This window comes from Aythya fuligula, chromosome 15 (genome assembly GCF_009819795.1).
Source record: "Aythya fuligula isolate bAytFul2 chromosome 15, bAytFul2.pri, whole genome shotgun sequence".
NCBI classification, from domain to species: Eukaryota; Metazoa; Chordata; class Aves; order Anseriformes; family Anatidae; genus Aythya; species Aythya fuligula.
The window spans coordinates 1704825-1773236 of NC_045573.1; the positions used below are offsets into that span (position 1 = coordinate 1704825).

Below are 68412 nucleotides of genomic sequence, written 5' to 3' on the forward strand. Positions count from 1 at the left end.
TCACCCCCGTGGGCACTCAGAGGTGCTGGGGAAGAGCAGCATTTGACCAGAACAGCTCCAGAGGCAAGGTGTCAGAGCCCTGCAGTTTCTGAGAGCATGCTGCAGGTGAGATGAACGAGGGGGGAGGTTTCCCATTCAGCTCTGCCCAATTTTGACTCTCTTGGAGCTCCACATTAGGGTCATGCTGAAGAGGAGTGTAAGAGTCTTGTCCTGCTAGCCCAGCACATCTGCAGCAGCCTCAGGGCCACCAAGAAGCTGGGTGCTGAGAGCTGAGACCCTGTGGACAAGCCCTGGGAGATACCTTCCCCCAGGAAGAGCTCGGGTGCTGCCCATGAGAGCAGCACTAGCCACGGCCGTACACAGAGCCGCATCAGGAAGAAACTCCCTGGAAGAATTTTAAGGAATTTATCTGGCAGTTTTTTAAAGGTAATTGTAGCATGAAGGTTGAGCTGGAACATTTCTGCCTCACTGGGCTGTTTCCACCACGGAGCTGGCAGCAGGCAAGCTGCTGAGTGAGGAACTGGCGTTGCCATATGGAGCTCTGCTCTGGCTGCTTGCTAAAGAGAAAATCATACAGGGCCAGGACTTGGCAGCCCTTCCCCACAGAGACCACTTGTGTGAATGAATGTTACTCATCGGCGTTACTCAGTGCTACAGGATCTGGCCCGCAGTCATAAAGAAGAACTGCGTTTGGCCACAGTTCAGCAAAGCACTCACATATGTGCTTAGTGCAAAGCACACCAGCGGTCCCAGTGACTCCCTGGGAGAATTTTTTTGCTTTAGTACACTCCTTGCTGGATCCACGCTTCCATTGGACTTGTTTTTTTGAATCTTAAATGTCCCCTAGCTTCCTCGGTGGAGGTAGCCTCCACGTTGGTGTCCCCATTGAGTTTGGCTAAGAAAGGAGCCCAACAAGAGGGGAGCGGGGGATTTGCAATGGAAGGCCACGGTGGGAGGCTGGAGCAGGCTGGCAGGGCTACATGTTATTTCTACATGTTATTTCTCTTACGTGGAGCAGGGAAGAGGGAGGAAGATGCCTGGCCTGAACTGAAAAAGAATTGAATGCTGAAAGCCACAAACTCCTTGCTCACATCCAACCCAATTTTTCACAAGGTCCCTGCTGCTGCTGAGGCTGTGGCTTTATCCAGCAGACCCCAGGACCAGTGAGATGGGTTTTCATCCACGTGGGAACGGCTGTCCCTTTGTCTCTGTGCTCATCTCCAATCCAGCTCAACCCTCTGCAGTGGAGTTGCAGCAGGGACACATTTGGCCTCCAGTATTTACGCGCACAAGTGCCAATTTCCCCTTTCATTTCATAAACGGGTAGTTAAGTACATTAGTGAGCCATGTGAATTGGGACAGCGATCATACAGGCAAGCTCCAGAAAAGGAAATACTAATGTACAGCAAGACGAGAACAAATTCAAAAGAATAGAATAAACTCTTGTTAGATATGAAGTGCCTTGCCAAGCCAGTGAATCTGGATGTAGTTAGAGAGGTGTACAGTATACAGAAGAAGTCTGTAATATTTTATTCCAGGGATATATATTTCCGGGACAAGTTGTTAGGTTGACCTCTAGTGTTCGTTTTCTTTATGGAAAATTTCTTGATAAAGTCCTGTTTTGATCAGGTCTTGTATCTTTGCATTCTGGAAAGGCTTTGGGGGGAGTTTTTGTTTTTCTAGCAAATGAAAACTGAAAATGTCAGCGTCGGGATGCAGGAATTTTCTAACTAGCTGGCTGACAGGCAGCCAGGCGTACCGTGGAAATGTTGACACACCATTACCTATAGGAACGGGCTGGATGCAGTCCTGGCCCTCAGAGGCAGTGGGAGCCATGCCACTGGTGCCGGGGCCAAGCACTCAGCCAGGAGATCAAAGGTATATTTTTGCTGGAAAGTTTAGCTTGGACAGATCGTTTGCATTTCACTGATGTTCTGTTCACTGAATTCTGTGGTGGGGGAAAAAATGTTATTTACTCTATGATTCCAGTTTTCTCTTACAGCCATCTCCATCTGTCTCTGAGATTTACATCCTAAATTTTCTTCCTTATGAACTGCTCATGCATTGTGAAAAGGATTGAGTTTTACACTTGGTTGGAAACCGAAGCAGCTGAAGTTTGGAAGGGTTTTCCCCCACATTTGTTGCTGGAAGACTCCCATCCCGTATGGTCTAATTGGTATTGTTGAGTATCATGTGTCTCAAACTGAAATCCAGATATAATTTATTTGGGTTTGGTTCATTGATTTCAATAGCTGAAAATGTTTGAATGGCAGCCAACCAATGCTAAATATCTTCTTTTTTTCCTCCCAAAGCATTCTTCCCCAATGTCAGGGAGCTGTCACTAAAACTATTTTTAATTGTTGTGTTTTTGAATTCATAGCATTTTGTTGGAAAATATTCATCGCTTGTTTGCTCATAGAGGGAGGAGGAAGTTCTGGTCTTGAGGAAAGTGATGAAAATCCAAGTAATTTCACTGACCTCACTTATTTATTTGGAATTATGCAAGGGGGAAGTTATCCTCTGTAGCCTGGGTGCTCTCACACTGCTCGGAGGCTCCAAAAAGAAGCACTTCTAGGTAAGCTAAAGAGCAGAGTGATTACTCTAAAGTCCTCAGCAGTTAAAGCCTGATCTGCAGAAAAGCAAGGTAGAATATTGTGTTTACAAATACAGAAGTAAAGAAAACTACATGCCAGTGTTTTCAAACAGTGAATTCCTATGTGAACATATTATTTGGGTTTTTTAGAATAGCAAAAGCACAGAAGGATTAGTTCTGAGATATGTTTATTTGCAAACTGCTGAAAATATACCAGTTACACAGAGATCATCCAGGAGATCTTAGATTCTATTTCTTTTTTCTCTAAAATTCTGCAATGGTCACTTGATGTGAATAGGTTTCACTGCGTGTTTTGGTTATGAACTGAGGTTGCTGGTGAGCAGGCATCTGGGGCCGACTTTGCAGGGTAAACTCTGCTGCCATCCCCCAGCACGGACCTCGCTGCTCTCAGGCCCTCCAAATGCTGTTCACTCCCTGCCCAAGCGGAAAGCTGGATCTTGTTTCAAGGAGTTTCGTGTGAATTCACCAGAGAGAACAAGGAGATGTCTTGCTAGCATCTGTTGTTTCAAAACTGTCCTTCCCAGACAGCTGGAAAGGGTAACACTTACATGTCCCAAATAGCTTCACACCTTCAAGATGGCTTTTTTCCTTCTTTGTCAGCAGTAGGGCAGAAGAGAGCCATCAGCACCCCCGCTCCAAGCCTTTGAGATGTAGGGCTCCATTGCTCACACATGCACACAAGCTGCGCTCACACTGTTGCTGCACAGATGCATCAACCTCACGTCTTGGTGTCTTCCCTCGACCAAAGCAGCTAAAAGCAGCACAGATTACACTGAAACCAGCCATGATTCACACTTATATATTTATTAAAAAAAAAAAAAAAAAAAGTGCCAGGTTGCTGCATTTTCCTGGGCTGTGTGAGGTTGCAGCTCTCTTCAGAGTGAGGAAATCTCACTGGATCACTGCTGGGATTAGTCCAGTGCTTAAGACCAGGACAGGGGGAATGCAAGGCAAAGCAAGAGATGAACAAAGACTCACTGCAGTGATGGAGAGAAATTTAGATTAAATATCCCTCAGCACACTGAGCACCTGTTGGCTGCATCAGCACCTGCACTACTTCTGCTAAAGATGTCCATCATTACTTCATCAACATCTCTGTTCTCATCCAGTTCAGGTATCAGCTAAAGCCTGAAGAGAGAATACCTTTAATAATTTGATGCTTTTAATGCATTCATTCAGGCCAATTACATAGAATTACGGGTCTGCCCTTTTCATCTTACAGATTCTATTTGTCCTTAGAGTGTATAAACGTTAAATGAGCACACTCTGTAAAAACTGTGGGCAGTGTAAAACTTGCAGAGCAAATATTTTGATATGTTCAAGCTTTGAAAATCTTTTTGAAGATAATTTCAGAGATGTCTCTCACATTGTTGGACAGAGACAGCTTCTCCTACATGCAAACAGTACTGATCATCAAATAACAAATCGCTAAGTGAATTACAAAATGGCATTTGCTCTCCTTGACCATGCCAATGAGTGTAACTTAAATAAATCCATTCATGAAGGCCTAATTAGCAGGGACCATTCAATTTGCAGCTGTGCATGGGAAGTCTTTGCTAATCACAGACTGAATCCGTCAGAGTGCTGAATGCTGCTGAAGTGCTGGAGAGCTGAAATCACTCAGGGATCAAGCCCTACATCAGAAAAATACTAATTTTGTACAAGCAACAGCCCCTGCACCCTCCTGCAGGGGCTGGTGCTTGTACTGGGTTGGATGTGCCTAGGGGTCCTCGTGTGATACCTGGCCCTCAGGAAACTGCTCCTGGCCTCTGTTTCTCCAGCTGTCAAATGGACATAATGATGCTGAATATCTTTTATAAGACCACTTTGAGGTCAATTGAGGAGGGAAGCTTGAGTAAAGCTGAGTAACTTTTGTTTTTGTAAGTGCTCTTCAGTGTTTCTGTTAAAAAATTCCTAACTTGGAGAAGCGGCTACTATTGCATATTAGTGAGATATGTTCAGGTTAGAAGATATTTGTTTATTATTAGTACCAGAAAGATGTTAGTTGTTTACAGTAACCTACAGGAGTCCGAATTGCTGACTGTCCCCTATTGTGACATGTGCCAGACAAATGGCAGAAGTCAGAATCACTGTGAGACAGGTACATCAATTAAATGTATTCTTGTCTCCATAGTTGCAAGTTAGAAGTTCAGCACCAAATCACGTCTTCCAGGGAAACATTCTGTTCTCACATCTACTCCCCCAGCAGCTTTGTGCCTGTGGCTGGATGGGTGCACCCCTTTGTGATGCTTCTTGCATCTAGATACACCTGAGAATGTCTTCTTAGCAGGAGCTACCATGGGAAAGTAAATTGCAGCCTTTTTTCAAAATGTAGGTGTGCTGAAAATGAGAGCAGGGAATGGGACTAGACCACAAGGCAAAAGCACATGTTCGTTAACCATCTCCAGAGGCTGTAGGGGTGCGGAGGAGCGGTGCACAACAGCATCCTTGTTCTGGCGGCTTTGAGACCAAACAAAGCCTCAGCCCTGGGCTGGGAGCACCAGCCGCCTCGGGTTTCACCTGCCCTTTGTGCCTGTGGGAGAAAAGCAACTCAAGGGGACAAAACCTAAGGAAAGTGCTGCCCATGCCAGGGCAGTGGTGCAGAATCCCTGCTCGGTTTGGCAAAGTGGGTGCTCATGTCCCACCCAAACCTTGCTGGTATGCTGGACAAATCCAACGCCTGTAAGTCTGCAGGGTGTGATTCTGCCTTGATCACCCTCAGCAGCAGTGCGGACCCTGCAGATCTCATTTCAGTTTTGTTTTTTTTTGTGTGTTTTGCCTTGCAGTCATGGTGGTAAGAATGAGGCATATACCTCCAGCAGCATTTTCCAGCTAGCATACAAGTTGTCCTTCCCACTTGATTAGGGTCCCATCACCATATTTTTTATCTGCTGTTAGTTCATTAGCTTGAGGTAGTGAAAACAATGGAATCAACAGAAAAATGGCCTGTGGTCACATGTTCTTTCTCTTTTCTGGAGTCTTCAAACCTATGGAACAAAGTTAGATCTATAGATCATACTGTAAAAAATGCGACCTAAAAAACCTGAGCACCCAGGCTGTCAGTTCTCTGTCATGCCATTTGTCATCAGCATGGTGTAATTATCATGGACTTTAGTGACACAATAAATATGAGAGCACAGGTGGTATCCATTTTCAGCTGTTTAATTGAAGAAATGAAAGATCCTGTAATACAGAACCAACACAGAGAATTTGTCAGGGTACACTAAAAACTTCAATAGCTATGACCTTGAGGTCATAAAATTACTGATCAGGAGTAGAATTTTTTATGACACAGAAGTGAAGAGTATCGATTAAAAAAATTTATAATGCAATATAAATGGACAAAATGGCCCACTTCAGTCCTCTGCATGGCCTGAAAACCCAAGAATGCTGTGTGCAAATCAATACAAATAATGTCTTAAAACATAAATTTCAATTCATTTATGAAATGCAAGCTACATTTTTTTTCTTCTGGAGCTACCACAAAAAAAAGGAAAAAAAAAAAAAAAGAGAAAAAGAAAAAAAAAAAAAAGCAACAGGGAATAATTCCTCCAAAGCTTTCTGAAATTTACTGGGGCTTGCTGGTATCTTTTGCATTTATAACTGTGGCAGAATGAGGCTGACTTTTGACTCCTGGGCCTCATCAGCTTCATGAACTCCAGGAGCTTGGTAAGAGCACCCTTTGCTACAGCTAGAACTGCAACTATGGACTGGAGGTCGACCAGCTCCATCCCTGCAAATAAGAACATTTATAAATTATTCTGTGAAGTGAGACGCAAGCTCTGCACCCTCAGCCAAGCTCTCTGAGTGAAATTGAATGTGATGGCACTGTCCTCTAGGCTGATGGCTCTAGGCTGCTCACCACTGCTCAGGCAGGTTAAAGCATTGACCCAGAGACTTCAAATTTCCCAGTTTTGTCTTGTTTGTTTGTTTTTGGCAGCTGTTCCCTGAGGCCCGGAGCTGGTTAGGCTTGGTCACACATGGAGGGGCGCGAAGGCCTTTTCCTGCCCATGGCGCCCGCCGCCATTTTGTGTCTCAGTCCCCTCCTGGTCCCATTTCCCTCTCAGCAGCTGGAGGGACGGCGGTGAGAAAAATCTCTGTGGTGTCAGGCTTTGAGGGTGCCTGATGCCAGACAACGGTTTGGGATGGCATGACAGTGCTTAAGGTTTCAGTGGTTTTAAATATTGTCTTCTGTCTTCTCCTTTTCCTCAGAAGAGGGTCTGATCCTGGGTGGTGCTGAGCAGGCGCGAAGAGCAGGTTCCCTCCGCTGACAACAGGAGCTGAGCTCGTGCCTCTGAGGAGAGGATAAACGACCGGTACAACTGGATACTGCGCTTCTCTGTTCGGGGCCTGGAGCACTTTAAATCTTTAATAGCCTCTCTGATAGTGCTTTGATCCATGTGTTGCTGTCTCTCACCTGATTCAGTTGTGGTGTGAAGTACATCATTTAACAATATTTAACTGAGACAAGGATATTGACGTGCCTTGGAGGGATAGTTGACTTTCCTAGTAAGTGTACATACGTTCTGCCATGTAATGAGATGGGAGCAGGTTTGAGAGCCACACTTAAGTAGTTTTTATATAGCAGATTTGGAGTATCTTTCTGTGAGAGATTAGTTTTAAATTCTCATTTAGAGAAATCACTTTATATTCTCAGATAACTGCTTTATAGCCTATCTACTTTTCTTGGGTATTCAACAGATCGTTATACCAATGACTAATGAAGTGTTTAACAGTTCTCACACAGGGTGCCAGGTGTACAGGTAGCAAAAGCCATGCAAGATATTTGTTAAAGAGTTTGGAGTGGGTGTCCTCTGAAAACATCAGCAGTTCTCCAGTATTAAAGGTTATTAACGTTTGGATAACTCGATGGTTCCTTTTACAAAAAAGTAAAATCTGACATCTGCTCGCTAAATATCAGTGATGTCTCTGAGCATAGCTATGGAACAGAAATCCTGAAATAATGAAAGGCATTCAGAGGGGCTGACAAGACAGCCATGGTGCAATTTGGCATCAATGGAGGGGACATCGATAGCTCACAGGAATGGGCCTGTGAGTCCACTGGCAGCCTGAAAATAATTGACTTTTTTTTTTTTTTTTAATAAATTCCAAACTTCTCAATTTTTGAGGAAGGGATGAATTCATGTTTTAAAGTAGTTTAATATTAAATCCAGAAATTCAACTAAGGTGATTTTCAATGCAGCAATTTTATTCCCTTCCATGTAAATGACCTTTCATATTCAAGCTGCTTTATTGAGTTTGGTTGGATTTCCCAGACAAGAGAAAGAGAGCAAATATTTCTTCAAGGCCTGTGCTAATGGATTTATTGAATGCTTTACAGAAAGAACAACTACCAACCAACCAAGCACTTGTTTGAGAAGCACAGATAACATAGTAAAGCTCATGACTATTACATAACCGAATACAAATAATAAAGAATTTTCTAATTTAGATGGCTTGAAATGCTTTTATTGAAGACATGCTATTTGGGTCAAAACATTTTTGTTAAAAATTGCTTGTTGTTCTCCTTATGAATAGTTTTAAGTGATTTGTTTAGATCTTTTTAAAATCTAAATTAATTTTCTCAAATTACAGATAAATGGCTTATTACAGTTCAACACGGGACTTTGTTGCACTTTCAGATCTGCATCCAAATCTTGCTCGTCCTGTAAGTCTCAGTGACATAGTACTTTTGTTCTCAAGTGAAATTGTATATGGCTGGATTACATTTCTGCAAAATTATGTAATTGACATGTATTTAGATACTAATAGCATTAGTATAATTGTTAGATATAAAGTACCCTACTTTCTTTGTGCATAAACCAGGAAAATGAAAATTGATGCTGTTTTTGTCCATAATATGTGGATACTACAACTGCAGATATTGACTGGACAATTCAATGTCTGAAAGTATCAGAGGTTTCTTTGTAATGTTTTAAATGGATGCTGAATTAGTAAAGGCATGTTCAGAGTCAGCATTATGTAGTCACAATACATCTGTAACCTACAAGAGTCTTTTACAACAAGCTATGGACGTAAGGCCTGGTTCTGCAATTTTTACTTGTGTGCTCAATCCCACTAAATAATGTAGTCCTTAATTATTCAAACAAAAGTCTTGTTGAATGGTATGGTCCTTTAACTGGATAAAAAAATCTCACAATTACACATGAAATGGGTTTGTTTCTGTTTCTTTAGAACAAAAAGCAGGTTTTGTGTTTGTCAGGCTATTAAGGAGCTAAGATCTTTTCTTGGGGGAGCATGAGAGAGTAGGATGAACCGAAAAGTGAACTTAGCAAACAGCAGAGTTTTGTACTTACTAGTAAGAGTTGAACAAAAAGGTGTGCAGTGTAACTCAGTGTTTTTCTCCTTTGGGTTTTAGATGATTGAATTAAAAATAGAAAGTCTGAGGACCCAGTTTTTCATTCTTTGGTATCCAAGATCGTTTTAATACAAGAGAGAGAAGGCTACTTAGCTCTCTCTTCATTATTTCCCACCCATCACTCCCTGTAGCCCACCAGTGATAACGTATCTTTAAATGTTTGGTGCTGCTGGGAGTTGGTGCCTGGAGAACAGAACAGAGAAGCTGCATTTCCACATGGATGCACTGCCAGTTGAGCTGCAGTGCCCTGCTACAGCTGCATCTCTCCACGTAGGGAAAAGTAGATGCATGTTTGCAGAGCTGTATCCCCCACGGAAAACCTGATGCATTGTGAGGAGCTGAAAACAAGTTTTCCTGTTGTCACAGCTTTTTGTTTAGAGGGGCACAGTTTACCACTTTCTTTCTTTTTTTTTTTTCTCCTCATTTATTTTAAACATATGAAGAAGAAATCACATGTTTTTTTCCAACTTTTTATGAACTCCTGGTCTCCAGCAAAGGTAATCCGTCACTCACAGTTACTCACAATAAACTGGTTCACTTAGATTGTTAAAAGATTTTATTTTACAAATAAAACTAATTTTGAGTATTGCAATTAGCAGATGTTAATAATAATAAAAAACCACAGCAACCTTCTTTACAATAACTCACCAGTATCTGGTGATAACCTCCTAAACACATACTGACCAGTCTAAAGCAGCTGAGCTCTTGGCATTCAAAGTACCTAAATGTCTTTTTTTATTATTTTTTATTTTTTATTTTTTTACTTTGGAGTTTATTTTTTAAAAGTGAAAAAGACTTTTTTAAAAGTCTACGAAGCTTGCAGTGTTGTAATGCTGTAGTCTCATGATTTGGTTGAGCAGTCTTAAGCAATGCTCTGCCAAAAAAGGCAGTGCAGCCCATTCCCTTGTGGCTGGCATGTTTCACTCCTCCTCTTCGGGTGAAACTAATGCTTGTGTAGTTGCACAATAAAGTCGATCAAGGAAATGATCTCTGAAAGTTCTTAAACCCCTTTCTCCCCCCATAGTTTTCAGCCAGATCACTTCCTTCTGCCAGCTTGCTGTGCAGCCCTAGTACTAATATAAGAATAATGAATAAATTTGCAGCAGGGGTAGTGGAGATCTCTTTTGTAAACTGTAGTTTTACATCAGCATAGTTTATGTAAAAAGTCATCCTAAATGTCAGTTCTTCACACCAGTGGTGAGATACAGGGTATGTTGTAGTTTGATTTCATTTATTATTTTTTTAAAAAGAAGCAAAACTAAAAATAGAAAAAATACTTATTCATTGCATATTGTGGATAGATAGAAAATACCCTATGATAAAAAGACTGGAAGAACTTTGGAAGATGTTACACTATTTCCACATCCATCCTTCTAATGAGTTTATGTCCATCAGTGTAGGATAACACAGCTACCTTGCTCCATCTAGTGATTCAGAGTAAACTGGGAACGTGAGACCTAATTTTTGAGCATGTACAGATACTGTACAGTTGTAGTGGAATTGGTCAGGTTGTACTGCTTTGTGAACAGATAGAAAATTCAGCATGTGTTGATTATTAAATTGCTAAACTGTCCCTTACTGACCTCTGTCTTTCTGCCGTGTTGCAGTGACAGTCACCCTTCCAGTCTTTGTTACCATACTGCTTGCATTGCTTACCTCTTAAATTCCTGAACTAGTACTGCTGTGCTCTTCTCTCATGCTGAGGAGATATATATATATTTTTTAATACCACATAGATATATATTATAATACATATTATATATTATTCTACATCAACAACAACATCACTACCTACCTGAGGAGAGGATACTGTAAACAGAAAAAATTATAAATGTTTTGGGTTGAACTTTTGTCCTCTCATTGTCTTTACAAACAGAAACAGATGTATTTCTTTTAATATTTTCAGTCACATTTTTTAAAGTAAAATTGTATGTTTATGTTGTAGTCCTTAGTTCATATGGTAATGTGGAATAAATAGATTAAAATGATTACCAGTCAGAAATATGTTTATTATCATCAGTAGAGTACAAGTCCATGAAATCTAATTCATCGTATACATCTGTGTTTAATACTTGTATTCTATAATCTTTTTATTTTTTAGAATGTAATCGGTGTGGTTATTGGGAAAACAGATGTCAGAGGCTTTCCAGACAGAAAAAGTAGAGTCTTTTTTTTAACTGTTTTTACTTCATTTTCTTATGTGGTATAATTTGGCATGTATGACTGAAATCGATATGTAAATGGTAAACAGACCTCTTAGTGTAAAGTGTATGGAATAGAAATGAAAAAAAAAAAAACTGTGGGGGATGGGAAACAAGAGGAGAGAGCAGCATTAGTTTGGGTAAACCTTATCAGTTAGAATTCAGTTTAAAAAATTCCAGCATGGAAGTATTTCAGCGTCTGAAGAAGATGGTACCAATTTGAACACGCTAGTACTATAAATACTGCTGGAGTCAATTCTTCATATTCATTCTGTCTTAGAAATGTTAAGGAGATGTCTTGAGTGAAATGAGTAATTTCTGGTCTGGGTAGCACCAAATTAGTATTTCTCAAGAAAAAATGGGAATGATACATTGTTAATACACTGTTAATTGGAAACTGAAATCATGTACCTAACAAATTAGAGACAACACAGTGCTAGGAAGCACCTCCAGCCACAGTCATTCCAGCTCTGTGTGAAGTGCTCAGTTATGCTGTTGGTATTGGCATCACTGAGCCTGCTCTTGTGTAGAATTTTTGGAGGGAAGTCATCCTCATGAGAAGCAATTCTACAGAGCTGGGAAATGGGGTGGTTCACGTGGATGCCTCCATGGAACTACAGCCAGGTTGCGCTTACTGTATGCAGATGGCTCCACATTTGTTAGTGATAATTTGAAAATAACATGTTGCAGGCTGCTGTATGATCCATGGAAAGCTTGTTAATTAGCTGTGAGGGAAAAGGGAGTGCAGCGTTTTTTACTCTCACTTAATCATGAACTTCTATAGGGCTAGAAACCCTTTGTTTTAATCAGTTAGACCCCTTACTACTATCTGAACTGTAATACTGCCTGTAATCTGCAGCTGTGTATGTCATCTTGGTCTTCTCATACATGGGCACAGCCCTCTAAAAACTGCCTGCCTAGACTATTTTTGCTAGTACATACGCTTATTTATGAGTTACCTTTGTTAATGTGTTTGGGTAGGATGACTGCTTTGAATGCTGTACAGTACAGTTCTTTAATTTGTAAGCTTATATGGTGCTGCCTGAAGTTAAGTGATACGTGTGGGTGGATGGTATGTTAGGGGTACAGCCGATTTAGGAATTGTAGCTGTCCCCATCTATGAACACCAATGTGTTTACCAAAAAGTCTGCTGACCTCTAGTGGTACTCACCAGATTGCGGATGGCAGTTCTTAATGACAAAATCTAGCCAAACCTCCCAACACAGATTTTATACACATGTTCTTGATTGAAACTAAGGTGTGCTACTGAATGCTAATAGTGCTGTTTGGTTTTGCAGACATTGGGTCTGAAAGATACACCTTCGGTTTCACTATTCGTGATTCACCAACTTATTTTATAAATGTTAGTTCTTGGGGCAGAGAAGAGTATATTAGATCACTTTCAGAAAGCTTTAGAGTTGGTGACTGTGGTAAGTTGGAATTTTTTTTCTTAATGTCTCTGTTTGAATGTGTATTTTTTTCCCCAGTAATTCAGTGTTATGTGTTTGTGGTTTTACTATATTTTTCTCTGAGGGCTTGGAAAACAGTCTAATTGGAAACAAATTGTTCAGTTAAGTATATAGAGGAAGGGAATAAAATCTCTAGAATTTAAATTCAAAACCAGTAAATATGTAAACAAAAAGGCCAGATAGAAATCCACTGAATACAGCCACCCAGAACTTACCTATAGCTGAATGGATCTAAACTCTTACATTACATTTAGTTCTTACAAATTATGAAAAATAAACTCTGTAAAGTAGTTCAGTTTTTTATTTTTGTCTTCATTACTTTTAGATATTACTATGATTGTCCATTAAAACACAACAGCAACATATTTATTTACAGTCTGTGCTTGTATATTAAGTTATTAAAATCCTCTGCTGCCCACGATTGCTATATCAGAATGTTTGGATGAAACTCATGCCTAAGAAAAGTATGCACACAAGAACGCTTAGTCATTTTATTTCCATTAAATGTCTTGAGGACTCCTTTGGGACTTTGGCTATAATGTGAGCTGTCTGGACAGACACTGTTTTCAGTATGAAAGCATTTAACAGTAGTTGTACCACATATCTGTTATTTTTCATATCCGACCTGGGAAGCAACCATTTTTAAAGCTACTTCTCTTTATATGTATCTGTTTGCAGTTTTTAAACATAACTTTTCAATGTTTTATTTCAGTTACAATTGAAAATCCTTTAGTCCAGTCAAAGGAAGGAGAAAGGGAAGAAAAATTCAACCCTGTAACTCCTAGGTAAATTTAAAGTTTTACTGGTAGATCTTTCCAGTAAGATCACAGTTAATAATTTCTTTAATTGCCAGCTGATTGCAGCAGCATACGATTGGTAGAAGTTTTATGTTCTTGCTTATTCTTCATCTCTTAAGCTTTGTAGCAAGTATATATCCATACTAGTTACACTCACTACTTACTTTCTGGCTAAAAAGAAAGAAGTAGTAGAACAAATGTCAGGTAGAATCTTCACTGGGAAAAGAACTGTAGACTGCATTTCTGTAAAATACATTTATCCAGAATATATTGATTATACCTTATTTCAGTTGGCTAACAGTGCATTTTAAACATTCCTAAACTCCTTGGGCTCTTTCTTTGGAAAACTTCCTACCAAATCCAGTCAGACCATAGTCGTCTTAGTATGTCACAATGCCAAAACCTCTCACTTACCTGGATTACAGACATTTCAGATTTTATTTTTAGTCATTGTTAAGAGCTGAAAGGCTTAGAAATATGTATTCAATGTTGCTAGCTGGCTTTTGAATTCTAAGTAAATATTAAGTACACAGTAATAAATCTTCTGTAAGAGGAAAGCTAGAAAATTATATTTAAAAATTATTGAAAAGTCGGAATTTATATATATCATTTGGGAAAACAAAGGAGAAAATCAGGAATTTTTTTCACATATGATATGAATTGAATTAACATTTTAGACTGTTAGTGTTGGTTAAGTGAAATGTGACTTTTTTTTTTTTTTTTTCTGTGCATACTACCTAGTTGCTACAAATTACTGCTCAGTGAAAATCATTCAGTGGTGAAAACTTCTTCATGTTATGAAATGGACACCAAACTGCTTTCTCTGTCGCATCTACCTGTCAAGGACCCTCAGGATTATTATTCACTGGGTGACATCGTTGCAAATGGACAAAGCCTTGATGGAAGAATCCTTAATGTGCTTGCAGCTGTAATGTCAGTAAGTTAAGGTGCCACAGTGTTTCTCTACTTAGCATGGCTAACTTAATTGACTTAAGTGTGAATATTGATTTTGGGACTCGGTGACCAGGAATCAGTGTTGTTTGTTTAGGTTGGCAGTCATTTCAACTGAGTTGAAGTATAGTCTACTTAAAGTTTTCATCTACAACATGAGGGAGAAATTTAAGGGAATGGAAATGTCCTACAGAAGTTGCCTTTTTGAAATCATACATATGCAAGCAGTAGATAATTTGCAAATATGTAAAACATGGATTTTTATAAAAGTGTCTTCTTCTCTTTCTTTTTAAAGGTTGGGGAGCCAAAGTATTTTATGACTTCAGACAAAAGAAAAGGTCAGAGGTGTGAAGTGAAGCTCTATGATGAAACAGAGATGTCTTTTCCAATTATATGGTAAAATGTTTTAATTTACTAAGATACTCAAATTCATACAAGAGTAGATAAAGAATGCATACTCTTTACAGTACTCTTAAATGTATTATTTGTGTAGCAACTGTGATGAGGCAGCAACATATATTAAACAGAGATAGTAGAGTAACCTTACGTGTATTGTCTAGTTTTATGATGTACTGGCTGACTGCTAGCCAAGAAGAATTAAGAAGTGGAGTGGAGATACGTGGTGTTTTTTTGCTTGTTTGGTTGCAGTGCAACAGCTCTGTTACTCTTGTTCTAGTGCTGGTGTGTAGTGATACAGAGCTGTGTGCTTTAGGAGTCCTCATAAGGAGAGACTAGGTGGAGTTCCTGTGCTTACTTTAAATAGTGCCTTTTGCTCTTGCAAGGAGTTATAGGTAGAGGCAAAGATCTGGGGAAATCCTTGAGCAACAGCACTATAGTGAAGATATTTCAGAGGCCATCAGTGAACAGGTGGCTGAGGAATACTAGGTGAAAAGTAAATATCTGAAATCTTTTTGCGGGGATTGAGAAAAACAGAACAGAGCTGTGCTTTGGCAGTATTCTTGCCATCCAAACTTTAGAGGAACTACTTGAGAGATTTTATCAAGCTTTTTTTTTTTAAGAATAGCACTGACCTCACTCTAGGCTTATCCACAGTTTACAAAGGTTCCAGTGTTGGAAAGCTGGCTGAACATCTGGCCTAGTGATGTGAATAACTGGCTTGTTCCCACAGAAAAGGCTCGGATGATAAGCAGCTACTTTCTTTCTGATTTGCTTTAATTAGAAATTACTTCAGTCAAAACTTTGAAATGCATGTAGCATTTTTCCAAGTGTGTGTGACATTTAATCATTTTGAACAGCCTAATAGCCCTTTTATTTTATCCTGTTTGGCATGGGATAATATAGGGACAGTATTGGACCACACTTAAATCATCCTACTGGCTGTGAACTAGATGCACATGGATATATGCAGTATTTCATTTGCATGTGCATGTAATAAGGGAATTGTTCTCTTTGATCAGTTTAATTATAACTGTATTATTTGTTTTGTACTTAACAGTTCTAGTTATTTTTCAGAAATGTTTTGACCCACTATTTTCTCTTGTTTTAGTTGGGATAATGAGTCTATCCAGCTTGCACAAAGTTGGATCCCACGAAAAACAGGTATAATGTTTTTGTCTTGATGTTTTTACTGTAGTTCTTAATGTGATGCATGTTCTAAGGTAACAGATTTTTTATTTTGTGCCCAGTAATATTTGCAGCAGATGTGAGAATAAATTTTGACAAATTTAGGAACTGTATGACTGCAACTGTGATATCAAAGACTATTATTACAACTAATCCAGGTAAGAGCTATTGACATACTGCTTCTGACAATTGCATAATTGACATATTAGTAATCACTGTAGACTAGAAAGCATTAATGAATCCATTGGAGATCTAATTTCTTCTACCAGCTTGCCTCAGAAAGCTCCCTCTTTCTCGTCTGTTATATCCTGACCAAGTTTTTGACTTCCATTTCATATATATAAAAATAATAATGTATATATAGAGATAAAATCTAAGCAGCCTTCATATATTCCATGTACGACTAATGGTAAAAGAAAAAAAACAGAAAGCATCCCTTGGCTAAATCTACAAGACATGACAGTGCTACCAGAATTAAAAAAGTTATAGAATATATTTGTTGTTTTTGCATATTACATATATTCACAACTTAAATATATATATTTTTTAAAGAAACTGCAGAAGCAAACGTTCTCTTCAGCTTCATAAAAGAGAGTGCACAATCAGGAGCTATGCATGATAAAATGGAGGAGCAATCAAAAGAATCTGTTAACTGTAAGTTAAAACACTTTGATTTTATTGAACTAGATAGTGTAGTTTTGTAGTGAAGTTGAAATTTCAAGTTCTTTGTGTGTTCATATGTTCACGTGACTATGTGAGCTTGTGCCCTGACATGTTCTTTCTGGCTTTAATAAGTAAGAAAGATGGAGAGGGAAAGTTTTGATCAACTTTTGATCAACTCATTTTGGGTTGATACAAAGATTAAGTATGAGATTTTCCTGGATATTTTTTTTCCCCCAGTAATCATAAGCTTGCTCCAAAAGGAAGGTGTCCAGGGCTTTTCTGATGCTTTAGATTAAATCCTCTCTTTTTTACTACCTTGAGGTCCTTTTTTTATGTTGTTGCTTTTCTGTGGTGTTTGTTTCTCAGACACAAAACATGTCTTTTAAATTTTTAGTGGAGACTATAGTTAACGTTTATACTGTGAAGCAGCTGAAAGAAAAAGCTTTACAGAGCGATGGGAAACTTGAACCAGTCTTTGGCATTATTTATGGCTACATTTCTACATTGGACATTGATGATAATGTATCTAAAGTTATTCGGAACAGATGGTAAGCAACTGTTTCTTTTAAGTTTGTATTAAAAAGTGTTTATCCTGCTACCCCTGGCCCAAATTAGAACAATATTTAGTCTAATTCTGGACAAGAAGTAAAACTGCTCTGGAGGAGGACATGAATTTCTGTTGTGTAGACTTTTCAGCATTAGCAAGAAAGAGGAGCTAGCTTTATGAAGGACTTTTTGGTCCTAGAGAAAAGAGGCCATTTCTTCTTGGATGGACTGAGTGCAGAAGATTAATTTTTTTTTAAGAGTCTCTTGGGGAATCTCAGTCTAAAGAAAAGAGGCTCAAGCAGGGAGGAATTACATACATGCTTTAATTATCTTTGTGTTTCAGTTCAATATGCCGTTTTGTGGTGAATGAAATGTCAAACACATGCACTTTCTGTGGTGACATCTCTTCAAATTCAGAGTCAACTTTTGCGAGCTTTGACATCCTCGTTAATCTGACAGACCATACAGGCACTCTTTACTCTTGTTACCTGTCTGACTGCGTAGCTGAGGAAACATTAGGCTGCACTGTAAGTAGAAACAAATGAGGTTGTTCTTATTTGATCTGAGCTGTGAAGCCTGATGAAAATTGCAAATTCATCTTCGTATATACATACGTTCTTCATTTATATATGTGTGTGTATGTATATACATACAGTGGTTAAACTGTGTACATATGGATATGTATATATACTTTTATATATATATATATGTACATATGTGTTTTTTTTAAGTCAAAACTTAGAAGTCATTGACTCCCAATAAGAAGAAATATGTTAAATGTAAGAGTGAATACCCTATTCAGAATACCACTTCATCTAAATTAATTTACACTTTTCTGAGAACACGATCGGAATTCCCTAACTTTGATTCTCAAACACCCTGTAATATATTGCGATTAATCTGACTGTCTAGGTATGTGTATCCCAGCAAATACTATATTAAAAGAGAAAAAATAGAGCTTAAAATTAATCATCATTTTGTTGTGATGTTACAGTTATGTGCTGAAGTAGTGTTCATTGATGTCATGTTATTAACAGGTTCACGAGTTCCTCACCCTAACAGAAGACAAGAAGACTGCCTTGAAATGGCAACTTCTTCTGGAGCGAAGCAAGATTTATTTTAAAGTTGGTATTTAATATTAATTTAAAACAGTGGCTGTTTCCCATTAGGTAGTGTATGTGAGTTGTGCTGAACTTTTCAAAATAAGCATTAGTTTTTATACACAGAATATTCAAAGTAAGTGTTTTTTGTCATAATTTCAGCATCAGATGATGTCTCTTCATGTAGAAATGTGCATTATTATTAGTTATTTCATTCTTTATACTGGACTCCTTTTTTTTCATAGAACTGTCTGTTTTAGGACAACTCTAAATTGACTCCCTGTTTATAAAGTTATCCTTCTTAGCAAAACTGTTCTTACTCTTCCTTCTCCTCCACTGTCTCCTTCTATTTCCAGGAAATAATGAAAGTGTTTTACTTCAGTAGTAAGAAGTATAAAACAGAAAATCTGTGTATTCATGTTTAAAATAATGTAAAATGTGTATAAGTAAATATGTCAATTAAATATGCTGTATGATATTTGAAAATAATATATATCAAAATACTATACATCAGAAAAAAAAAAAAAGAAAAAACAACAACAACAACAACAACAAAGACCTTTAATTATTTTTACAGATCACTTTGTCACCCAGTTGGAGAACTGGTCTGAAGGTGAATATACTTTCGTGCAAACTGGCAGACCCTACAGAGGCAAGTCAGAGCTTGTTGGGAAAAAGAAAGAGATTAAACCATGTGGACTGATAACAGCTGGGAAAAGACCATTTCCTCACTATATTATTAGAGGTAGAAGATTGTTGGAGTATTTTGCTGAGTATGTTCTGATGGTAGAGAAGGAATATGCATTACTAATTGTTTAAGTGGTTTTCTGTGGTGATATTTTTTTCTAGTGATTGTACTTTGAAAAGTAGACTAAGTTCTTAGCCTAAGAAAAGTTAGTTCTGCTGAATTCATCCCTTTGGTGTGTGTGGGGGGGAGGAGGAAGGGGGAGAGTAGTAGATGCTTTCTTCACTCAGTTTAGAAAACACTTGAAAAAATCAGAAATAACAATTATACAAGACAAATCTCTTGTGCTTTGTTTAACTGCTATGCTACTTTTGTGCTACTTCTGTGTTGTTTCAATAAATAAATAAATAAAGACTATCCTCTTTCAAGTACTGCCTGCATTTGTGGTATACACTGTTAAGTCCAAACACGGAACTTTCGGCAGCTGCAGGGGGTTGGAAATAGCCAAGATTTTTACAAGGCTGCTTTTCTTTAGGACAGACTAAGTTTTATTAGAACAGACTAATAATTACCAGGGACTGCTGACAATCAACAAAACAAGTTAAGACTGTAGGTGGCAGAAAAGAAAGTAATTCTTCTTCCCCAGTTTTTAGCTGAACAGAAAGAACCCAGGTATGTACATTTTGCCCGTCTCCAGATATTTTTATTTTTTTGTCTGAACACTATGGCAGAAAGGAAGCAATAGCAGAAACAGTGAATTTTGACAATCAGTACACTCACGTTGCACCTTTGCACTTTTGTGAGTTAGAACAAACGTTTAAATGTACAAATATTGCATGTGTTGGGTCACTGCATCTCTGCTATTGCAACAATAACAACTGCAGACTATTAGCTGTTACATCTGGAAAGTGTTGAATGCTTCCAATAATTTTAATCACAACTCAGCTCTGCAATCGGTACACAGTGTTTAAGACCTAATTACAAATACTGCATTGTTGCTGTTGCCATAGACAGTAATGTTTTACAGGCACAAAGGAAAGGAAACAGTAAAGAGAGCGAGTTCCATCCTTTTTCCATCAGAATTATTCACCCTAAGTTCTCTGTTCAGACCAGCTCACTTTGCTCACTTTGCTGTTTGGCCCAGCTTTTCATTGAGTTGCAACAAATTCAGAGCACAGCATTCCCACTGACTCAAAGAACATGTTGATTTCTATAAGGCAGAGGCTGGTTTTGTTCAGAAGTAATAGCTGAACGTTTATTTCAATTGGCCTTGATTCCTTAAGCGTTGTTTACGTAAAATCTGAATAATGTTCACAGCATTTAGTTACTACAAGCTCTCATCGTAAAAAAACTTTTACGCATGCTTTAAGCCATTGGCTGATGTTAAAATGCAGAGAATTGAGATGCGTATGTGTTGGCAGGATTAGTACCTGGTCGTGTTTGGGCATGCAGTGATGTGCTTAAGATGCATGCAGCTGGACAAGCAAAATAGGTATTGATAGAAAAAATACATGTTTTGTTATACAACGTGTTCTGCTTTCCTTTACCACATGATTGGCAGTATACTGGACCACACTGCTCTTTCACAGAGATACTTGTCTTTGGGCTGCCATAATTTGTTCCGTAAAACTTTGAATGTACATTTTGAAACAAAACTTCTAGCAGTTATTAAGAGCTGGCTTCAGCATTTCACTTCAGCATTCACAACTATTTAAAAAAAAAAAATAAATCCATCTGTTTTTCTTGGAAATTGGATAACTGTGCAGCCTTTGAAAATGGTAAGTTCTGATGTTCATGGGGAGAGGTTTTTTATTAATATTTTATAACTTGTTTTGTCACTCCTTTGATTTGAAAGAGAGCTCACTGTCATGTAAACTGGTCGAGAGCGTAAGATCAGTTGGAGTTTGGAAACAGGAAAAGTTACATGATGTGGCTTTTTAACAGCTGGAAATATTTTTTAAAAAACCTTCAACTGTTGCACTGTGTTATGTAAGTAATGGTAATTGCTGCAGTTAGATTTTGATAAAATATATTTAAATCAGTGAAAGTTAAGACAAGTTTACTGGTGATCTTTACCAATGGGCTTCTTTGTTCTTGATTTTTTTGTATTATTTTACTTTTAGAAGTATATTTAAAGCTTAGTTTAAGAAAAAGATCTGCCAGGCATCTGGAACACTTCTGCTGCATAACGCCCCTTGGAGTGGGAGGGAAAGCAATCCTCTTTTAATTTGTACACTTGAAAAATGCATGGAGGAATCATGAAACTACTGTGAAAAGCAAACATCTATATATTGCAGAATACTCTGAGGAGAGAGATTCTTTCTGAAGCTGTAATTCTTGGTTTACTGTTGCATATGCATCTTTGATTTCATATAGGATGGATGGGCCTTAGCTCCTAATTTTTATTTACAATCCCAAATCCTCAATCTTGGAAATAAAACCACTGAAAGGAGCCCCCACCCCACACAACATGTGAAGCTGGGCCTTCAGAATGCCCAAGGGTAACTTTCAAAGTGGTGGCCTACTAAGGGATTAGTTAACCCCCCTAGATATCTATGGTTTTATAGATTATTCACTGTAATGATGAAAACATATCCAGTGCTTTGCAAAGGCACCTTTCCCCACAGGCTTTCCCATGTTTCACCACAGCTCCTTTCTGTTGCAGCTCCCCAGTGATGATGGGCCCCAGCACCTAGGAGCAGAGCACCTCTGACCGCTGTTTGGTCACCCATGAGCCAGCCCTTGGAGCACCCCAAGCTGCAAAGACCCCACCTTGACAGCTGCCAGGGCATGCAGCTTCACACCCTGGGTGGATTCCAGTCCTCAGGTTAAACTTTTATTTTTCATCGTGTACGTTCTTGCTACTTTAATACCTCTGTGCAAGGAGGCCGAGTGTATGGGGGACCTGGGAGCCAGGACATGGAAGCCTTCCTACTAACAAGCAGGTACCACAGGGAGAGCTGCAGTCCTCACCAGAACCCCAGAGCACTTTCCATACATCACCATTTTAATGTTTAATTTTTAATTTTTATTTTTTCAATTTTAAGTCAATATATAGAACAGAAGGGCATGCACACACAGCGAGAGTCTTGCTGCTGCATTTCCTGCCCTGTTTTCGTCTCCCAGCACAGTCCACACAGAAAGTTCCAAGGTACTGTTTAGGTATTAACCGGCTGCCCCACGCTGGGTTGGACTCCTGGCCTGGCCTCCGCTGTACAGCCTCAGAGGAGGCTGAAAACTGCATGGAAATGGGGTTGTTTTGGCCAAAGGTCTTCAGAGCTCATGAGCTATGTGTCCTTGACACCTGAGTGTCCAGTAGATGCTTAGGCCATATAAATTTAATTCACGGGACAGTTTGTGTGTCTCTTTGTTCGCCAGTTACTCCCAAAGAGCCTTTTCCTATGCAGACAAGGGTCCCAGCCGTGCTCTCGGTTAGGAGCGACGCATTTGCTGTGCCACCTTGAACCGCATGGACAGGACGTCAGTTATCCCAGCCTCTATCTCATCGTTTACTTGCACAGACCCAACTCCTTCGGGAGTCCCCGTCAGAATCAAATCCCCTTCTTCCAGGGTGACAATTTCGCTGATGTAGCTGATCAGGTAGGGGATGGAGAAGATCATAGAGGAGGTCTCCCCCTCCTGCCTCAGCTTTCCATTCACCTTCAGCCAGATCTTCAGCTTGTGAGGGTCCGGGATCTTCTCCTTGGGCACAAATTCACTCACCGGGCAGGACGTGTTGAAGGCCTTGGCCAATGTCCAGGGCAAACCTTTCTTTTTACACTCCTCCTGCGTGTCCCTGGCGGTCATGTCCAAGCACAGCGCGTAGCCTGCCACATGCTCCATAGCAGCCTCCTGGGTCACAGCCTGGGCTCTCTTCCCGATCACCACCCCCAGCTCCACTTCGTGGTGCAGGCTGGCGCAGTAGTAAGGCCGGAGGATGGGGGATCCCTCCCGCAGGTAGGCAGAGGAAGGCTTGAGGAAGAAGAGGGGCTGTGCGGGCGGCGCGCTGCCCATCTCCTTGGCGTGCTCGGCATAGTTGCGCCCCACGCAGACGATATTCCTGCCCCACTCCCAGAAGCGAGACAAGGGCCTGGACGAGGCCATGAGCTCGGCGGCTCCTTCCCCGGGGTGCCCTTGGGGTGTCCTTGCCGGGCTGGGAGCCGCAAATCCAGCTCCGTGTTTCTTCCTTCCTTCCTTCTTTCCACTGCCTGCTGCCTCCTAGGGCCAGGCCGCGTACCTCCGCCTCCTCACCCAGCCCCTCCACAGGGCTGGGCAAAAAAAAAAAAAAAAAAAAAAAAAGGAAAAATAAATAAATAAATTTTAAAAAATAAATAAATAAAAAAAAAAGGGCCTGGCCCGGGTGTGCAAAGAGGGGCCGAGCGGGCTCAGCGCCGCCCCCGTTGTACGCCGGGGCAGGGGCCGGGGCTGGCCGCTGGGGGCTGCCGCTGCCTCCTCCTCCTCCTCCTCCTCCTCCCGGGGCGGGGAGCGAAGGTAACCGGGCCGGGCCGGGCCTGCACCATGCGCGGCGGGGGCTGGCGGAGCCTCGGCACCGCCCTGCGAGCTGGGGCCCTGCTCCGAGCCGGTACGTGGGGAGGGAGGCTCGGCCGGAGCCCACCTGCCCCGCCGGGCACGGAGCGGGGGGCGGCCGGCGGCTGCCCTTGGGAGGGGGGCGGCCGGGGGTCTCCCTGCCTCCGAGGGGGTCCCCCTTGCTCAGGGGGGGTCCCCTGACACCCGAGGGGTCCCCTTCCTCCGGGGATCCCTTCCTCCGAGGCTGGGCAGGAGGCTTTGGGGGTGCTGCGGGGCCCCGAGGGGGACGGGGGGCGGCTGGGGGTCCCCCCCGGGAGCAGCAGTTTGACGGTGGCTTCTCTTCTCCTTTGCCCACTCAGGGGTGCGCAGAGCTTTTTAAGCTGACTCACAACCCCAAGTAGGTCAGTATCTGCTTAGCTGGAGCCTGGCTCTGGTGGTGGTTGGTTTGCTTTTTTTTTTTTTTTTTTTTTTTTTTTTTTTTTTTTTCCTTATCTGCTGATAACTGATCTTGGAGGCTCCTGGAGTTCCTGGGCTGCCACAGGCGCTGGTTGTGGATCTGGGGAACAGAGGGCTGGGAGCTGGAATTTTAACTGAGCTCAATGCGAAATTGTATCGATAATGTTAAAAAAAAAAAAAAAAAAAAGTCTGGGCTGTGCATTTAAACTTGTGGCCTAAATTCTGAAAGCGTCTCTTTGAACTACAGCTTGGGCTGGGGCTTGACAGTGTCTCGGGCGGGTCTTGCTGGAGGCCTTTTTGCATCACTCCAGCTTTAAAACTTGGCCTTATGAGCAACAACCCTTGGGAGTTAGTGCCAGGCGTGGAAACCCTGATGCTATCTCAGGAACGAGCAAACCGAGGGGCTGGCAGACCCAATTCCCCCGTTGCAGGGTGTGCATGGGTGGGAGTCCTGCGAGCTGCTGCTCCCCGGGGGTGTGCAGCCAACGCGAGCTCGCCCGGTGTCCAAAAATATCTGCACATAAAAAAAGTGAACGTGGTGTTTCTACTTATGTGGCAATGCAGGGATGTACATCTGGGGATGCATGTGCAGTCACTTTCATGTGTGACAGCTACATCTGAAAGAGGAATTTTCCACTCTTTGCTGTAATTAAAAAAAGAGTAAAACAAAATACTGTGGAGAAAGTGTATAAAGCACCCCCTTACTGCAGTAACCTCTTACTAACCTATGCTGCTGACTGCTTGCCCCTAACCTCGAGCACGCATGTGGTAACATTAGTGCTTCCCATGTGCAAACCCTTCCTCTTGACGAGTCAGGCTGTGCTGGTGTTCAGAACACCAGGCGTGGGATCCAAAGGCCTCTGCTGCTCCGTGAGTGTCAGCAGGGACGTGGTATAGAATGAGTGAAAATGAAATTATTGGACCTTAATTTTGGAGGAGCCCCGCGTGCATCACAGTGATCTCGAAATGAGACCATTTTGTTAGGTGCTGGGGCAGAGCAGGGGCTAGGCACTGCTTGGGGAATTGCATGAACAGGGCTGGGGCTGAGCCTGCTGCTCTCCTACGAGCGGTGCTGGGTGTGCGTGAGAGCTTTTGATGTGCTCATTGAACGGGCAGACCGGAGAGGGGCAGCTCAGCTGCAGATGGGAGTCAGAATGAGTTTCATGTGGCTGTGGACGCTTTCTTGTCCCTTTGTTTAGATCACATCTCAGAAAACATTTCCGTATGTGGTGTGGTTTGTTTTTGTTGTGCACGAATCGTGAGCGAAACATGCAGAGTCTTGAGGATTATGGCCAAGGTTAAAAATGGTTCATAGGAAGAAAGCATTGTAACTATGTGAGTAATTCCTTTGAGTTCAAGCTAGGGTTGTGGTTTTGTATTTTTTTTTATTATTATTATTTTCCAGTTTGCATCTACTCTGCAAACAAACATACAGTAAATGTAGCTCTTGTGACTGATTACATCCACAGGCAAAGTGCTCCATGTTATGCTAGAGCAGTTGAGGAGCGATTACTTTTTGTTCCTATCAAGTAATAGTAAGGATTTGTTATACTCTCTTTTTTTTTTTTTTTTTTTTTTTTAAAGGACTTTTCTGCCCCTAAGGACCACTTGGCAGGTATGGATGCTTTCTTTAACACTACGTGCCTTCTGTGTCAAATACCCAGAGCATGCCTACACTGTTGTGCCTTGGGATTATTTTTTTGCATTTAATTTTACCACCATCTCCCCTCCGTGCCTCCTTCCCAGTGCAAGCAGGTGAGGTAGTGATGCAGAAGGGGAAGATGTTCTGGGCAGGATAGTGGTACTGGAGGGGCCCTAGGGGTGCTGCTACCCCTGTGCCTGGGTTTGCAGCTGCATGCACAGTGGGAGCTTTGGTCCTGGCTTTGCAGCACTGTGTGGGTCAGCCTCTGGAGCTCCGGGTGGGCTGCAGGCAGCCTGCGGGCCTCTGCTCCCTGAAGCTGCCTCTTATCAGGACCGAGCTGTTCTGAGAGTGGGCCAGGCTGATTAGAGAATTATCACCCCTCCCTTTGGCACCCATGGAGGTTACCGAGCACCAAGCGCGGAGCATTAGGGCTGGAGGCAGTGGTGCAAAATGAACCAGGAGCTGAGCCAGCATGATTCAGAGCAACGCAGGCACCTTCAGTGGCATGTGGGGGCCTTGGGGGTTGAAGACAACTGATGTGTGATTTGTAGAGGCTCGTGTCTCTCACCCTGCATGCGCATGGACCCAGGCCTATGCTGTGGGTTGCTGGCAGTGGAAGGCCTCGTTGTCTTTGTTTTCCTTCCCTTTTTTTATGGCAGAGCTTCTTATGACTCAGTTGCTTCTTTAAGAACCGTGCATCTGTGAGTTAAAGAGTGGGGGGAAAAAAGGAGCCCAGGTTATTTGCATCTGGAATCAGATTTTCTACTTGGATTTGATTAAACATTTAACCAAAAGCAAATAGGGAAGCACTGCTGTTGCATCAAGGTAGTCCGTGAGCAAGAACCCTTCCTGCAGTGCATGCCTGGTATCTGCCAGACAGGGAGCCTGGCCTTCCACGCAGAGAACTTCCCCTCTCTCTGTGGCACTACGTAAGAAGTGATTTCCCCAATTAATGAACCAGATATTTCTGTTCTAGCAGTATCTGTATTTCTTTTTCTTTTTTTCTTTTTTCTTCCTTTTGGTTGTAACATGGCATTTTGTGCTTTTTTTTTTTTTTTTTGCAAAGTCATTGTCTCAGGCTGACCTTTGCCCAAGTGCTCCCTCTCTGTTCTGCTTTCCTGCCCCTTGAAACCAGTTACAGCGTTTTGCCTGCATGAGTATATCCCTAGGAGCAGAGTCCCATCCCTTTCTCAGAAGCTGCAGAGCACCAAGATCCTCCCACGCTGCAGGGCACAGGGTGACACAGCCAGACACTAACGCTTTGTCCCGTGGTGGCTGCTCTCCTCTTTTCCTCTGAAGGAGGCAGGTTGGGCTGTGCATGCCCTTCTCCTTGTCCGCAGACCTGCTGTGCTGTCCCACTTTTACCCCTCCCAGGGCTAACCTGAAGTCTGGCTGTTTTTGGCTCCCCAGGTCCCGTGTGGCTGCGAGCTTTCTTCCTGCACACAGAGCACGAGCAGAGGAAGTCGAAGACGGTCACGCAAGCCGACATGAAGGTGGAGCTCCTCCCGGCCCTCACAGACAACTACATGTACCTCCTCATCGACGAGGAGACGAAGGAGGCCGCTATAGTTGATCCCGTGCAGCCCCAGAAGGTAATGCTGCCCCTGGGAGCGGGCTGCTTCTCCGGGAGATGCTTCCAGGCTGCCACGTACACGAGGGAATTAGTCACGGGCTGACTCAGGCTTGGGGAAAGGCAGGAAATGCTGGCCTCTCCTGCGTGCAGATAAAGCTTCACTGAGCTTCTGAGCGCAGGCAGCTTCTCCCTGACTTGGAGAGTTACTGCCCTGATTTTGTTCCCTCCCCTCGTTTGCTCTTGTGCAGAAAAGAGGAAATGGGACTGAGGGTTTAGTCGTGGCCTGGCTGGATCAGAGACCTCGTGTCCTGATCTGTAATGACTGCTTGAAGAGGGCTGGGCTCTCTGCAAAGTTGCTGGGGTGATTGCATGCACGTGTGGCTCTCAAGCCCTGTAGTGGTTGCACACAGGTACCAGGTGTGCTGTTGAGTTGCTTCATGTGAGTTCTAATGCTCTCCTCGTGCCTGTGTCTGCAGGTTTTGGATGCAGTCAAAAAGCATGGCGTGAAGCTGACCACTGTCCTGACCACACACCATCACTGGTAACTTCATCTGCTGTAGTGGGATCCCCCTTTCCTCCACGTTAACGCAAGCTGTTAATAATTGTCTCTCTTCTGCATCAGATTTCTCTAGTCAGGAGCTTAGGTGTGAGGGGAGGATCAGAGCTCAGGCAGTGCTCCTTGGCCTGTCAGACACCAGGATACTGACTCTGTGCAGGGACACAAGTCCCTGGGTGTCCTGGTGGGCCTGGATTCAGAGTGCAGATGTACAGGAGTACATCTGTACAGATGTACATGGACAGGAGTAAAGAGGAAAGGCTCCAGTGGTGAGAGTTCATCCTTGCATCTGGGCCTTGGTCGTTGCCTTTCCTTCTTAACTGCTTTGGCAGTGATGCTTTCTCATACTGTTGGTGGCTCAGCTGGAGCAGACAGTCCTCCCAAATCTTCCTTTACAAGGTAGGAGAGGGATAAATGGAGTAAGAAGTCTCTAAGAGAGGATGGCTCAAATCAGCACACCGTTGTGTGCCCGTGGGGGACAGTTGCTGTGGCTGTTCCTTGCTCTTATTTGACCAGACAGCTTGGAGCTACGACTGATCAAGCATTAGCACAGACTCGGAAGCACAGTAGCGAGATAATTTGTGAGGCAAAGGAAGACACTCCCTCAGTCTGAGGTCGGTAAAGGGCTGCTTTGAAGTTGTATGTCAAGATCTCTCCTAGAAGATGTCCAGGTGCTAGCAGACTGGGCACACCCAGGCTATCCCAAATGCTGTTTGTTTGTTTGCATAGCTCTGGGGGATGGTCTGGTCCTTACCTGGTCCAGAGGCATGGTGAGCACACGAGGAAGTGAAGTGCAGAGAAATCAGTACGCAGTAGCCGAGTGCACAACAAAGATGGGAAAGTCTTCCTGTGCCTGGAGTCAAGCCAGACTTTATATGAGTAATTCTTGCTATGACCAGGCACATTGTTTAGACTACGAGTTCTCTGTGTTAGAGCCTTTAACCTTCAAAATGCTGACTTCTTTTAGCTGGTCAGTGGAATAAACGTGCAGGTAGCCGTGGAGTGTAACGCTGAGTTGCTGGGGCATGTCTCTGCGGCACGATACTTAGTCAGCAGCTGTGGGAAGATTACCTGGGTTGCAGATTAACTCTGCCAGGGACATGGAGATGAATGTTTTGCTTTAGCAGTTTTGCAGGGCTGAACCTGAATAACCTCTCCCATGGGTCGTGGCAGAGCCACTGAATCGATAACTGTTATCCCAGTCATCTCAGTGCCCCAGTTACTGGAGAGGTGACTCTGATCCTCTGAGGCTGGTGTTTCCCAACCAGGTGTGAAACTGAGGGGGCTGTTGGAGAGACAGTGACCAAGGTCCTATTTAGAAATCCTTCCTAAATGTGCTGCTCTGCAGCCACCAGCACTTCTTTAACTGGCATATAAAGAAACTATCTCCACTAGTGCTGATGTAGCATGTTCTTTGATAGGACGGTGTTAGATGTCAGGATATGGGCAGGCTAGTTGATCAGAAATGATCGCTTGGAGGTTACTGTTGCAATACGAGTTAAGATAAATTTGTGTTCATCCTTACCAAAATCCCTTGTTCTGACCTTCCAGGGACCATGCTGGAGGAAACGAGAAGCTCGTTAAGATGGAGACGGGGCTGCGCGTGTACGGCGGGGACAGCAGAGTTGGAGCTCTGACACAGAAGGTGTCTCACCTGACAACGCTTAAGGTAAAAGGAGTGGTCTGCAGGACTTGGCTGAGGGCATCTCCCATTCATCTCACAGCTTGGAGGTGGACTGGTGTGGTGTTTTTTGTTTTTTACCGTTTTAATGTTTCTTGGAAGTAGTTGATGGCTTAACTACGTCTTTTCCCCTTTTCCTGCCCTATGAGCCATAGTCCCTCTGGCTCCTGTTAGCTGGTGTGAGTTCTCATGGTAACATTGGCATGGCTCAGACGTGTGTATTGCCTGGGATATGCTGGGTGTCTGTCTGCTCTTTGACAGCTGTCTTAATTGGGGTGGTCAGAGCCAAAATGCAAAAGCACAGGGCTTGTGTTCTGCTTAGAGCCTGGGTAGCACTGAGGAAATGCAAACGGTGCTCTCTGAATGCAGGCTGAAATACAGGGTGAAGAGAAAGTGGGCCAGCAGGGCTAGCTGCCTTGCATTGCTTTTCCAGAGCTAAAGTGGCAAACCTTGTTGAAAGGTGGCTGTTTGTTTATAGATGAGCTGGCAGATTGCATAAACTGCTATGAAATTTGCAGGCTGGCATGAATGTCACTGCTATTCCTGCAGTGCACCTTTTGTGGGGCAGTCAGAAGCAAAGAAGGGAGCACAGAAGAACATGGGAAGGTGCACAAATTAAGGCTGTGGGGTAAACATCCTCATGAATGTGTTTAATCCCTCCCTTTTCTTGAGCGTCTTCCACTTCTACCCTTCAGCTTCATTTTTGTTTGGAGCTTTTTCCGCTTGATTAACTTTGTTTAGGATTTTGTATGGCTCTAGATCTATTTTCCCTTGCTGCCAACCAGACGCTGAGTCACTCTGCATGCAAATGAAAGAATCTGGCAGTTCTCTTTGTAACAACACCTGCTAAGAGGAAACAGCTCCCTTCCAAGTCCTTGCCATAAAACTCTTTTGCTGGACTCTCTCAGGAAAAGAGCTGATGTTTACTGACCAGCTACGTGAGAATTTGCCTGTAGGACTACTAGGCCATTGTAAGAGTTGCAATTCTTTTCTAATGGTACAAATGCTCCCAAACAGTAGCTTAAGCTCCAGTCTTCTGCCTTCTTCTCAGGTGGGATCTCTTAATGTGAAATGCCTCTGTACGCCGTGTCACACTTCTGGACACATCTGTTATTATGTGACTAAGCCAAATAGCTCCGAGCCACCTGCTGTTTTTACAGGTGAGGAGTTGGGAGGTTACACCGCCGGCAGTCTGTGTTGCGAAGAAATAAGCTACCCCTCTGCCTGTGTGCTCCTGACTCTGGATGTGCATTCGCTCCTTATTACCAGTGCAGCTAATTTAACTCCCACCCCTTGTCCCTGCACAAAGCTACCTAGTAGTAATTGTAAATGAAACCGGTGAAACTCTTCTAGTTCTGTAAACTATTGCTGGACACCCTGCAAGCAAAATCAAGAATGAGCCCTGGATGAGTCCTACCTCTAGCACTTTTTTCACTGAAATGAGCTGGTTGTTGTTTTGTTGTTGTTTTTTTTTTTTATTGTCCTCACAGTAAAGAGGACAAGTGTTCCTTGTAGAAGGGACAAGAGTGGACAGCAGACACAGGTAGGGAAGCTCTGGCATGGTTTTCCTGGTGAGGCTGTGGGATTTCCTGCATCAGAAGCTGAGATCAGGTTAGAGAGGCATTTGTTGTGTGGGTTTATGTAGCACCGAGCCAGTGTGGGGCAGCAGTAAAGCCTGGCTGTCCCCGTGCCTTCCTGGTGAGGGCAGAGCAGCGTGAGCTGCAGAGAGGGCAGCAATGGCAAGACCGAGCCCTCAGGGTGTTCACATTGGGTGTGAAGAGCTCTGTCTGGCCCTGATGCCACGTCACGCCTTGCTTGCAGGTGACACGCTGTTCGTGGCCGGCTGTGGGAAATTCTTCGAGGGAACCCCAGAGGAAATGTACAGAGCGCTGATTGAGATCTTGGGCAGCTTGGACCCTGAAACGGTATGGAACTCTTCTTTTATGCTAGTAAGGTAACCAGCCAGAAACTACTACAGACATCAGAAAAAAACATCTGCTCAATAACAGTGTTCAGTGAGAGAATTTCTCCTGTGCATTCCTTCAACACTCACTTCAGTTGTTGTCTTCGAATAGCTGGAGTCCTTTGAGAAGGAAATGGATACCCAAATATGCTTGTGTTCTCTGTGAAAGTAGAGTCTGCTTATTCAAACAAAGGCTGGAGAGCTTGGATGCCCTGGTCCTTTCATCAGGCTTACTGTTAAATTTGCACTTAGTGTTGTCTGATAACTCCCAGCACTTTGCGTCTGTCTCTGGTAGAGAGAACGGTGTAACCTGGGGGCTTGACTCTTGTTTCTGCTGTGTACAATAACACTGATGATGGTACTTGGCACTCCACCTTTGTGTCCTCAGTTACCACGTTTAACTCATCCTTTCTCTTCCTAGAGAGTTTACTGTGGCCATGAATACACTATCAACAATCTCAAATTTGCTCGGCACGTTGAACCCAATAATGTAACTATCCAGGAGAAGCTTGCTTGGGCCAAGGTAGGTTGGTTCATCCTTTTCCTAAACTTGTTGTGTGCTTTCATGGAGGAAGAGCCTCCCTGAGGAGGTAGAGGAGAGGGGATGGTGGTGGGGCTCAGGGGAGGTAGATCCGAGAGAGAAGCTGCAGTACGGTTGCACATTCAGGGGAGCAATGTGTTGGGGAAAAGGGTTGGGTGTGAGGCCTGGAGGAGACATTTTGCTGTCGTGTGGAGATGTGACCGTCCCTGAGAACTGCTTGGTACAATTCCAGGCTGGTTATCCACATCCATGTGGGAGGATCAGCTCTGTCCCACGAAAGCTATGACCCAGGTCTTTCTCTGTTGACTTTGGTCCTTGTCTGACGGTGTGTGGCTCTGGCAATTTGGTGCAACGCTAACCCATCACGGTTCATACACGGGATGTTCCTTTTTCACCAAAACATTCCCCATCAGGCAGAAATCTCTCCCTTGTTCTAGGCCAAGTACGACAGCGGCGAGCCAACCATACCCTCCACCATCGCAGAAGAGTTCACGTACAACCCCTTCATGAGAGTGAGGTAGGGAGGGGTGGGAACGGGCCCTCTGGCTTGGGGTGGAGGGGGGTGTGGGAAGGATGAGGTCTCTGAACAAAGAGCCTTAAGTGTGAATTACTCTCTTGCTTCACACATTCCTGTTTGATGCCCTCAAGACTCTCCTTAAAGCATTTGCATACCATAAGTAAGGTACAGTACTCATTGTCCTGGCAGAAGGTTGTTGCAGTAGAATCGGAAGGGTTTTGGCGAGCATCTCTGCCAGCGCTGAAGTCCCTGACTTCAGGAGCCAGAACAAGCTTTATTGTGTAATGATGTTCCTTCAGCACGCAGGGTTGGGCAGACAGACGCAGTAAAAGATGCCATTCAAAGCATAAAAGTGTTTGCAACTTCCTCTTGCCCGTGAGTGTTTAAACCAAGAGAGCTGATAAGCCTGTGCCAAAGCCCTGAGTCCTTGATCTTAAATGGAACATATCCCCTTGATACAGGCAAAATGTGGCAGTAGTGACTTCATACCCGAGATTTTATCTTGCAGCCTTTGCATTTACTGTCCCTGTTTCCTCCTGGCAGGGAGAAGACAGTTCAGCAGCACGCCGGGGAGACGGACCCGATCCGGACAATGGGAGCCATCAGAAAAGAGAAGGATAACTTCAGGGTCCCGAAGGACTGAGCACTCTGCCTAGGTCACTTTACTGTCAGTTTCATAGCAACTTCGATTATTCAGATGTCTTAGGAATTGAACGTTCTGTTGTGGTCGAGACAGTCTTATTTAGGTTTCTATTTTATTTTAATTGAGGAAAAAAAAAAGCACTTTGCCCTTGTTGAGATACTCTACAGCATATTTATATTATGATGAAGAATATTTATCCCTTTATTGCTGGCTCTCGAACTGTCACGTGTCACATGCAGATCATTTTACAAGCGTTGGTACATAGCTCAGAGGCTGGGGTAGGGAAGGGCCAAGCCTTGATGCCTAGGAAAAAAACTCCTGTTATTTTTGTAAGCGCCTAATGTGAATGCAGACAGTGGGATTGGGGCTGCTCTACGTGAAGGTATTCGGTCTCCGTTTAAAGCAGGGACAAAATGCAGTTAACTGCATTGCCATCTGAAGATAGAAACTTTTCTTCCATGCTGCTACTTAAACTATTCTAAGTCTGTCACTTCTGGCTCTACTAAAACCTCTCGGTGACGGACCTGCTCTGCTGCAGCCAGTTGAGGGCATGGTTTGTTAAATATGCTGTGGGCTGGCTCTTCACATGGCACGCCGGGACTGTCCAGCTGTTTTGCAGGGATCTTCTCTTCTCTTTGACATTCCTTGTCATGGACTGCAGTAACTTTTCCAGGCAGCATGCTGGCTTGCACCGCTGCTTATGCCCTTTCCCTGTTAACTTAAGCCTGCTTGCATGCACCTGCTTACTGCTCGTGGGTGTGATCTGTGTGTTACTTGTGTGAGTACCACAAAAATAAAGAAGGAATTTGTCTGCTGTTCCCTGAGAAGAAAGAACTTACCTAGCATATAAGTGTCTTAAAGGCTTGGCATCTGTCTTTAATGCATCTTCCTCCCAGGTGTGTTAAATCCCTTGTTTCTTGGTCTCAGTTGCATGCTGCGGATCTGCTCAAATACAAGAGATTTGCAAACAAATGTTTCACAGCTGAATCTGTAACAGATTTGAACAGTTTTGGTTCCAGTTTCTCTCCCTAGTGCACGCTGGTTGGAAAGCAATGCCATGAGGGACTGCACAACCACCTGGATTTCAGCTCTGTGACTTGGTCTGCTGTTCTAAAGAGCGTGCTGAGTGGCAGTGTAGGAGTGGAGTTTGGTGTAGCACCATTTCCTTATTTGCTTTAAAAAAAAAAAAGGGTAAATTTTTATGTATTTTAGAAAAATGGTACCTAAAACTTTACTGACTCCTTAACTTGAATGCTGTGCTGCTACAACTAAGCATGACTGTACTGATGGCTGTTTGACAACTGGGGAAATAAACGCAGCTGTAAACAGTGTGGCAGTCTGGAAAAAAAAAGTGGACCTCTTAAAGTCGTATTTTTTTGTACTGGTGATTAAAGTCAGCGAGCGACCTTGTAGCAGCTTGCCTCTAAATCCCACAGGGGAGCAGGTAGGCATTTGGGGAACATCTGAGGCTTTATACAAGGTCTTGTTAAGACTATATTTTTATTTTAAAAGAAGAAAATGGGGTGGGGAGGGTGGGGGGGAGCTGAGGGCTTGATTTACCCCCTGCATTGCACTGGTGGCTGCAGGAGGAGCTGCCCCCTGCCCTGTGGCTGCATTGCACCGAGCTGGGGGAGGAGGGAGGGGAGGGAAAAGGGGGAGAGAGAAGGAAATGGAAAAGGAGAGAAGGGAGGAAAGGGAATGGAAAAGGAGAGAAGGGAAAAGGAGAGAGGGAAGGAAGAGGAAAAGGAGGGAAGGGAAAAAGGAGGGAGGGGATGGGAGGAAGAGGAAAAGGAGGGGAAGGGAAGGAAATGGAAAAGGAGGGAGGGAGGGCAGGAAGGAAGAAGAAAAAGAGGGAGGGAAGGGAAAAGGAGGGAGGGAAGGGGACGAGGTTGGACACCGCCCTCCCCCGCCGCAGCCCTTCCCCTCCCCTCCCTTCCCCTCCCTCCCGTCCCGTCCCTTCCCCTCCCTCCCCGCCCGGCCCCTCCCGCAGGTAGCGGCCGCCTCCGGCTCCGGGGGGGGGTTCCCGGAGGGGGTCCCTGTGGGTGGCTCCGGGAGATGAAGGTGAAGGTGGTGTCGGTGCTGGAGGACAACTACATGTACCTGGTCATCGAGGAGCGCACCCGAGACGCCGTGGCCGTGGACGCCGCCGTGCCCAAAAGGGTGAGAGCTTGGGCCCTTCCCCTTGCCAAGGGGGGGCTCGGGGGGGGCTCAACCCGGAGCAGACCCCCCCTACGGGCACCCCAAAGCCCCCCCACAGCCCGACCGGCCCCCATCGGTCCCCCTAAAGCCGTCCCCGTGCCCCCCTTCCCCCCCCCCCCCCCGGTGCAGGCACGGCAGGCGCCGCCGCTTTCTGTTTTGTTTTTCCTCTTTTTTTTTTTTTTATTTTTATTTTTTTTCGCTTTTTTTTTTTTTAAGCGTTCGCCGCTTGCTCGCACGTTTCCTTCCTCCTCCAGGAGGGCAGCCCCGGGGGCGCTGAATTTGGGCTCCCCCCGGGGTGGCTCCAAGCGGCCGAGCCCCGGCTGCAGCGGAGGAGCGGAGGGGGGGGGGGCGCACCGGGCCCAACTCCCTGCTGCTGCTGTGCCAACCCCGGCCCCAAAATGAGCCCGGCCCCAAAACAGCCCCCGACCCCCTGAGAGCTGCCCCTTTGCACCCCCTGCCCTGCTCTGTGCGATGGGTCCTGCACGTTGAGCCGTGCCTTCAGCCCCCCCTGGCCGTGTGTGGTTTTTGGGGTGCCTTTCCTCTCCCTGGGCACCCGGTTTGCAGAGCGGGGTCAGTGCGGGACCGATCCTGTGCTGTGCTGGGTGCTTCAAGAGTGGCTGCGGGGTGTTGGGTGTTGGGTGTGTGGTGTTGGGTGCTCACCACCTCCTGCTCCTGGCCCCTTCCAGCTGCTGGAGATCGTCAGGAGGGAGGACGTGGTGCTGCGAGCCGTCCTCACCACCCACCACCACTGGTAAGTGTCACTGGCCTCTGTACGGGGTGCAGGTGGTGGCCGTGCCCATGGCCATGGCCATGACCATGCCCAGTAGTGCCCAGTGGTGCCCAGCAGTGCCCAGCGGTGCCCGTTGCCTCCTCTCCCCGTGCAGGGACCACGCGCGGGGCAATGAGGAGCTGGCGAGGCTGTGCCCCGGGCTGCGGGTGTACGGCGCCGATGAGCGGATCGGGGCCCTGACGCACAAGGTGGCCCCCAACGAGGAGCTGACGGTGCGTGTGCCCTGCGCCCGGGGGTGTTTGTGGGTGTGCGGCCCCCGGGGTGATGCAGAGGTGGCACCTTTCATGTGGGGTGGGCGTGCTGACCATGGGGAGAAGCCCTGTCCCCTTCCCAGCATGTTTGGGATGGCGCTGGGGCACCCCAAAGGCTGCATCCCCCTTGGTGTCCCCCACCCACTAGGCCCTGGGCAAGCAGCACGGGGGTTTGGGGAAGCTGGGGGTCCGCGGTGAGCCCAGATATGCCTGGCCATAGACCAAACCCTCCGTCCCCACAGTTCGGGGCCATCCATGTGAGGTGCCTCTTCACCCCGTGCCACACCTCAGGCCATATGTGCTACTTCATGTGGGAGGACGGCTCCCCAGACGCGCCGGCTCTCTTCTCAGGTACCGCCACCCTGCTGCCACGCACCCCATCCCCACCCCATGCTCCTGGGGCAAATCCACCGCGTTCCCCTGTCTGGCTGCGGGTTTGGGGTCCCCCCCGTGCCCAGCCCCGTGTCACCCCGCAGGTGACACCCTGTTCGTGGGAGGCTGCGGGAAGTTCTTCGAGGGGACGGCGGAGCAGATGTACACCAACCTCACCCAGGTGCTGGGGGCTTTGCCGAAGGAGACGGTGAGCACCCTGCATCTCCCCCCCTGCCTGGGGGGGCGAAATACTGGGGGGGCTGATGGGGTGGCAGCGCCCATCCTTGGGGCTGCATGCACTGGGGTGCAGCAGGGTTGGATCTGGCACCAGGAGCGCTTGCGACGCTGGGTGCTTCCCGCTGCCCTTGCAGAAAGTGTTCTGCGGCCACGAGTGCACCGTCCGAAACCTCAAGTTCGCCTTAAAAGTGGAACCGGAGAACGAAGCAGTGAAGAAGAAACTTGCGTGGGCCAAGGTAGGTGTCCGTGCCCTCATAGAGGTGATGGTGGGGGGGATGTTGGGTGCCAGCGGGTTTTTGGATGCATCTGGTTCCTTGCAGCAGCGGGATGATGATGACTTGCCTACGGTGCCCTCCACGCTGCAGGAGGAGTTCCTCTACAACCCCTTCCTGCGGGTCACGTAAGCAGAGCCAGCACCTTGGGGGCACAAAGGGCCTGAAACGGGGCCCGTGTCCATCCCTGTCCTGCTGCTCCTGCCCCCAAACCTGCTTCCCCTTCCCCTCCAGCATCGCCCCTTCTCCCAGTGGCTTTGTTGGACAGTGGGAACTCCGAACCCCGAGGGAGGGGAGGGTGCCACATGCCCACAGTGCCCCCAACCTGAGGCCATGCCCCTCGCTGTCCCAGTGTTGAGCTGGGTCCCCATCCCGTCCCCACCATCCCAGCGGAGCCGTTGCCCTTGCAGGGAGGAGGCCGTGCAGAAATTCACGGGCAAGACGGAGCCGGTGGAGGTGCTGAGGGCTCTCCGCACCGAGAAGGATAACTTCAAGAAGCCCAAGGAGCGGCCCCATCCCCAGGCCGTGCTGGCCTTCGACTGGGGACTTTTCAGCCCCTTCCTGGAGAAGAAGTGAGCCGCGGTGGCAGCAGGCAGCTCCCTGGTGTGACCGTGGGCACAGCCACCGAAGTTCAGCATCCCGGTGGTGGCACTGAGGGCCTTGCCACTGGGAAGGGGCTCCTGTCCCAAACCTGCTTGTTTTCAGCCCAATCTGCTGTCGCTCCCTCCAGCGCCGAGCCCAGCTCCTGCTGCCTTCAGGAGCTTTGGAAACGTGTGGCTGCCTCCAGCGAGCAGCCGCGCTGGTCAGCCCTGCGCCACCGGGCCGTGGGTGCTGCTGCAGAGGGTGAGGAGGCGTCTGGGGGGAGCGGGGAGATTGGCAGCACCCAGCGGGCTCCAGGCTCTGCTGCCTCCAGCTGCCTCAAACTACTCGGGGTGTCCCCATGCCCTGATCAGGCCCGGGGCAGGGACGGGTGCGAGGCACTGGGGACACGCAGGAGCTGCCGCAGGGCTGGCCCCGGGCTCCCAGCAGCCAGGGGCTGGGCATCGAGCTGGGCATCAGCAGCTGCTGGACTTCAGAGCTGGGCTGACAGAAACCCTGCCTGCGTTGTGGTTTGTGTGTTTTTTTTTTTCCTTTTTTACTTTCTGGTTTATAGTAGGCAATGTAGGAGATTGTGGAGGGGTTTCTAGGGCAATTGCTGACTTAGCGGAGCCGTCCAAATTGCTTAAGCCTTGCAGGATACCTTCAGGTGGAGTTCAGGTGTGGAGGAGAGCATGCTCTCATCCACTCCGTACAGTGCTTTTCAGGGGGGGAGAGCTTTTAGGCAGCAAGCAACAGTGTGCTGCTATGGATCCATTACAATTTTTTTCCCTCAAGATAGAATACTGGAAAAATACTGGAGAAATTCACACATACCTCGCCTTTCCTCTGGAGTAAGAGTGAGGAGCAGCTGGGTCTCTTATGCCTCTTGAGCATGCAGCCCTCATTGTTCAGTTTGTGCAGAACCAGTACTGTATTTTATTTGTTAAGTCTGAAAAATGTGTAGTGCTTTTATTTTGCAGGTGGTGGTGAGTTGTATTACAAAACTGAGTAATGTAGTTTTCTTTTTTTAGGGAAAAATAGGGCTTGAAGGTAGCTCTGTAAATAGCTGTGAAATCCCTCCGATGGGGCTGGTTTGGGGCAGGTTGCCCCGCGTTGGGCAGTCACACAGATCTCTTTTTTCCTTTCCTTCAGTTGTGCAATGTGTGTGACTCGTTGGCTCGGTGTTGCTCAGTTTACCCCTAGGTCATGCAGATTGCATGAGAACAGAGAGAAGCAACCAGAGGAGTTGGCCCCACAGCCCCATACCACGGGGGGTGTCCTTTTAATCAGCACTGATTACAAACTTTATAGTTCCTAACACTGGAATAGCGTTGACTTCAGGATCTGTTGTGTGGACTGTGAACTGCATCTGTTACCACTGAAGCCTGATTTATGGCCATTTTTTCCCTTGCTAGAAACTTGACTAAGTTTTTTTTTGTTTGTTTGTTTGTTTGTTATATCGTTAGAATTTACTCTTCTGCACAGGAGGGGAAGAGTCAATCCTGCTGCACCAGTTGCCTCGGTACTGTTGCCTCCCTGCTACTCAGTTCAGATGTAATGGTGCAGTTTGCAGGTGATGCCCTACAGGCATCGTACCTGGGGAGTGCCCCTGGACGCTGTATATTGTGAGTGAAGATGCACTGGGGTGCACGTGGGAGGGTTCCCAAACTAGCACGGGGCTTGCTCGTGTTGACAGCAGCGTGCAGCTCAAAGGCTGGGTGAAACTGGAGCTGCTCTTGATACCGTGGCAAGAGCAGACACCTGGGAGAGTTTGTGGGAGCTGTGGTCTGGGTGGAAAGTCCTTTGGCAGCTTTTAGTAAGGTGCATGTTGGTAACTGGAGGTGACAAAATGCAAATCCTCAGTTTAATCTACAGCTAATTCAGCTTGACTTGTGCACTTCTGGCTGGACGTGCATGTTCTCAACAGGAACAGGATGTGTTTTTTTTGCACTGATGTACACAGTTTATGGGCTCAGCACTGCAGCATGTTGGACTTCGTTTGCATTAGCACTGGTCTCTCTTCCTGTAGGTAAAAATGTTACTTAGCATAACACTGTGTTACAGAACTATGCATGGAGAAGGGCATTCACTGCAACTACCAACTTGCTCGTGTATGACTAGGGAAGGGAGGGGGAAACAGTGGGAGATTTTTGCCTTATGAACACTGTGAATTCACCGATTGATCGGCGACACCTAAAATATGTAAAGCTTTTAATTAAAAACATTAAAATTGTCTTTTACACTGTTGGCTTGCTTCTAATGAATAGTGGGAGGCTTGAACAGAGGGAAGTGTCAGAGAAGCTGTTAAAAGAGGCAGGTTAAGGTCTGGCAGCTTTGCTTTTTGCCAGCCCTGAGCTCAAGGCCTGCAGTAACTGAGGGAGGGTTATCTCTGAAAAGGGTCTGGGCAAGGTTTCAGTTTGGGCTAGATGCAGTAACCAGCTTCGGCTGTTTGTATTTACTCTGAAGGAACAAAGCAAACGGGCAGCTTTGTGTTCAATTCTCATCTACTTCACTGCTACGTGATGAAGAATGACTCTGCAGAAAGTAACTGGGAAAAGGAGAAATATTTAAGTGAAGGAAGAACATGATTTTTAAGTTCATTTTCACTTGCAGCTACAGCAGTCACAAGGAGATTCCACATCTGCCAGTGTCCCTTCACCTTGAAGTAAGGCACAGCTGCAACTCCTCCCACTTCCACTGTCCCCTTCCTATACATGCTGTCACTCCATGAAACGACATTCAGATTAAAAAGACCAAAACAGAGTTAGTCATTCACAGTTGTTTTTTTTTTCTGTAAATAGTTCTGAAAACACCCATTCGTAAAAATACAGATAGCAAGTCAAGCACACGTCATCTTCTATAACAAAAGACCAAATCTAGTTCACATCCATACGTGTTTTGGCAAAGCACTGTAATGCACCACATTAAATCAGATGTATTTTTGCTAACCTCTTGGATTGTTCTGGTAAACTGTGATGACTACATCCCCCAGCCTTCTTTTTCTATGACCTTTTATAAATTAACACCTTTCAAAGACACCAAGGACTTTTGTCAAAAAGAAAAGTAGCAATAAATTCTTACTTGAAGCACTGTAAAAACTGTTTTTGCTGAGTTTAAGGATATTACTCATCAGTAACTGTTGAGGCCAGTGTAGCTGTGACAGTTGTGTGTGTGTCTCTATGTATTTATGGAGGGAGAGATGTAATTATCCCCAGTTATGGATGACTGTTATAATTAAAGGAAAAAAAACACATAGCTTTTTCTTCTTAAACATTAATTCGAGTCACATTTCAGCAGGGCACAGAACAGCCCTAGAGATGATGCTTCTTGCATGATTACAGGCTGCTGGTACCCGCCCCCCTCTGCCAGTACAGAGAGGCTGCAGCTGGACTTCAAGGGCATCCAGTCAGGGGCAGAGAAACATAAAAACAAAGCCCAAGGTCTAATTAGACCATTTATAACTAAATGGGGATGTCCCAAAAGAGACAGCCATAAAACTTAGTGCTGTAAAAAAATACAGCAAAGCTTGAATGGGAAATACTCTCAGGTAGCATAAAGCTCATCTTGGTGAGGTTACAGTCTACTTCAAGCCAAATCCTTCAGTACCTTAAATATGTCATTTATGTTAGGAATAGGATTGTAAAGGGAATGCAGATTTAGTCGTTAGAGACTGTAGAGGCTAAGATACATTACTGCTTCTTTTAACATGTATTTAAGTCACTGTTTGTCTTTTATTCACATCATTATAATAATTATAAAGCTGTAGGAATTAGTATTGCCTGCCTAAATGCACATTACCTTCTCCCCAAGGAGAGTCAGAAAGTGCAGTTCACCAGTGATGGCGCTGAGCTTTAGCAGTCTCTTGAGAATCTTAAATACAATCAACTTTAAAAGGCACTGAGTTCATCTGAGCTTCACAGATCTGCATCCAGCATCAGTCTTCACCATTTGATGTTAAATCCAGTGCTTATTTTCTCCACTGCGTGGTACTCTGTATGCAAAGCTTTCCCAGCCTTTTCTGACTCCGTGCCACCCAGCCACTGCTCATACAGTTCAGTTACAGTCCGGTTCTCCTCTGGAATTTCAGCCTTCAGAGAATTATACAGCTTCTCAACTTGCTGGAGCCCATCCTTGCTGGATTCACCTTCCAGTTCAATCTGACCACCTCCATTTAAACAGCCTGCGTAAAACAAAGTGGGAAAAGATCACTGAGTTTAGACATTACTTCAGTTTTATCAGGAAAACAAAATCAACTACGGTTAAGCTTGCTTTCCACCTGTGAACAGCTGCAGAAATAAGAACACGCCCTCATTATCTAACAGCAGCAGGGCAGGCAGCAGCCCAAGAGGGGAGCTCACTGCCTGGTGTGACCCAATGCTAATTAATTCAGCCCAGCTGTGACAGGGCTCCAAGGCTTCCTGGGAAGTGCCAGGGAGGCAGAGATAAGAGGAAGCAAGGAGGGATGGCTTTCTTCCCCTGTTGTCAGGGAAAGAAAAAAAAAAAAAGCCAGTATGCAACCTAGGCAAAAACAGCCCTGTGGTCTCAACTGAAGGTAAGATAAATATCTTGGGATATGTTCTGGATTTGCTGTTTCAACATGAAATTTAACTGTAATTACTTAAATCCTGAAGAATTACTAGTTTCTAGGTAGGGAAACACACATACCCCTTGCTAATCCCATGTTGGTACTATCACATCTTAAGAATTTGAAGACTTTGCCACAACATTCAGGGATGTGAGAAGCTGCTGTCGTCTCACATTTTAGTTACAGCTCCATATGGCTTCCTACAGCTACAGACTGTAGCAGTGAAATCCCTGTGCAGCCTTACCTGATGGACAGGCCATGACTTCAACGTAGTGATAGGGTGACTTCCCTCGTTTCAACTTTTGCACTAAGTTTTGTATGTTTCGAAATCCGTATGCCAAGGCAAACTGGAGCAGAACTACTCCATCCTTCTCCAGTGTCACCTCTTGGAAGTCCTTGTTTCTGAGGAACAAGAGCAGAGAATGTCTTATCAAAATTAACTTCTATTTTAAACTTCAAAGAAGCCTACGTCGAAACAAAATTCTTCATAGAGTCTTATTTGAGAAAGCTGTCCTAGTTCTTTGCCACTGAAGCGAAACAGTTGGCAGAGCTAGCTTACAAATCCTTTTCTGATCCTGTCTGAGGACCTGCTGCTTGAACACAGTTTCCTGAAGAACACCCATATTGAATAAGTCCTTAAAACCTAAGCAAATGGAGCCTAAACTGAAGTTTCACTGTGATAGGCCACCTGAGCTGGCTTCAGCCAACTTACACATCAGTGAGGCCACTGAAGGAAACTTAAACTGTAGTGGGTCATAAAACCATGGAGGTAACGATCATTGAAGGCTTCTGCGCTCCTAACATTAGTGGAAATACCTGTTCCTGATAATAAGTAATTTCACTTTTATCAAGCGTTTTGTATGGAGACTGCAAAGAACTGCTTCCATATTCCATCTGCTTCCTACAACAGACTCCTAAGCACTAACAGTGTTAATCAGGGCTGTAATTCACTACAAATGTCACATTAAGCTTATACATAGGAAGCATGCAGGAATTTCAGCTAAACGTGCCTCTATACCCAAACTGAAGTGACTTTTTTCTGCCTTACCATAACACTGTTAAAACAGAGTTCCAAAATCCTGACATAAGATTTTTTCTCTTCCATGATAGCTACATCAGTAACAGGGTTACATTATTGGCCTGTCTGCAGGTGAGACAACTCAGATCCCTGTAAGCTCTGACTTCTAGGTTGCTCTAAAATTATCTGAAACTTGATACTGGGAAAATCCATGAGGCCAAAATGAAATGTGTGGGTGGTGAAGGGGCTAGAAGTCTCCAAGGGCCAGGCTGCATGGAGTGCTGGCTGATTTATGGCTCAGCAACTGTGGGAGTGAGAAGCCAATTCCCATGCCTCAAAGTAAAATGTTTAACATTGCAAAGAAAGTTTCAGCCCATCAGCAAGGCAAAGCATAAACAGAATTGCAATAAAAATAGTGCTTTCTGTAAAAACTTTAAACTTCTTACTTTAAAGGTTTGTACTGAATTGTATCCACTTGAATTCCAAAGAGTTCCTTGGCTGCATACTTGTATATGTGCTCCAAATAACCACCAGAACCACCTCCTGAGTGGCTAGTGAGTTCCTCTTCTGCAGCACTACTAAACCTGAGGAAGGGAAGAAAGCAGCAGTTTTAAGGGTCTCTTTGCTAAAACACCAGACAGCACAAAGCCCTTCAAACAGAAGTTTCATTACACCAATACTAAAACAGCTTCAGTACTTCTAATAGAAGCATCATGTTGTTAGTCCTGTGAGGTTCTCTGATAGCAGAATTTTCATCTAGGGAATTCAAAAGCAATAGAACAAGCCACAGACCGGCTCCCTTTGAACTCCTAGCCTTTCCTTTTCTCCTGGGAAGAGACTATTTATAGCTTCAGTGCCCTGCAGATTTAACTCTGTGCTAACATCCCTTGGGTTAAGCTCAGTGGAAATACTGTGACTTGATCCTACTGCCAACTTAATCTTCACACAACAAAACTACATTTGGGAACATTTGAGTTATGAGGGCAATTACCTGAACTGTCTAAGTGAATGCATTTTTTACTTAGCTTCCTGTTTAGTATCTCTACAAACATCCTGGGTTATACTTAGAAATGGGAGGAGGGAAATAATGAAGCAGTGGGGGTATGGATCTGTGCAGCCTATGCTTCTTGTGGAGAACACAGTCTAGAGTCAGTCAAGAGACATCAGTCATAAAGCTTTTCTGCAACATCAGCAAAAGCTGAGTTCATTATTTAAAGCTCTCTGGTCCTCTGTTACAACACGCTTTTTTTGGGGGGAAAATGGGTACTTATGTCTAGTTGCCAGGACATCAGAGAACGCTTCAGGGAGGTATCAGTGCTGTCCGTCCAAGCATGAAGAGATGAAACCAGTGTTGCTGTGGTTTCACATGGCCATCAGAGTTGCAGAACATAAAGATAAACAAACCTAATAAAGCCAGGGCATTTGTTCTGTAAATGGTTGTCCTCAGCAGGAACCTGGTTCTAGTTCAACACGTCTCTGGTGTTGAATAACTGCGCTAACATAAGTTCTGTTAATTCAAGTTCTGCACAAATAATTCCATCTCACTGATATCCTAAAACACGACCAAGTACTTAGAAGTCAAGATAATGTTTCTTGAAAAACAGCTCACCAGATGGAAGCCGCAACAATAGCTTTTGTTATAAGAGAATAATAAAATGTGGGGTATGCTTATAAGCACTCATCAGGCAGTGACACTTGCATTTTCCTACTAACAGCTGCAGGAGGGAAAACACTTGAATTCAGGCCAAGCAGTTTCAAGTCAAATCGAAGATGTTGCCGCTTGCCGATAAAATCTTAGTTTTAGAAGAACTGCAGAAGGCAACACTTTAGCCTGTAATCACCTTCAGAAACTATTTTTAATTTGATCTTGTTTACAGGAACTGAGCTTCATTAATGAAATGTTTCAGTGTGTCTGGCCTCACGTACTGCTACTCTCTTAAACTGAGGCTGCCAGTAAGCTTTAGAGCTGGCCTGGAGCAAACAGTTATACCAGCAAAAGTCCTCAGATTTCTGGCACTTTATCTAGTTCTTGCTGCCAAATATAATAACCTCTTAATGGGCTTTTCCACGTGCTGGAGGATAAGGCAAAACAACAGTCATTGGACTGCTTATGTTAATGCTCCAAGTTCTGATGAATACGTGCAGTTTGTAACCAGTCAATTTACTGAGTAAGTTAAAGCTAGCAAAAGGTTATAGAAGCACTTTATCACCACAAGCATGAGGCCTAGTGCTCAGAATGTACTCCTAAGGAGTGAGCCAGAGATTTTTATCAAGTAATTAGACATTTTGTTCTATGTTATAACTGACACCTCCATAATGTTATTTCCTAAATGAATCTAAACACTTCAGAATGTTTTTTTAACTCCTTGATTTTCTGTTAATAGTATAGCAATAAAAGATGTAGTACAGAAGTGCTTGTTTACATGGGCAACTTCTGAAACTACCTTTGGGAATTAGCCATGCAGACGGTTATTACAGCTGAAGACTTTTTTTTTTTTGGATGTGAAAGTAATTTGTGCATGAGCCACGTTAGAAAAAGGCAATACTAGAAGAATTTATAAATTCAGAATGCATGAGTACATCTGTGCTAGTAAAATGCTTTACACGCATGCACTGATGTAAACTCCTTCAATATACAAGCTTAATGGCAGCACGAAAAACGTTTGCATCCATGTTATGCAGTCTCTCAGTTCCTAAAGTTTTATCAGTACTCCAGCTATGCATCACCTGATATCATTATATCATCATGTCTTTCAAGGCAGATATAGTAGTGAAACAAGATCAATCACAGGAAATGAAAAAAGAGTGACTGCTGGCTTGGTGTGCTTTCAGTTCCTTAAAGAAGTCCTCCTGAGCAATGTGAATGAGAGACTGTGTTCTACAGAACAGATTCAGTGTATTATTTGAAAATTCTTCCTTCTGCTACCTATCAGTGGTAACAAGGTTCACATTTTAAATTTACCTAAAAGTGCAGAAGTAAGCTGCACTAAGCAGCTTACTTCTAATAAGCTATAAATCTCATTATTATGGTGTTTTGTTTTTTTTTTGAAAGTATCCCTTGAATAAAAGGGATCAGACTGCAGTAGACAATCTCTATCTCACATTCTTGATGCTTCTGTTCACAGCTATGTCAAAGTACACATGCTGTTCAGACAACTCCTAAGCAAAGGCTGCCCATGGCACTTAGTTGTATTGGAAAGACTTCAATCTGTATTGGAAAGACTTCAATCCTTTTTAGAAATAAGCTACATTTCAAAACAAGTGTCGTATCTGCAAAGGGTATAACTGAAAACAGACAAGAGCCACATCCTACTCATGTGCCCTCTGTGTATTTGGGGTATCAAAATCTCTCCTAAAAACTTAGTCTGAACAGTAAACTTCTGAACTATATTGTTAATCTTTTAAAATTTATAAAGGTTGCTACATATGTAGCATGTTTATTATGACGCAAAGTGCTACAGAGACATTTCTTCTAAACTGATGAAGAGAATGCTTTGGTTTCATGATCAGTGTGGAACCACTACTGCATGTCAACTTAGAGGGATAAAATGTGATTTTAATGTTTCTATAATCTCTTAGATCTCTGCAGTTGTCACTTAACCAGATGTTTTCAGTTAATGCAACTGAAGTCTCATCTGGTTTGCATATGTTTAAGATCATGTTTTTGCAAATAAAGACTCCCAGAGATTAGCTGAGTGACCTAAATATTTTTTTCTGCTTTAATACTGGAATCCTTATAGAAGCTCAGATAACGAATAGACACAAGCAAACTTGTGTTTGCAGCCAGTGCAATACCAGGCCTTGTTTCAGCAAACTCTTTTATTGCTGACCTAGATTATTTCACTCCTCTGAGCATGTACGTGGATTTTCATAGGATTCCACCAGTTATATTGGGAGTAAAAGTAATGAAACAACCGTGATGCAATTTGTACTTCTCTGCACAATTATTTTGCTGTTACACTCTTACTGAGCTAGTTATAGCAATCCTGATGATTTATGGTGAGAATTACTAATCCTTGACCTACTAAAATCTAGCAAAAAGCTACAGGTGCTCCAAAAGTGTAAATTTGTCACAGATCGCTAAAGTACTTTATGCAGAATTGTACTGATTCAAAATTAGTGAAAACAAATAAATGCAAATAAATACAAACAAATGCAAACAAATGATTGTCTCCTGTGCAGCCTTGTGCACAGGAGAACAGTAGTAGAAGGCAAATTGTGTTGAAGAACTTGGTAAGAAGAGTGGATGAACAAGAACATGCCTGAAAGGTACAAATGAAATTTTGTTCTTACATGGTATCCAGAGGAGCAGGATCTACATCTGATAGAGATACTCCTTCTTGTTCCAGTAACTTCAGCACTTCCCCTAAAACAGAAGCACAGCATATTTTGGGGATAAAGGAAAACAATCCACAGATCAATACCTAAGCATACATCTGCAGTCTTTACCAGAACGTGATTTGTATTATTGAAGTGAAATTATACAGCAATATCCATGCATTACTTCCTCCACCACCAAAAAAAAGATTATTAAAACCAGTCCAGAAGTTATCTAGACTGTCTCTAGCTCTACTTACCTGTGGTGATTACACAGTCCACATCTCGAGTTTGGTACTCTTGGTTGAAAAAGTCTGGCCTTGAAGCCTCTAGCTTTTTGTCATAACAGGGCATTACTGTTACATGGTATATCTGGTCAGGTGTTAAGTGCTGGAAAAAGACACAGCAATGTAGCTGGACGGGTCAATATCAAACCTGTCTTGTGCAAGATATTTTCCAAGTACAAATGAGAATGAAGAAATTAATGCTGCCATGCCTCTGGAAGTACTCTTGATTATTGAATATGAAAATATATTTATATATTTTTTTCTCTCTTATAGAACCCTTGCTAGCAAGTGTCACCAACATGGTCTTTCACAGTTTCCCCCCCCCACCACCTATTGCTAGTGCAGGTGATCCAATCAGTGGAGAAATCCTATTCAGTTACATGATATGTTTCTAACACGCTACTAAACCCCTGCATCAGTAACTGAGAAATAATCTAGAGTTGGACAAAAAACTCAGGACCATCCAAGAAATAAGTACAAGCTGAGGAAATAAGTCATTGACTCAAGGCCATTGTTTTGCTGTCTTGTGCCAAATATTCTCAGTAGCTGCCAATTTTTGTTACAAATATGCAGATGTCAGCAATTATTTAATGCAAGTGTTAAACCAGTGCTTGTTAATGGGCAATAAATCATACAATCAGAAACGGTGCTTAAGTTTGTTGCTGGACAACTCTGGGCTATTAGTATAACTCTAGTCTTTAAGTATCAAATTTACATTTGGAAAGATTCCAAAGGTTAAAGACTGAGCACAAAACTAAGTCAAACTGAAACAGAACATTAAGTTGGGAAAGAACAAGTAATTTTTAGACAAGACATGATCTGCACGTATGCAGTGACTGAAGTTTTGTCTTAGGTTAATTTATTTTAAGTTATCCACCAACTGTGAACAGCATGAAAATACTACACAGTGGTATTTGAGATGTCAGCACAAGTACACTGAGCAATCAGATTCTGTAGCCTTCCTGAATAATATAGAGAGATTTTAAGTACTCCACCAAGCTTAAGCTTAGTGTTACTGGCCCAGTGGTCAGCTTCTTACTAGATAATGCAGAAATGAGGGAGATGCTGCCTTTGCTGGCAATTTATAAGACAACTTTTTACTTTCAAGCTCTCCTGTAAAACACAAAGGAATATATATCAGATATTGTTCAATAGACCTTACCTGCTGTTCTGCAAAATAGCCCTTTATCAAGGAGCCCATGACCTGCTGCGGAGACTTGGTGGTGCTGATATAAGGAATGATGAAACTGCCATGGGTTTTCTCTGCATAGCAGATCCAACCTGAGGAGAGTCTAATTAGCAAACAGCTACTATAAATGAAAAAAAGCAAACAACAAGCACCCATTCACTGTGCCCACAGCCCCTCAACCCCAGACTTACTATCAAGTAATAACCATTTTCAGACTCGCTTCAATGCAAAAAGCAAAGGAAGTGTAACACAATTCATTTTGGAAAGATCAGTAGGCAGCTGCACAGACCATTATTGCTGTTAACACCAAGATCTCTTTGTACTGAGAAGAAAGTAACCCTCTCAGTAAATTTATCCATGTGAACGTTTCTGACTAGCTTTCTGAATTCTTGTTTTGATGTACTTTAGTATGCCTTTTTATTATTCCCGTAACTAATTTACTACCATACCTGGACAGGCAGAAGCTAGCATTGGCAAAGCCTTTTTGTCTTCAGCTTGTTTTCGAAAGCGTTTTACAAACTCTTTTTGACTCTCCAGCAGACTGAAGTTTCTTGAAAAGGTTGTATCAAATACATAGTGCACACCTAGGCAATACAGCACACGTGTTAAAATTCACAGGGAAGATACAAGCAGCAAATCACATATCATAAAGTTCCTTCTCTCCATTACTCCAACTTTACTTTGCGATTGAAAATGCAGAATGCTTGCATTTTAGCTTAATGCAAATTACACAGAATTATGAATCCAGATGGAGGTTAATTTACATCACCCTTGCGAGCTCATAAAATTTGTACCTAACATATATCCCAGCAGTCCCACCTGTGATTAACAGAACACATTACCACACTTGCCTAAACTCTTTAAGAATGCAGTCAACTTCTTTGCTGTTTCCAGAACACTCAATTTACATCTCGCAGCTAGTGAAGCTCTGGACTGTGGTGAAACAGAAACCACCACCAACTTCTGTTCATTCGGAGCTGCAGTCTTAAAAAATAAATAAAAAGTATCTGTTCAGACAGTACTAATAGAGCTCATGCAGTATTGTAGCACATTAGAACTTCACCAAATATCTCCCAGTTCACCTCCCAAGTTACTAACATAGGCTGGCAACATAAAAAGGACATTCCCAAACCTATGACTACTTTTTAAAAAATTGGAAAATGCACCACACCTCACTGAGAATGTATTCAGATCCTTCCCATCTTTGAAACTAATTTTTGTGTGTGCTGTTTCCAAACATGCTTCTACAGACGCACCACACCAATCTATTAAGACCCTAAGACTTTGCAGCCTACCTCCCCGTGTCTTGTCACCTACCTTGTTAGAAGTTAGTATTTTGCAGAGCTCTTCGTGGCTCTGCTGAGTGATTAATACACTCTCTGCTGATGTAATGCAGCCACTACAAGCTAAACAGTCGTTCAGAGTAATTTTAGCCTTCTCCAGTTTTTGTGCTTCTCCATCCTAGGCAGAAACAGATTAGATTCGATTTAGATCGCAATAGAGAATTAGGCAGGGAGGCAGTTTCTAATCTTTACTCTGTTTAGTAACAAAGATATTAGATATTGCTCCTTTTACCCCCTGGTTTATTTCTTTCTTTCTTTTTCAGTAAAACAAGGAGGAAGATGTATCTTTGAAGGTTGCTGATTTTAATGTGATCATTCGGCATATCCACACAAATATGTTGAGGAACTTCAGGATAAACTTTAGCAAGACCATGAACTTGTCAGCAAATATGGAACAGTTGCTGAGGCCACAGTTATTTCTGCTATCCGGTGGGCTGACATTGTTCCAAAACACTGCAATTATATACTTTCCCAGGAGCAAATACGGCCTGTCTTGTAGTTTTTCAGCTTGTGGGTGGCTAAAAGCTGGGCCGCCATGGCAAACATACTACAGATTGCAGCTGCAACTTTAACCACAAAACTGTAGACCACAGAGATCCTAAGCCTTTAAGACCCAACCTCCAGTGTGTAGTGAACATCTACCCTTGAGAAAGCACAGCAGCTTTGCCACCTCTGTCAGATGCAGCTCATATTATTGAATAGTACTGGAGCTGTTTCTTCACAGGAGTCTTGAATTTCACTCCTGCTAAAGAAATCGTGTAACCAGACTACAACTTGCTAATATTTTTAGGTGATGCTGAATGTTCTGCAGATTTTTTTGTGTGCAAAACTTACACAGACACTAAAAGGGAAATGTATGGCTGACTATCATTGTGTGGTATGGCAATAGAAGGAAATATTTTTCATTGTAATTGCCCCGAATAAATCAGTTTTGCAATGAGACTCTCCCCCTTAAACTTCATATCTCAATAAAGTCAGACACAGAGCAATTAGGTACTACTGAATTAAAATATTTAATCAGAAATCAGGCTCCTTTAGAAGTACTGCATCCCCTGCCCCACTTTTTTAAAGTTAAAAGACCATCTAATCTAATTGAATCTCTTTGAAAGTAACTGTATGAAACAGTGCAATAAAAAAGACATTATCTCAAATAATCTAGGAATTATTAATGTTTAAGAATTGATGGCAAAAAAGACTTAGCTTATCTGCTCTTATACTAAAAATCACCATTAGTTATTGTCAATGTTTCAGAGCATAATAATAGACACCAAATCAGAATTATTACTTGTAAAATTTAATCATTAACAAGTTGGACTTTGGAAAAAAGATGTGAGAATGCTGATGACAAAAGCAACACTTATTACATCTTGGTCCTCTGTGAAGTATTTAATAGGCTACAACTATTAATATGTAAAAATACGTTAGCATTTTCTGCATATTTTACACAATAATAAAGAAAAATCACAAATACCTGACCGATCTGAAAATAGCTCCCGTCTGCTTCAATTTTGATCTTAGCTGCTGCTTTTCCAGGCTTTTTTTCCACCTTCACAGGCTTGATACATTCCTGAAAGAGAAATAAAGCCCCAGAACAAGATGAGCAATGACGCACGGAAGGCTGGTTTCAAAGAAACTAAAATGATCAAACCCGGAGACTTGTTCTAAAGTGAATGCCTCCTACCCTTTAAGCAATGCTGGATACACTTACGGTGTTTATAAGCACCAAGGGAAAACGTACCAGCAAAATCCGCTTACCCCTTTTTTACAGAAGGAACACTTTTTCAGCATCATACCAAAACCAGAGGAGAGTTTCTGTGTTCTTTCTCAAACAGCACAGCTGTGTTTTCAGGAGCCTTGCCTGCAAAGTCTTCCTCTCCTCTCTCGAATCTGACAGATGATCGTGCAGCCTTCATTGCGAATTTTAACCGAGGGAGGCGTGGTCGCTACAGTCTACATGTGGCTAGTGCCAATGAAGTTTCATGCAATGTCGAAAGGACTCTGACGACCTCAGATGGACAGCTTCCAGTTTTCTGTATTGTACTGTGATGAAGTCTCAGGGGTATTTTCACATTTTGTGCGATTTTTATTCTTTACGCACTTTATGACTCCTTGTCCTACTTCCACAGCTACAATTCGTTTTGCCTTTTAGCATCCTTGCCCTGCCAACACCTTTAAACAGATTCACCCCTAACTTAATCCAACCTTACTACATTTTTGTTCTGCATTTTGCCAGATTCAGAGACTATAGGCACAAGTCTCTACGATTCTTCACTTCTGCTCAGTGAATAAACCAAGCAAGGAACTGTATTTGAAGCAGAGCAGCAGGTCACATCATTTACGTGGGAGACTTCACTGGGAAACGCAGGTATTAAAGGGACAGTTAATGGGATTTGCTATATCCCGTTCCACAGGTTCAGGAGTTCTCTGCACTATTTATCAGCAAATGTCTGGGATTTTGTACTTTTGTTGGTGCTGGATGACTGTGGAAAGAAACCTCCATACCCCTGCTGCCCTGCTCATTGCCCCCATGACCCCAGCCCCGCTGGGGGTGGCACAGGCCGACCTTTTGAGGTGGTTTGGTGACCTTTGGGGTTGCTCGGTGACCCCGTGGGGGTGGTTTGATAACCCTTTGGGGTGGCTTGGTGACCTTTGGGGTGGCTCGGTGACCTTTGGGGCAATTCGGTGACCCTTTAGGGCAGCTCGGTGACCCTTTAGGGTGTCTCGGTGCCCGTGGCAACACCCCTGGGCCCAGGCCGGGGGGGGCCCAGCCCTGCCAGCGCCCAGCACCCATGGGGGCGGCTGACACCCATGGGGGCCTCTCCCCCCTGTACCCCCCGACCCCTGACGGCGGCTGGAGGACTCCACCTCTCTCCCACCTCCTTCCCGGCCCTCACCACCGCCCCCCCAGGCCCCGGGCCGCCCCCTGCCCACCTGTGAGGGCGCGATGTAGTCGTCCAGGCCCGCCAGCCGCAGCGCCCCGCTCAGCCGCGACGCCATCGCTGCCGTCAAGCGCGGCAGCCGGGCGGAGGGCGGTGCTGCCACACCGTCGCAAAAGGCGGGCGCCACGCTGCCGTCAAGCGAGGCGCGGCGTCGTGAAGGGCGGTGCGCATGCGCGGGGCTGCAGTGTGGCACCAAGGGGCTGAGGTGCAGGCGCGCTGGGCCGCGTTTAGTTCTGCTTGGTTAAAGTCCTACAACTGCACTTCCAAATACAGATCCAAATACAAATAGATGTGTGTTTCACCCCCTGATGTTGCACATGGCTCAGACCTAGAAATATAAACCCCATATAAGCCCCAGATAATCCTTGCTTTAGGAGGTGGTGTCATGAGGAACCACAGACGTCTTGCCCTTACTCACTACTGCAATGTAAAGCCCAGGAAGCTATTGGGTTTGCTTAGAAGCTGGTGCTAATTTTACTGCTATTCAGTGCATAGACTCCAGCAATGTCTGGGTAAAAGGCTCGTCGTTCATTTAATTTAGCTCCTCAATACATCTCTTCCCAGATTCTTTGGCAACCAGTCTCTGGTCCCAGTTGTTCCGTCCTGGCATGCTGATCCTGTAAAGAAAACGGACCCGCAGAGTTAAAGCCACAGCATATTCTGAAAGATCATGCATCTAAGCATCCTTCCTGTGGCTAATCTCTTAGCTGCTAACAGAAGAGTGGCTAATATTCATCCTGTTGTGGATGCAGGGTCTGATCTGCTCTCTGATTCACTTTGAGATGGGAAATCACTATGCCAAATGGAAATCTTATTTCTCTGCCTATCTTCCATTTATTCTATAATATCACACCTCCTTGCACCAATATTCCCTGTAGCCTCAAAAGGCAAAGCAATTTCCCTTTCTGTTTCCCAGTGTTGTTGTGAACTTACGCAGAAGTGACTGAATTGCAGCATTGGGAAGATGTGTGATCATTAGGTGTAAAACAGTGAACGTTTGGAGTACGAACAAATACTACATCCAAATACTAGTGCTTTACTGAGAGGTTATGTATGGGTACCTTACCTGACTCTGTGAGCTGAGCTGTCAAATAGACCTTCTGAAAATCATAAACCACATGTTTCTTCCATGCTGACAGTGCTGGGTGAACTCCATCAATTGCTTCAATGCTGGGGAGCAAAGCATACAACAGATCATTTCCATGAGCGTAAAGCAGTGCACATGGGTCTAGTGGGGTGAGGAGAACTTCTTAATGTTGACAAACCAAAGGTGGCAGGTGCTAGTAGCTAGCCTATTGCATGTGACTAATGAGTTTTGTTTTTTTGCTGGCTCATATCATTTATGGTGTGCTTGAAAGATAACGACTAGTATTTGGTATCCCTCTACAAGAAAATGTTGCAATTGGAGCAGGGTTGTTGACTGATTTTGATTATCTTCATGTTTTACACTGGGTGTAAAAGCAGCCCTTGCCTGATCAATAAATATTGATGCAAGAGCGACTGCCCCGCAGCCACACAGAGCTGCAGCCCTGCTGGCAGACACAAAGCTCAGCTGCCTTCAGTAGCATAATTTCTTGAACTTTAGCACTTCCTAGGAAATCAGAGCTCTGAGGAAGGAGGAAGAAATTGAAGGTGATGAGCAGAGCTGTTAGAAAGCCCTGAGTGGTGAAGCTAAGCAGGAAAAGTGGTGAAGGAAAAATTGGCAAAGTAACTGCAATTCCCCCTCTCTGCTGCTCCCCTCCCCTTCCTTCCTCCCCATTTAACAATAAAAGTTGGGAATATGGCCCAGAGTTGGCCTTGTTGGGGAATTGACCTTGGCACTTCAGGTTTTCTTTTGTCAGCAGAGTTGGACAACAAAGCAAGCCAGGTGCTTGGATTTCCTCTCTCTTACACTCCCACAGCCGCTGCTTTTGTTACGGCAGTCAGCAGAGTGGTCATGCTATGTGTAAAGTAAGGCTGGGGCAGGCTCAGGCTGCTCTGCTTAACTTATTCTTAACTTATTTTATGAAGAGCCTCAGCTCAGCACAGCTAGGACAAGCAGGAGAAGGTCTTTCTCACTCACATACAAATGTTTTAATGGATGTTAACAAGCATAGGTGCCTGGTCCAAAGCTTTTTGTTAGTCGTTAAGTCACCACAGATCAGCAATAGTGAAGCCCTTGCTGTTTACCTCCTGGCTCTAGGCTGGACTGGTGGGTGTGCTTCCCAAAGTTCCTCTGAGGAAGAGCCTTTTTTACACTGGTCTGTGCACAGAAGCTAAGCCAGAGTAAGGGCTGGACTGAGATCAAATCATGCTGGAGCAGGAGGAACTCCTTTCTGACTCGTCTTCCAGACTGACTTTATGTCTGGCCGTGAGGTTCCCGGAGTTCAAAGCCTGAGAGTTCACCTCTGACCTGCTGTGCTCCCGAGGACTTGATCATTGCAGGCAGTCACTTGGATTACTCACCTTCAGGACAGAAGTGTTGAAGTCCTCTAGGAAGGCACTGGAGAGACTCTTCCTCGTTCCCAGTTAGCACCAGGATGGCTGAGGGGCTGTGATGGTCTTGCTATGAACAGAGCTGTGTCTGTGCCTGAGCAACACAGAGAAGGAGCTAATCCAGTTGAACTCCGTTCCTGTCAGCTGGTTTCATGGCTAAGGGTAAAATGCCAAATAATTTATATCTAGCCCTTGCCCCGTGGCTTTTCATCAGACACATACATGCAGCATAAAGGGATGAAGGCTCCCTAGCCTGCCTTACAGAGCACTCACTGCAGGGGGCACGACAAGGCAGGAGACTGGGAGCTGAAATAAATCCCTTGCAGGGCGCTGCAAGGTGCTACATGGGGATGAGAAGTTACTTTAAAAGGGTTTTTAACGCTATGGGCCTTTGGCTGATGGGCTTTAGGGAGATTGAGGAATGGTTTTTGGTCATGCTACAGACTGAGTTAGGCTTTCCAGTCTGAGTGGGATCTCTGACTTTCACTTGGCAGGCTCTCTCTTTTTCCCCTCTCTTTTAGGGCTGTGTGTGGTGTCACCGTCTGTAGGTGACTGTGTACACACCTGTGCATGTATATCTGAATATTTACATGTATATATAAAGAAGGGAGGGAGGTTAGGCTGCCCTGCTACATCGCAAGCTGTCAGCCTTGTTGTAAGGGGAAGCAACTAAGAACACGTGAAGATTTTTAGCATGCAGCTGACTCATACAGGAGACCAGTTTCTTGAAGCTATGAAATACAGAGCTTCTTTGTCCTTGAGAATAAGGAGTGCCTGTCAATTATAGCTATTTTTTGCTATGCTCAAGTGCATACTAGAGATGTCCAAGTGCTGATGATACTCACAGCAGGGCAAAATGGGTAGAGGCACTCACTGTCGGAATACTTCTATGCATGGCACTACAGAAGGCATGTGCTTTGGGAGGACCCGCTTACACAAAAGACATGGGAGTTGTGAGAACCTGGCACAGCAGCCGACGCAAGTAGCACTTTGCCAGAGTGCTGGATGGCAAATATTTCTAGTGCCTTGAGCACCATGGTGCAGCCAGAACTGATGGCTGAGGGGTCGGTGTCGTAACAGCCTGCGTCTTCCTGAGCTGGGCTGGGCTCCTCGGAGCGTTTGTCAGCTCTGAGCCTCCTCCTGCCGAAATGTAATTCCAGAAATGTCACTTACGTGAAACCTGGTCCTGCTTCTGGCTGCTGATGTGTCAGGAGAGTCTCTAAGACCTGATGGGCAGCTGAACCAACTGGTAGGATTAGGGGAGTGCTGAACTGGTAGGGTTAGGGGAGTGCTAAACACCACTTCTCTCTAGAGCAGCCAGTCAGTCACCAACAGAAACAGAAACCTTGCTGAGAGAGAGGAAAATCAGACTTCTGAGTACTTCTTTTTTTAGCTTTCTTAGGCTTTTAATTCAGGAGGTCTGAGTGTTAGATAGAGGTGGTTTTTGAGTTCATGCAACACAAATGTGATTATAAGGAAGAAAGGGAGGTAGAAAATAAGCAAAACCTCTTGTGTAAACTTCTAGCAAGGTGTTAGCATGGAGGTTCAGTTGTACTTCTAGCTATAAACTGACATTTGATACTGTTTGGCCTTTTTTTTATTAGTCTCCGTGATACTTCCTTTAGCAGTGTGCAGAGAATAGCTCTGGCAGTGCAAAGCGGCCAGAGCAGGGTTTGCTGTGAAGTTAGTGCAGTGGGAACAGATCAGGACTGAGTTTTAGTCCTGAGGCAGCCAAGGAGCCCACGTGTCTGATGGTAGGCAGGTCTCTGAGACCCTCAACTCCCTTTCTTGTCCTTCACAACTTAGAAAGAGCCTTAAGTAAAGGTTTGTTAGTGTAGGGAGGGAGGATCAACTGACTTGCTTGAGATGTCAGACACCAACCCTCGGTCAGGTTCTTTGACCCCACTGGCATGTGTAGGTGTGGGCACAGTGACATCTCAAAGCCAATGATGTTTATTTTCATGCTCCCTACTTGTAACTGAAAGCTTAAGCAAGCAGAAGTGAGCCAAGCTGTGTATTGAGCGAAATACTGCCTTGTTTATAAAAATCTCTAGCTGACATTTAACAAGCAGCTACGCAATACCAAGTCGCATAGCTGGATGTGACCTGTGTGCTTACGCATTCTTCTGAAGATCTCTGAGATAAGAATCAGCCCTGTCAATTCAAAACCACACTTGCATTTGGAATAGGTCTGAATGGAGAGCTTTTGTACAGTTGCTTTCTGAACCAGTGGTTACTTCTAGCATCTGCCACCTACTGAGACAAAGCCGTGCAATTTATTTGCCTGTGTAAGGGTCAGCTCCTTCAAGTCTGAACTGCCTCTGCTTGGTCCTTTTGAATCCACTGAAAGGTGGCTGTGGTACCAAAATGGGCCAAAACATTCTGTGCTGCAAAGGCTGTGATGCCAGATATTATAGCTGCCTAATTATGCTAAAGCTCTCTTCTTACCATCATTGACCAACAGCATATTCAAGTGGAAAGCCATATTTGTAGGCTACCTGCAAGACAGAGCTCTCAAAAAATGCCCTTACCCAGAACCTTTCAGGCTGCTGACATGGAAGATTGCTCCAGGCAAAGTGTTTTAAGTCTGTTCCACTACTAAGCCAAGAGATGTTCTGACAAACGTTTTGAGAGGCCCCTTGACTTTCTTTTCTGTAAGGAGCCATAGCAGTTGTGGTCCAGGGCTGCAGGAGCGAGGGCAGGACAGTTCTGCAGTGGAAACAGTGAGCAATGGAGCAATACCTGGTTTGTTATCAATGAAATCACAGTTCTCAGATGTGGACGTTTATTTAGCACTATTTCCTTGTTTGCACTTCTAGAGAGATAAGCAGAGGAGAGGTTTCACAGGGGCTTAGTTCAATTACTGGGGAGTCTTCCTTTGTGTGCCAAGTCCCAGTAAGCCTGAGATCTGTACAGGGAGGATAACAGAAGGGCTAAGTGCAAGTGATGACTGTGTTATAACACCACTTTTGTGGGCTTTGATCTGTTTATACCTTAGGCCACAGGCTTTGCATCACTTCTGTCTTTATCCCTTCTGTCAATTCCAGACACAGCCCTTTGCAAGGGATTCCCACTGCTCACCCGACTCTTACAGCAAGCTGGGCCTTTCCTTGCCCCGCCAAAGAGATTTGCTCTAAGCTGAGACTTAACCTTATCCACCTTACTTTCTGGTTCTCTGTCCAGAAGAGACAGATCTTGGAGATCTTCCTAAAAGCTGCTGTAGTGCCTGCCACCTTCTGACCTGTCTGATGGGGATTCACCTGTGGTGCGAGCATCTATCGGCTGCCCTGGCCCTGCTGTCCCGGGGTGCAGGACCGAACCGATGGGAGTCCTGGCTTTTCTGGGAGAGTGCAAAGGCCCTGTCATGAAAATTATGGGGAAGTCCAATGATTTTGGGCTGAACGGGGTGTGTGGCGTGCATGGTGGAGCTGGGATCGAGGGAGATTTACTGCCTGTTGCCACACCTGGCTTACCATGGCAGGAACACCTCGGCAACCAGTTGTACCATTTGGTGTTGAAGAACTGCACTTGATGCTGCACACGCAGGGTCAGGCCGGGTGAAAAGAGGGTTTTCAAGGTGCCGACTCGTTCCTCCATGGCACAAACTGCAGCTGAGATCTGGCCCGCTCCTGCCCACCCTCTGCAGATTTCATTGACTTCCCTCCTGCCCTTACCCTTCAGCGTGAGCGATGAGAGGTCAGGATGCAAAGCTGGGCTACACTCCCCACGAGCTATTGCAGGGAAATTCATGCACTTGGGAAGAGAGGGAGGTGACATGAAGGCACTGGATTATTTTCCATCTCAAGAAACAGAGAGGGAAGAATGCAAGAGGGAAGAGAAGGCAGAAGGAGGTCTCCACAGTAATTGCAGCAAGCTAGAAGTGGTTGTTTTCACAGGAGAGCTCCAAAATCCTCCTCACATGCCTATGCAATGGCAGCCTGGATGCACCTCAGTCAGCCCAGGTATTTGCAGTTACACCATGGTGCAAGGGGAGGGCTGAGACCTCTTCCAGCTCTTTACTTCTTGGGCGAGAGGAGATCTCTGGTTGTCTCCCACCAAGAGGGAGTTTTACCACCGCGTGCGCTGTGTTCCCCTCTGCTTGCAAGAGACCTGAGAGGCCTGATGCTGCGAAATGAGGAAGGTTCATAGAGGGTGGGGAAAGCAGGGCTTAGGAAGGGAACGTGGTGCAAATGAAATTAATGACAGGGAGAGCTCTGCTTCAGGGGAGGTGGTAGCGGAGGGTGTGCTAGGCTCTGTCCCCTGAAAGACTTGTCTGCCTGGGTGCGGGCTGCAAATTCTTCCTTAGTCACAGTTGCTATCTGAATTGCTGCGTGTTGCTGAGAATATTTTAGGAGTGAAGCTCCTAGACCACGTCCTCTCTGGTTAGCATGAAGGTTATCATGGAATTATGGCATAAAATCTGCTTTTCTAGAGTCACATCACTTTGTGAGAGGTTGTGATGTTCTCCTTGCTGGCCATCCACCAGAGGGATCTTCTCCTGCTCTGAAAGCAGTGCTGAGCCTCCTGCATTTCTGCGGCTGTGTCCCAGGCTGGGGCAGGCTGGCATCTAGAAGGTGCAGGAAAACCTGCAACAGACCCAACTGATCCAGTGCTACGGAGTGGTGTGGCTGGAGGTGGCATCACAACCCAAACCCTCTAGCTGGAAGCCTATTTCAGGAGGTTGCAGTGCTTATTTACTCTTACTTGAGCAGATACAATACCACAAATCATCTCCAGCCTTATCCTGTGTAATAATCTGACTTTTTCTTTTGTATGAATACAAATGCCAGGTAGTGGATACTTCTGCTCAGCCACCTTGTGAACACAGTTAAGAAAAATAAGTTTGTTTACAGATGAAAGTTCCTCCTTGCCTTTGTGAACTTTAGTTTCTCTCCCCAGAAGGGAGGGTGCTCTGCACACTTTTTAGGTATGCATGATTTCCTGACTAACACAAGCAGAAAATCCTGACCCTCTGCGTTGCCCCCCTCCCCTCTTTTCCTCATCCGCGGCCGAGGCTCACTGTTGATTTTTCTGCTTTTCAACTCTTCCCTGTTTTTCTGATTCACCTCCTGATACCCTGGTGAAGAGCCGTGGGTCTGGCTGCAGATGGCGGAGGCATGCTGTGCCACGTGCTCTTCGTTGCTTTCTTTGTTGACTGTTTTGGGGACCTGCAGTTCTCCAGCAGCATGACCAGGGCTCCAGAGCAACACGTGCCTATCTGCCCCCCCTTCCTGGCCAGCCTGCTCACAATGCTGTCGTTCCAAAAAGCACAAAAAGCGGTGGTATTTGAAGCCTGATTAAAGGTTCTTCCATCCATCTCAAAGAGACTTCATTTGGATTTTCTGGAGAAGTCTTCTTGCTTTGAACTGGGAATCCATGAACCTGACTATTTATAAAATTACGTGTTTCAAGTTTACATAGCTAGAGGTAGCTTAGATGGGTGCCGATGAGAGTTGCTTTCATGTTTGGCATCCTTTGGACTTCTGAGTCAGACAAACCACAAGTGTGAATCAGTATTCTTATAATAGTTTCAAAATAGCTGATAAACATGTTAAGTGTGCTAAGAAAGCTGGGAGTGGGGAGGGAGCAGGGGTTTGGGTACGTGCCTTGAGTCAACACCAGCTTTTCTCTGTGTTGCCACAGACACCTGAGCTGTAGGTGGGCATGATGGGACAAGCCGGAGTTTGGGACACAACTGGCTTTTCAAAATTCTCTTGAAAGGCATCGATAAAATGACCAAACAAAGATTTTTTCAATTCTGAGTACACAGAATTACTCATCTGCATCCAGAGAAATTGAGAGAGGTACTGTGGGCAATTTCGTAGTGGCTTGAGGACTCGGTTCTGAGGGTCAGAGAAACGAAGTCAGAACTAGATGAAAGAAAAGTTAATGTCCATTCCTTGTTAGAATCTGCAGCAGGTCTCATTTTCCTTACGAGCTGACCTTTAGCTGGGAGAGAACACAAGTTCAGTCAAGTTGATTCCCCTGGATGCTGATGCGCCGTCCTGGGGACGTCGTGGGGAATCCCATCGTGTGTTGTTCTGCCAAAAGAGCGGGGCAAACCCGTCAAGACATTCCTCTGCATGCATAAAGATCCCTTATAACCAAATGCAAGCTCTTTAAAAAGAACATTGTTTACTTCTTGGAGTAGAGCAGCCTGCAGGATTGGAAAGCCTGTAATGTCGTGTTGGAGGAACTTGGCATGTTTCTGGTGATAGGGAGACAGGGATCTCAGGGAGTACAATTCTGGAGCTGTAAGATGGTTGTGAATGGCAAATGAATCCTATGCAGGGCAAGGAAGGAATGCATCTATTCACTGCTCTTGTCCCTCCACGCAGCCTCTCTGAGGGCTTGGCGTTCCCTGTGGTGTCCTAGGGAATGGCAAGCATTAACAAATAGCACACATTTATTTGTACTGTTGAGCATTTGCATCTTCAAGGACTTACAGGTGTGTCCAGCGCTCCAAACCCATCCTGTAATTTCAGATGTAGTTTTGAGAAGCTGGAGACACACCCTGGTTTGCTCAGTCAAAAGCAGCCCTCTACAACTGGAGACCTGCGCACTGAGGACGCAGCAACCAGCAGCTGGAAGGTGAGTGCCACCAGTAATCCTCCAAGCAGGGCTCTGCAAACTGATACTGTCTTCTCCCGGAGAGGAATCTAGCTTAACTATCTGAATTATCTCATGCAATGAAGTGTTTTGCCAGACTTAGCAGACCCTCAGTAGTTTTGTGTGCTTTGGATCCAGTTTCAGATAGGTTTTGTGAAGTGTGTTGATATGTGTAAGATTGTTTGCAAGATAGTTATTTGAACAACCACCTTTCAACTCTCCTATTTTTATTTTTATAGTTAAGTATTATTCATGTTTGATTTTTCTTGGCTGAAATAAGGTGATTCCTTGTGTGCATGGGCACCCTAAAGACCTCTGCAGAAATGTTGCCTTTGCTCCCGCGGCTTGGCTTCTTCCTTTTGGTTGGTGAGTATTACCGTGAGGGTGACGGGTGTCCTGGGAGGATTTCCCTCACAAACAGCTGAAGCTGAGATAGCCCTCAAAAGGGAAGATTGTGCTGAAATGCCACTGAATGTTATTTAGGTGGTTGCTTGAAATCCCCAGCCTTTAGTCCTGCTTATTATTGTGTCTGTGAACCAAAATATATTAGTTCCTGTAGCAAATTAGCAATTAGTTTCTGCTCCTTCTACTGGAATATGCAGGTGTCTCTGGGAAACCCTGATGAAAATCTGATTTTCCAATTTTATATTGATATCTTGTACAGGGAGAGAAGTCTCTGCCCAGTAGAAGTGCACGTGTTGCTTGTGCACTTCTACTACATGCTTGTGCACTTCTTCTACATAACTGCTTGTTAATGGCTCTTAATGCAATTGTTTTTAAGACTGGCAGGTCAGTAATGCCTGTGGGGGACGAAACTGGTCCTGTCCCTTACGGCTGCCATGCCTGGGCACTAATGAGGCACAGGAGTGACATCAGTGTTCTGGAAAGGCTTTGTTTCCAGAGCAATGAACACAAATCTTTGATGATTCATGACACAAGAGGAGTCTGTAGCCCTTACATAGAATTAGGATTGTTGTGATAGTGAACTGGGGGCCTCCCTGGTCTTGCAGAACGAGGAGCCAGTCTTCCTCTTCCTCCTTTCCCACACGGATCTCTGAGCATTGCTCTTACAGGTCAACAGGACGATTTCTGTGCTTAAAGATAAACATATGTGTAAGACCTTTCCAAGACTGGGACCAGAGGGCTTGGCTTTATTTTTCCAAGGTCCGATCCTGAGGTGAGGAGGAAGTGATTATTATGGGTGGAAACAGTCCCAGCTCCGTCTGCAAGCAGGGAAGCATGGCCTCTGGCACTGAGCTCTTGGTTACTTCAGGAACTCCTCTGGGACATTATCTAGGAGTAAATCTAATGTATGTTAGGATTAGAGGAACGCACCTGGCCACCTATGGGTATGGTTCCTTTGCCTGTTACTTAGTGGCAGTTCCCTATTAATTAAACGATTCAGAAGGTGTAGCAAGTAGTAATCAAAAAAGCTGTTACAGTAATTAGGGACTCCTCTAATCCATCCCTACAAGCTGTTTTACAATCCCTTTGTTAATGTGGGCCATTGTATGGAGAACTCATTCACACCCAGTACGCCACTGCCTTCCATCTCCTCCCCCTTCCCCATCACAGCTCAGTGATGAGGGTCTCCCATCCCATTGATTTGTGCCCAAATATTACCACAGGTTTGACTGGGACTGTTCTGGTCTTGCACAGCCTAGGCTTTTAGCCATAGGGTGTGGAGGAACCACAGGTCATGACACCATGAAGCACATCAGCATTTGGGGATCTTCTCTCTCTTCCCAGAAGCGAGAACACTCCTGTGTGAGAAGTACATGGATAAAAACGACTTGGCAGTGACTCAGCACCACCCAAATTGGGCCCGTCAGCCCTGCAGTGTAACCTCAGGAGCTTAAACCATTGTCTTCTCCCTCTCACTGCCTCTGATTTCATGTGGCATTTATTGCAGACACTTGTTCTGTCCTGTCACAAACCAATGGAAGTCCCTGCCTTAATCTTTTTTTTCTGTACACAAGAGATGCTGAGCTTGGCAGGCTTCTAATCTGAAGTAAATAATAGTAATGCCAAGGAGAATTGAGTTTGTCCATGCTGGTTTGGTTTCTAAGCTCACATTTCACCATATTTTGAACTTCATGGTATTGGGAGGGGAGATGTAAGTTTACTTTGGGAACAATGTGTGGAGTAGTGAAGTTGTTGGGAAACAAAGTGTAGGGTAGTGGAGAGCTTGCACGGACCTGCTGAGAGCCAGCAGTGACAGGTTGGTTTATTTTAGTAAATCCCTGCTGAACTCTTAGGGCTGACACACATGGGCACTGCCTGCTCCCTGTGCAGTCCTGCAGCACTGGAGTGTTTTAATCCAGTGAAGGACTTAGCAGGAGAGGTGTGTGAAAAACAACAGAGGCTTGGCCACAGCTGACAGAAATGATTCTGTGAAATACTGTGTCCAGAATGAAGAACAGAATAATGCAGGGAGATGAGTGAGGTTCAGGACCTATTAAGCCATTTGGGGGTTGGACTGAGAATGAGCCCTCTGTCCTGCATTTGCTGCTAAATCACACCACGTTGTCTTCCAGGTTGGCTGGCAGCTGATACAGCTTCTGCTGAGACACACCTGGTAAGGCAAACTCTGTGTTTCACCCATGTCTTTGCTTGCAAAGCACGTGGGGGTTGGTGGTCAGCGCGGTTTCTCCCAGTGGCAGGGCATTGGTGGGCATCAGCTGCCACAAACCAAATTAAGGGTGTTGTGAGGGAGGTGGGTGCTAACTGCCCTTCCTCTGAGTGGTGTCTCCGAAGTGCTGAGCAGTGGGGATGGCTTCTCCAGGTCTGTGCAGGGCTGCAGCACATGCACATCACTAGATGCTGCAGGGAAGGTGGTGTTGGATTACTGACCACACTCAGATCTTGAGAGCAGTCCATCCCATGGGCCTGATGCCAGAGTGATGGGAGGACTTGCATAACCCTGAATGTTCTGGCTGTTTAATATAAAAAAGCAGTAGTTATATCAACTTTGCAGATGGCGACTACCTAACATGTCAGGATAGGAGCTTCGGATGTAGGTATTTGTGTGTTTTCAGGCCAGATAAAAGTACAAATGTTTGTAGTGTCCATGCTTCTCTGTATGAAATGATCACAAATAACGCTGCGTTAACATCACTCTGTAGTTACACTGGTATCTCTTTTCTCTCTTTCTCCCTGATCAGTGCTCCAGCTCCCCTGTCAATGGTGAGTTTCTTACCAAGTAATTTCCCTACAGTAGATTCAAACATAGCTCTGTATACATTTTCCTATCACAGTGCCTTTATCTTTGTCTCTCTCTCTCTCTTTTTGGGAAATCAGAAACTACCGTGTGTGCTTCAGTGAAAAGGTATGTGAACCATCAGCAAATTACCTTGGCACCATTTCCCTGGGGAGTGTTACTGGTTTGTTGGGGATGTCACTTTGGGTGGCAGAAAGCCTCTGAAGCCTGGTGTAGCACCTTCCTCCCTGCAGAGTCCCAGAGATGCCTGTGGGCAGGGAGAGCCCTTGTTTTGCTGGCTTGAATTGCAAAGGGAAAACGGTTTCCTGGGGCTCAGTGTCTGTGCAGGGCAAAGAAAGGCAGGGCAAGTCCCTGATGTGCAAGACAGCCTGTCACAGGTGGGATTTACTGCTCCAAGAACCTTGGCATCAGTGCTGAGCTTGGCTTGGCTGGTGATGGGGGCCTAGGGCACAGACAGGTCAGCTTCAAACCTTCATTTAATTTGGTTTCTACCTAAGGGTAAACAGTTTACAGGGACTTTCTCCCTGCTCCCAAATGGTGCCAGCTAATGATTCTTATCATTGGGGTTGTTTGTTTGCTCTTCTTCATTCGTTTTTTTTGGGCTGTGCCTCGTTAAGGCTGCCTGGCATTAACGGGTGGGCCGGACCCTTTCCTGGAGGGTAGCAAATGGCTGTTCCTGCTGCAGGTATCTGAATGAACAAATATTCAGTGAGAAATGAGAATCACTGAGAAGGGATTGCCTTGCAGAGCCATTCACCAGCGAATGACCAACTGCACATCCTGCAGCTGGGCAGTTCTGCGTGGCACAGCTGTGCTCACTGTAAGCAGGAGCATCATCAGAGCTAAAAAGAATCAGGGGAAATATGCACTGGGAAAGAGCATCCTCTGGAAAAAAAGAGGAAAAATCAGAGTCACTGCCTATCAGACTGGTAACCTCTCCCCCTTCTCTCCCACCTGCAGTCTCCCAGACAAATTTGTTTGCTACCTGAGCCCCTCTGCAGTGAGCAACCTGAGCAGAGATGATGCTTTAAGCTTGGCTCACAGGATCACCAAGAACTGCCCGTTGAAAGTGACACACAGAGGAATAAACGGAGGGCGAGCTCCCTCCTTCCTGACAACAGAGGAACTGCAGGTAACCTGCTGTCCAGCCTCACCGCAGTTCTTCATACAGCTAGACAGTAGTTTTGAGAATTGAGGATTCAACTCTTGTGCCTCCCTTATAAGCTCCCAGAGCTCACCTTGGTGTTTTTTTTTGTTTGTTTTGTTTATTTTTTTAAAATTTATTTTTAATTTATTATTATGGTGTCTGGCTGGTGCTTTATGATCTGCAAATCTCAGTGATAGAGGCAGTCCATTCACAGGCACCATCACACAAATTTGAGGCAGAAAACCCAGGGATTTAAGACATCCAAAGCTTGTAGGATCCAATAGGCTCATCTCATTATTCTTCTGACTTTCTTTTCTGTATGTTTGGGACCTCTTCAGGTTGCATCTTCTTTGGTGAGCAAGTTTGAGCATTTCACTCCTGCAATCCTGCGTGAATTGGGCCAGGTTGCTGTTGGGCTGTCCGTATCCGACATCGAAAATAAAATAAGTGATGAAGACCTTGAAGCATCTCTTCCTGCCCTGGGTGAAGTTCGTGGCTGGAATGCTGACCAGTCCAGTGCTATTATCAATAAACTGCTCCGCTCTGGCTATCAGGTACAAAGGTTGAGGTCCAGAAATGCACCTTACACCCAGTATAGCTAGTTGCACAAATGATCTTTGGCCCTTTGTGTACTCATGCCTGCATGTATTTCCCTTCAGATTTCAGATGGACAGAGCCTGGCAAAGCTGGGGAGCTTGGTGGCTGGCCTCAGCAGCAGCAGGCTTCGAAGTCTCCCTCCAGAAGTGATCTTGGAAGCCATTAAGTTGCCTGAGTTTGTCCAGCAGTTGGTGACCCTGCCCTCTGCTCTGAAAAGGACATTTGTGGAAATGGTGAAATTGTTTTTCTCTATGGACGTCACAAATTAGCAAAGCTCCCATGACTCACAGCCAAGAACACTGGTTACCTGGGGCCAGGCATTGGCACATACCTGCACACACACACGGCATTCCCTCGGGGGTATTTGTCATTGCTAACCGGAGTGTGCAGCAGGACAGGCATCCCACGTCCCTATCCCTGGACCCGTGTAGATGTCCTTGGCTGCCAGCCAGCGTGACCTGCCAAGCCTCTTAGGTCCTGGGGCAGGAGAGAGAGTTTTTCTACAGGGTATACCTAGAAACTACTCCCCACTGACTTGATAAGATGCTGTCAGGGAAAGGTTATTGCCGTGGTTCGGGGTGAGACTGTGTGAGAAGTGAAGGCTGCTCTCAGGAAGCCCCTTTTAGGACAGACTCTAGCAATGCACTATACCATTTCCCTGTGTGACTGTACAGGTCTTGGACTTCTTTTCCCACTTTTCCCAGCCATGACTTTAACCTTCAAGTTGCATGTGCAGCATTTGAATTTGTAGTTATTTGTCCTCCCTCCTGTAGGAAAGCCACTGACCCATGTTTGGTATAGCCTGTAGCATGTGCTGGGGCAACAGGGCTGTCAGGGTTGTGTGTGATGCCTTAGGGAAATAACATCTCCACCAAAGGATTGCTCTGCAATGTGCCTT

At 44.7% G+C, this 68412-nt stretch overlaps 6 protein-coding genes across 9 annotated transcripts in view; 4 read left to right on the forward strand and 2 right to left on the reverse strand.

Annotated features, from left to right (window-relative positions):
- The first annotated feature begins 8213 nt into the window (after positions 1–8213).
- MEIOB (meiosis specific with OB-fold) lies at positions 8214–19054 on the forward strand. The gene is made up of 13 exons (XM_032197472.1): positions 8214–8282; positions 11095–11152; positions 12493–12624; positions 13376–13448; positions 14202–14397; positions 14707–14807; positions 15919–15971; positions 16058–16153; positions 16548–16649; positions 17053–17206; positions 17548–17731; positions 18242–18328; positions 18882–19054. The coding sequence occupies exons 1-13, from the start codon at positions 8214–8216 to the stop codon at positions 19005–19007; spliced, it is 1431 nt and encodes a 476-aa protein (XP_032053363.1). The 3' UTR covers positions 19008–19054.
- Positions 19055–22046: 2992 nt separating this feature from the next.
- Positions 22047–23255, reverse strand: FAHD1 (fumarylacetoacetate hydrolase domain containing 1). The gene has a single exon (XM_032197477.1). It carries the CDS (start codon positions 23091–23093, stop codon positions 22422–22424), a length of 672 nt encoding a protein of 223 aa, XP_032053368.1. The 5' UTR covers positions 23094–23255; the 3' UTR covers positions 22047–22421.
- Positions 23256–23470: 215 nt separating this feature from the next.
- HAGH (hydroxyacylglutathione hydrolase) lies at positions 23471–34439 on the forward strand. 4 transcript variants are annotated; one of them, XM_032197474.1, is made up of 11 exons: positions 23557–23571; positions 23876–23917; positions 25557–25587; positions 27025–27206; positions 27664–27728; positions 29295–29412; positions 30476–30584; positions 31246–31349; positions 31809–31910; positions 32366–32445; positions 32989–34439. In XM_032197474.1, exons 4-11 carry the CDS (start codon positions 27102–27104, stop codon positions 33086–33088), a joined length of 783 nt encoding a protein of 260 aa, XP_032053365.1. In that variant the 5' UTR covers positions 23557–23571; positions 23876–23917; positions 25557–25587; positions 27025–27101; the 3' UTR covers positions 33089–34439. The 4 variants fall into 4 exon arrangements, with proteins under 4 accessions (XP_032053364.1, XP_032053366.1, XP_032053365.1 ...); XM_032197475.1 differs by lacking the exon at positions 23876–23917 and having other exon boundaries at positions 23524–23571; XM_032197473.1 differs by lacking the exons at positions 23876–23917; positions 25557–25587 and having other exon boundaries at positions 23471–23571.
- Positions 34440–35042: 603 nt separating this feature from the next.
- On the forward strand, positions 35043–40402 carry HAGHL (hydroxyacylglutathione hydrolase like). The gene is made up of 8 exons (XM_032197579.1): positions 35043–35248; positions 35974–36038; positions 36172–36289; positions 36571–36679; positions 36805–36908; positions 37072–37173; positions 37258–37337; positions 37620–40402. The coding sequence occupies exons 1-8, from the start codon at positions 35144–35146 to the stop codon at positions 37783–37785; spliced, it is 849 nt and encodes a 282-aa protein (XP_032053470.1). The 5' UTR covers positions 35043–35143; the 3' UTR covers positions 37786–40402.
- An 88-nt stretch (positions 40403–40490) lies between these two features.
- CIAO3 (cytosolic iron-sulfur assembly component 3) lies at positions 40491–53534 on the reverse strand. The gene is made up of 11 exons (XM_032197578.1): positions 53459–53534; positions 51999–52094; positions 50502–50645; positions 50036–50168; positions 49634–49768; positions 49158–49276; positions 47969–48098; positions 47685–47757; positions 43838–43975; positions 42618–42775; positions 40491–41968 (listed from the first exon to the last, which is right to left on the reverse strand). The coding sequence occupies exons 1-11, from the start codon at positions 53522–53524 to the stop codon at positions 41730–41732; spliced, it is 1431 nt and encodes a 476-aa protein (XP_032053469.1). The 5' UTR covers positions 53525–53534; the 3' UTR covers positions 40491–41729.
- Positions 53535–59263: 5729 nt separating this feature from the next.
- Positions 59264–68412, forward strand: part of MSLN (mesothelin) — an 18076-nt gene continuing 8927 nt past the window's right edge. Inside the window, exons 1-6 of the mRNA XM_032197743.1 lie at positions 59264–59347; positions 65715–65736; positions 65851–65878; positions 66731–66902; positions 67256–67471; positions 67577–67747. Coding sequence (XP_032053634.1) covers positions 59264–59347; positions 65715–65736; positions 65851–65878; positions 66731–66902; positions 67256–67471; positions 67577–67747 — 693 coding nt within the window. The remainder of the gene's footprint in view (positions 59348–65714; positions 65737–65850; positions 65879–66730; positions 66903–67255; positions 67472–67576; positions 67748–68412) is intronic.

Excerpts from the sequence above, each read along its gene's own strand:
- MEIOB (XM_032197472.1), top strand. The coding sequence starts at position 8,214 with ATGGCTTATTACAGTTCAACACGGGACTTTGTTGCACTTTCAGATCTG. Across the intron at positions 8,283-11,094 it reads ATCCAAATCTTGCTCGTCCT|AATGTAATCGGTGTGGTTAT; the intron begins GTAAGTCTCAGT and ends TTTATTTTTTAG. Across the intron at positions 13,449-14,201 it reads TTCAACCCTGTAACTCCTAG|TTGCTACAAATTACTGCTCA; the intron begins GTAAATTTAAAG and ends CATACTACCTAG.
- FAHD1 (XM_032197477.1), bottom strand. The coding sequence starts at position 23,093 with ATGGCCTCGTCCAGGCCCTTGTCTCGCTTCTGGGAGTGGGGCAGGAAT.
- HAGH (XM_032197473.1), top strand. The coding sequence starts at position 23,508 with ATGCGCGGCGGGGGCTGGCGGAGCCTCGGCACCGCCCTGCGAGCTGGG. Across the intron at positions 29,413-30,475 it reads CTCACCTGACAACGCTTAAG|GTGGGATCTCTTAATGTGAA; the intron begins GTAAAAGGAGTG and ends CCTTCTTCTCAG. Across the intron at positions 31,350-31,808 it reads GCAGCTTGGACCCTGAAACG|AGAGTTTACTGTGGCCATGA; the intron begins GTATGGAACTCT and ends TTCTCTTCCTAG.
- HAGHL (XM_032197579.1), top strand. The coding sequence starts at position 35,144 with ATGAAGGTGAAGGTGGTGTCGGTGCTGGAGGACAACTACATGTACCTG. Across the intron at positions 36,909-37,071 it reads GGGCTTTGCCGAAGGAGACG|AAAGTGTTCTGCGGCCACGA; the intron begins GTGAGCACCCTG and ends CTGCCCTTGCAG. Across the intron at positions 37,174-37,257 it reads AGAAACTTGCGTGGGCCAAG|CAGCGGGATGATGATGACTT; the intron begins GTAGGTGTCCGT and ends GGTTCCTTGCAG.
- CIAO3 (XM_032197578.1), bottom strand. The coding sequence starts at position 53,524 with ATGGCGTCGCGGCTGAGCGGGGCGCTGCGGCTGGCGGGCCTGGACGAC. Across the intron at positions 52,095-53,458 it reads ACTACATCGCGCCCTCACAG|GAATGTATCAAGCCTGTGAA; the intron begins GTGGGCAGGGGG and ends TTTCTCTTTCAG. Across the intron at positions 42,776-43,837 it reads ATTCAGTACAAACCTTTAAA|AAACAAGGACTTCCAAGAGG; the intron begins GTAAGAAGTTTA and ends CTTGTTCCTCAG.